Below are 53,374 nucleotides of genomic sequence, written 5' to 3'. Positions count from 1 at the left end.
TTACGAAGTAAAGAACTTTTACATTATCGGAATAACCTTTTAATCATTTTCGGATACCTTTACTTCCACATTATGTAATCAGGGTTGTAAATGAGCCGAGTCGAGCAGAGTATTAACGTTATCGAGCTAAGCTTGTTAAAAAATATTGATGTTCGATTATGCTCGATCTTGAACGAGCTTTTACTCCCTCCCCCACTTACTTTTTTATTTTTTTTATTTTTATTGGATTCAACTGTCATTTCTTAATATGCGTGACGGTCAACACGTGACTCTTAATAAAAATACGGTTGAAGTAACCAGGTCTATCCGTGTCACATCAACCCCCGCAAGTTAATGCTTGGGAGTGGCTCAAGTGAAAACCTGTGTAGCTAAGCTGGTTAACCGTGCTAGGTGCTGGTTCAGTGGGGTCCCTTCTTCTTACCTTAAAAACAAAAAAACAAAAAAAAAAAACAAAAAATCACAAGTTGTATAAAAAATTAAATAGGGTATTTAATAGTGTCATTTTCAATTTGATACCAAGGTGCCATTTGCCTAATGCCTACTGGACTACTCCATACTTAAATTAACCTACCTGCTTACAACTTACGGAGTACACAAGTTACAGGTAGTATTATTTGGTTGGGTTCTGTTTGGTTCAATTCCCTCATTCGACCACCCATTTTTGTGAATTTATTTCTGGGGTTTATTATCATGTTCATGTTCATGTTCTTGGATAATGTCTTCTCCTTCTTCTCCTCATCCAATCCCAGTTCCATTCCAAGTTTGTATCTTTATCTCCTTCTCTATTACTTTTTCATCTTCTTCAATTGAGATTCATCTGGGTTTAAATTGATTGATGTTAGGTTTTTCATTTGCAGGCCGAAAGTAGTAAGCTGTTGAAGAACAAGAGGAGCAATAGGAATAGCATTAAGAGGACTTGGTCACATTTGATTCCTTGTTTTGAGACTGTAAGTTGTTGTTGTTCCTTCCTTCCATTGTTAAATCCCCTTTGTAAATTGTAATTACTGTGTTTAATGGTAATTTTGATTGATTCCTTTTTGGTTTGTGTTAAAAGTCAACCCACTTTTGACCTTTTTTTTTAATTGGGATTAGAGTGAAAGATCTAAAGGGGAGATTAAGAAGATATGGAATTGTTGTTTGTATTTGTATGCATGATTCTTGTAGTCGACAAATGGTGTAGACGGAATTTGATCCAGGTACCCATCAAGACTATACCAATTAAGCTAGTATGACATCCACATACATGATTCTTGTTGCTAATGGGTGATTGCTTGGCATTTGGCAAATTGATTGAACTAATTGTTGGGTTTAAGGAACCTTGGTATAGGGTGTAACTAGAGTTGTCAAAAAATGACACGATTCGAGAAATATCTCATGGGAATCGAACTGATTCGGTCCTGTGTGAATGTCAACTAGCTTAGTTGGTAAAATTTCGAGGGGTGTTACAATCCTGACAAATTGCCCTTTGCAGCTCTCTCTGCCCCAAAAAGATTCAATCTTGATTTTGATCGCATAGACCCACTGGCCCTGCATGACCAAAAGACTGATTACACCCGACCTGAAACCGATCAGTAGTTCAGTACACCCGTTTTGACATTCATTAGGATTTGTAGAAGAAAAGATACACCATTACCTTTATTTTTCAGTTATTGAGGAAATATATGCTAGTGCCATTGTCCTATTCATGACCTTGTATGTTAATGCGTATAAGCATAATCCTGTGTGCCTCTTATTTCAAGCAATTTGAGTCAATTAGAATACTTAAAAGTTACACACTGGTAAATGTGTGCTTTGCCGGGGTTATGCATCACCAATTAAGCTGGTTGATATCCACATGCGTGATTCTTGTTGCTAATGGGTGATTGCTTGGCATTTGGCAAATTGATTGAACTAATTGTTGGGTTTAATGGACCTTGGTATTGGGTGTAACTAGAGTTATCAAAAACTGACACGATCCGAAAAATATCTCATCTAAAATCAAACTGATCCGAGATCCGCATGGAACCACTAGCCTTGCATGACCAAATAGCGATTAGACCCGACCTGAAACTGATCCTTACACCCGATTTGACATCACTAGGATTTGTAAAAGAAAAGATACCGCATTACCTTTATTTTTCAGTTATTGAGGAAATATGTTAGTGCCATTCTCCTATTCATGACCTTGTATAGTTTCATGTTACTTTCATTGTTGTTCAAATTACCTCTAATGCATATAACTATATAAGCATATCCATGTGTGCTTCTTATTTTCAGCAATATGAGTCAATTAGTATATATTTCAAAGTTACAGACTGGTGAATGTGTGCTTTGCAGGGGTTACGGCATCAGCACAGAAAGCCCAAAAGGTTGTTCAAATTGTCTGAAGCATAGCCGTAGTAGTAGTAGTAATTTATGATAATCTGTCCGTCTGTTTAGTTTGTTTGTAGAGAAATTTCTGACAATGATGTTGGTGGTTTACTTGAAGACGTAGGCCGACCGGTCTAGAAAGTGCCGATAAAATTTTTAAGTCCGCAGTTATTAATCAAGCCGAAGAGTTTCAGTCCAAATTGGATCCCGAATATCCAAGCTTTGTTAAGGCTTTGGTGAAGTCACATGTTACTGGTTGTTTTTGGATGGTAAGTATAATTAGCCTTCTATCTTCTATGTGCAACTCCTAGATTTGACTGTTGCTGTATTTTTTGAGGAACTTATTCATTTATGTGTTCAACTTTGCTGGATACAGAGACTTCCGGCACCATTTTGTCAGACGCATTTACCAGTAATAGACACTTTCTTTACGTTGGAAACTCATAGTAAGAAGCTCTATAAGGCGAAATATCTTGCGAGCAGGCAAGGTTTAAGTGGAGGGTGGAAAGGTTTTGCTGTTTCTGAAAGACTGTTAGAAGGAGACGCTCTTGTGTTTCATCTAATATCAGACACCAAATTCAAGGTAATCTTGTTAAGAGGCATATCTTATCAGTTATTTGGATGAATTTTGTGATTGATATTTCTGCAAGGTTTTGCTTGCTACTCTAGGCTGATAACTTTGTAGGAACCACAATTAAGTGAAGAAAACAAAATAAATCTTGTAATGAATTCCCTCTTTGAACGGAAAACCGATTGATAGGCAGTTTCTTAGTAGTAATTCCGACTTCAAGAGAATTATAATGCATCTTAGGCTTTGTTCTCTTTACCTGGTTTTGTCTGATTTTTTAAGTTTCTGGTGATGTTTTCTGTGAGTGTTTTTTGCGTTTTCTGGTCTAGTCTGGTCTGATATAATAAACAATAAGAATAAGGTAAAAAGAACATAACATTACACAACATGATCCGAGCTTTCACATGTTGTGTCACTCTGTCCACCATCTCATAGGCAGTTTCTTAGGAGTGATTCCGACTTCTATAATGTAGATATCGCTCTTGATTATACTTGTTACAATACTAATTGGATTATAGGAAATTAGGAATCAAATAGTGAGCATTATTGTTAATCTTCTTTTTACTTATATAAGATCCTTTGTAGGTATACGTAATAAAAGAAAACAACTTGACAGAGGTAGACGGAACTCTCTCCTCCATAAATTTGAATACTCACGAAATACAAAGTGATCCGGGTAGGTTTTTCTCGACTTCTAAGTCTACTTATATTATACTTCCTCTATCCCATCTCCAATTAATCATGCCATATACCAATGTCAACCTTTGGGATGGAGAGAGTTTTGTACACTTCATCCGGTTCAAAAAAAAATTGCAACACTTTTCGTTTTGACACTATTCACACAACAACTTTGACCATATATTTTTACTAATTTATTAAAAGCAAAGGGTAAATTATTTTTTACCGCCTACCAAAGTTAGACAATTTTTTTTTACCACCTAAAAAAATAGGTTTTTACCACCTAAAAATAAAATAAAAATTGTTTTTCACCACCTCTTAACTATAAGATAGGCAATAACGTGACCATAATAAAAACTGTTTTTGACCACCTCTTTAACTTTGACTATAATTTTGAATTGAGTTTAATATATACTTTCATAATATTAAATTTTAAGATTCTTTCAAAAAAAGATAATTAGAAATAACTATAGTCAAAGTTGTATCTTGGCAAACGTGCTAGTCAAAGTGTTGCAATTTTTTTGAAACAAAGGAAATATATATGTTTCAGTCTGTCAACTTTGTCAACTTTATATTACAGGAATAGTTGATCAAACAAGTATGCAGCCACCTCAAAATTCAGAAAGCAATAGTACGGGAAATTCAGGGAGAGTTGTTGATGGTTTCCCGATATATGAAGAAGCAACCTTAAGTCCTAATACAGTCTCAACATTTGAGAATTTCAGCATCGTGATCAATGATTTGCTTAAAGACTATGAACTTCCTCGACATATTAAGTGGAGTTACTACAAATTGTGTTGCAGTCAAGATGCCTTACTCCACGAGCAGCTTCCACAATGGATGAATCACATTTTGGTGGGTGGAATCATAATCGAGACTGTCACCATTGCAGATGCGTTGAGACAGTGTGAGTTATCAACTCCGAAAGAAGAATTCGCCGTTTGGGATAAGACTTTAAGTGCACTTGAACTTCTTGGGATGAATGTTGGTTTTCTGCGTACCCATCAGCACCGTCTTCAGAGAATTGTGCATGATCCGGAGGTAAAGTGTTAAATAAAACTCTTAACTCATACCCTTCTCATTGATATCTCAAATAGATATAGTACAATAATTCCTAAACTCAGGCTTCGTTCTATTCAACTTATTTTGTCTGAACTTATATTATCTGAACTTAACTAAACTTATCTGAACTTATTTTATGTGGAAAAAAAAAAAACTTATTTTGTCTGAATATGTGTAAAAATGTTTTAAAAAAATTTTGGACTTATAAGTCAAAATAAGTCGAACAGAAGAGAGACGTATTAAGGAAATATACTATGACAGTTAAGATATATGACAGTTATAATAATCGTCATAGTTTGAATTATAATAACTCCCTAAAGGTGGAGCATGAAGATCTCGAGTGCCCATATTGCCAGGAAAAAACTCGAACTGTGCCTTCTCCCAAAGCTTTCGTGTAAATATCTGCTAATTGCACCTTCATAGACACATACAAATGACAGATAATCCCCTCCTTAATTGCATCTCGGATGAAATGACACTCTGACTGTGTATGTTTTGTCCTCTCGTGAAATACTGGGTTTTGTGCAATGTGAAGTGCCGACTAACTGTCACAAAACATACTCATACCCCGCCAGATCTCGAGATCGTATTATGATAGAATTATAATAACTCCCTAATTCTTCTATCTTAACAGGTAGCCATTGTCAAGCAGAAATGTTTGGAGCTGTGTGCTGAGAACTCGCGTGCAGAAGATGAGATCAGGAGTCTTACGGCTAGACTTGTTGAAATGAAGAAGGTTCATATAAAACGTGCAACTGATATCGATAATCTGAAGTCGAAGTTATCAAACCATGAAATCAGGTTTCAGGAACTGGTACATACCCCCTGGTGAAGTAAGTAGTGATAACGTATGACACAAGTAATGTTGGACAAATCCCGGGGGTGGATTCCGGGATTTGTCTAGCGTATTCCCTTGATTTTTTTTCCCAAACACGGGCACGTAAATGTAATAGGGGAAAACCCCTAATTCAGGTTTATTATTTGGCATATATGTTGATTATGTATTAGTACTATATATATATTACTTCATCAATTTTTGTAGGACTAGAAAACTTATCAAATTATCAGGATAGGTAGTCATAGTAGTATGGAGTACAACTTACACTCTCATTGTAAAGGGTATGTTTTACATTTTTTATTAGTTTCTTTGGAGACTGAAACCTGGAAAAGATTCTTTAAAAATAAAAATCCTCCTTTCATGGACTTCATCCGAAATTAATGGTCACATAATTATTTGAGAGTGCGACAATTAAACTTGAACGGAGGAAGTAAATATTGATGAAACTTTGAAATGAAGTATGCACGAGACTCCATGGGCTTGTGCGGCGCCGTTTCGCCATTCTTGACACTTTTATGGCTTGGGGCGAATCATCGAGAATGACCCTTTGTGCATAGTGTGAGCTCTTAAATTTTGATATTTGATGGGTCCAAAGTCCAAACAAACTATTTGTACTTGGGCATCCTAGGAAATATTTAACCTTTTTGCCAATTCCATTTTCATATGGTGAAAATATTTAACCGAAGTTCCATTTTCATACGCGAGTAAGAATAAAATTATAAATTGGACTGTAATTTTGGACCCTTCTCATATGGTGGCCTAGTGTTTGTTGCCCCTCATTTCACCCCTTAGGGCCAGGTTTGCTCGTGTCTCTTTTTCAAATGAGTCTCATGCACAACCGTCTCACGTGTCATGCGGGATCGATTCATGCCCTGTTAGCAAACTCTTTTACTAATTCTAAGATTTTTTGTTAAAAAATAAGGGTGCCGACGTGCGGCCCTGCACGTCGTGCTCGTGCAATTTTTAAAATGATATACATACAAGACATGACCCATCGTCTTGCCGTGTCGGGTATTCAACGGACCCATACTATGCCAGATCAATATTGGGTCGATTGAATAAATGGATCGAGCCTTAATGGTTCAAATTCTAGGGGAAAAAAGAACAACGAGTTTATCTTCAAAATTGAATGATTTCCTAATCTAATTAGACGTTAAAATAAATTAGTGACTCAGGCAGCCCGCATGGCCAAGCCCAGCTCTACATGAGACTAGGAAACCACAAAAAAGTTGAACTACGAACTTACAAAGTACTAAATGAGAACAAAAAATGCTGGATGTGGGGTTCGAATCCACGCGCAATTATGTGCAACTAGGGGTGTCAATTCTCAATCCGACCCAGTGAACCCGATGAGTTTGTCCGACCGTTTAGAATCCGAACCGTTTAGAACCCGCGAGTTAAAATCCGAAATCCGATCCGATCCGATTATATTCAACCCGAATCCGACCCAACCCGTTAGTATTGATCCGATTAAGATCTGAATCCGTTAACAGACCGATCCGTGACAATCCGGATCCATTTAATCCGATCCGAAGCGATCCGAAACCCGTTTATGATCCGATCCGTTTCAATCCGAATCCGTTCCAACCCGAGGAATATCCGTTTAATCCGATCCGTTTTTAATCTGTGACCCGTTTAATCCGACCCGTTTCAACCCGTGACCCGTTAGATCCGATCCGTTTTTAATCCGTGACCTGTTTAATCCGAACTAATTCCAACCCATCGATATAATAATATATTCAATAACTTATATTACTAATCTTAAATTCTTATTACTTTTAAAAGTTAGTTATTATTTTCGTCCCCGGCCTAATTAAGTCATCGATATGATAATATATAATTTGGAACCGAACTGCCCCAAATTCCAACCCGCTACCAAATAACCCGATCCGATAATTACCCGAATCAATATAAAACTGAATCCAATGTAACCAGGCTAAATTAGTTTCAATCCAACCCGTTTTAGTCTGTTACCGATTAATCCGATCCGATATGAATCCGATCCGAAATGAATCCGATCCGATATGAATCCGATCCGATATTAATCCGACCGACATGAACCCGAACCCGTTATAGTCCGACTAAACCCGTTAACAATCCGTCGTATTCCAATCCGATCCGATCCGACCCAAACCGACTACAATCCGACCCGTTTACAACCCGATCCGATATGAATCCGTGAATAAAAAATCCGACCCGATCCGGTCCGTTAAGTTTTCAATCCGATCCGATCCGACCCGTTAGCCAAATTAATCCGTTCCAATCCGATCCGTTTCAACCCGAATCCGATGAGTCCGACCCAAACCCGATCCGTTGATCCGATTTGACACCCCTATGTGCAACAGATCTTAAAGTCTGATCCGGACCTTCTACTTTGCGGGTACATACTACATAGTGTCACATTCTACGTACTACGTTATTAGTTAATTCTCATGTGATTGTGAATTTTCGATGATAGTTGGTAGATAGTCTATGTAAGTATGCACATCAATACATCATAGATCTGTTTGTATTTCAAATTCTTGTGGTAGTTTATTAGGGGACATTTTTGTCTTTTTAAATGAAAATATAAAGTATCACATTTATCAATATTAGTGTCAATTAACTTAGTTGATAAAGTGTTGAAAATGTGATGTCGCAGTGTGAATCATGCTTATGGCAGCAAAAAGTAATTTAAACTTAACACCCATTTTGATACTCTAACCTCCTAAAACATTGATTGTGTACTTGTAATGTTGTACGTAGTATATATGTAGGTTTTACGTAGTACTCCCTCCGTTCCTCTTCTTTTTTTTTTCTTTTTTTTTTTTTTTTTTTTTTTTTTTTTCCGGGTGTTTCAAAATGTTCTTTATATTTCCTTTTATATTATCACATAAATGTTTTAATATTCTATCAAAATTTGTGTTCAATGATTATTTTAACCAATTAAATTCATTGAGTCATTTAGTCTTTCACACTTTTTCATTGGGGCATTAAATTTTTATCATTTTCACAATATCAGAATTTTGATAAAGGTAAAAAGATTATAAATAAACGTAATTCGCCTTGTTTAAATAAAAAAGATAGAGGAATCTCAATGTACATTAATTAATCGTTAATAAACGTGTAAATCTCAACTAGCTACAATATTTGTTAAATTTTCCAATATAAATGTAAAATACAATTGGCACATTTTTACCCGGAGCAAAACCCGGCCACACACTAGTTTTAGAATCATAATGTGAATCATGCTTATGGCTGCAAAAGGTGATTTACACTTAACACCCATTTTTGGTACTATAACCTCCTAAAATAGGTAATTTACACTAACTCATTTTGGTATCTAACTCCTAAAACATTGACAGTGTACTTCTTAATTTCTTATCCCCCATGTCTTCCCATGAAACTTCCACCATCTATTCCTTTCTTCTCCATCAAGAGATGTTAATAGCACTGTACAAGAATATAAGATTCAACCTCGTGACATCTCGTTTGTAAATCAAATATGAAGTAGTTGAGTACCAATCTAAATCAAATCTTTTCATAATAAAATATAATAGACGATAATTTAATAAATCTTGAAATTTTTATTCATGTATTAACCCGAGACATTGTCTGAACCCAAATACTAGTTTGTGCTTATCGTTTAAGTCTATATTATCGTCGACTTATTTTAACTTATTCTAGACAAAATAAGTTTAGATAACATAAGTCAGAAAAAAACGGTTTTGTTCAGACGTTCCTTATAAGTTTTTTCAGATTAAATAAGTTTAGATAAGTTAAGAAAAATTCGATAAGGTGTATAATACGGAATATAAGATAAGTTCATACAAATTCAAATAATATAAGATTAAACAGAATCATACGAATAGAACGATGCCTAAAATACTCTAGTTCCAAGAATGTAAGGTTAGCCCCACATTAATTATTTATCTATTCACTAACATTGATTATCCCTCTAATTTACTCAAAACCCTTTCATTCACTTTTACTCCTTTTTTTTCAAACATCTTCATTTATACCCTTTTGTTATAAAATAAAATCCCCAGAAAAACATTCATTTTCATTCTTCTTTTCACATTCCTCCAAAAAAAAAATCTCCCCCAAAATCAATCCCACAAACAAAACCCACCAAAAAACTTTCACACTTTCTCCACAAATTCAAACTTCCACCCCCTTTTAAGATCTAACCCTTTTTCCCTTTAAAATTCAGAACTAGTATCAGCAACTAGCAGCAGCAGCAGCTTAACTTTGAGCTTGAAGAGAGAAACAACAATGGCGGGATATGGAGATGCGAGCCAGAAGGTAGACTATGTGTTCAAAGTGGTGTTAATTGGTGATTCAGCAGTTGGTAAGTCTCAGATTCTGGCTAGGTTTGCAAGAGATGAGTTTAGCTTGGATTCGAAAGCAACAATTGGTGTTGAGTTCCAGACTCGAACCCTGGTTATTCAGCACAAGAGCGTCAAAGCCCAGATCTGGGATACTGCTGGTCAAGAACGGTAGTTTGCTTACTCCCTTTGTTCTTTCCTTTCTATTTTAAACTGTTGTGTTTTCTTAATTTATTGGATTTGGGGTGTTTAATTAATTAATGGTGTGATTAGTTTAAGGGTTTAGGTGTTTAATTTATCTACTCCCCCTGTTCTTTCCTTCTATTTTGAACTGTTGTGTTTTTTTTAAAAATTTATTGGATTTGGGGTGTTTATTAATTAATTAATGGTGTGATTAGTTTAGGGGTTTAGGTGTTTATTTAAATGATTAGTGGTGTGGTTAGTTGATCTGATTTGCTGTGATCTGAGCTTTAATTGCTAAGTACAGTGATTTGTTGCTTGTTTATAAGATGGTTTTTTGGTTTGAATTGTGATTTTGAATGATGGGTTGTCAAATTTATAGTTGGATTTGCTTTGGGTGGGAATCTTGAACTATATAGGAGAGAATTTGAGCTAGGTTACTGAACTTTCGAGTTCATATTGTTTTACTCTATCGAAAAAGGATACATTTGAGGTAATTACTGAAATGTTGCTCTTCCATTTGAATGTTGTTCTTTGTATGTTGTTTTACTCTATCCAAAAAAGGACGCATTTAAGTGCTTGCTGAAATGTTGCTCTTTTATTGGAATGTTCTTTGTATATTGTTGTACTCTATCGAAAAAGGATACATTTAAGATAATTGCTGATATTGCTTTTCTATTTGGATTGTTTTACTCTATCGAAAAAGGATATATTTGAGGTAATTACTGAAATGTTGCTCTTCTATTTAAATGTTGTTATTTGTGTATTGTTTTACTCTATCGAAAAAAGGATACATTTAAGGTAATCACTGAAATGTTGCTCTTCTATTGAATGCTGTTCTTTGTGTATTGTTTTACTCTATCGAAAAAGGATACATTTGAGGTAATCGCTGAAATGTTGCTCTTCAATTTGAATGGTGTTCTTTGTATGAATTGCTTGGGGTTTCCTAGATGTTGCTGATAGGCTTATAGGCCGAATGAGCATTTGTGTGTGTCGGCATTGCTTTAGCTTCATTTCCTGGTCTTGTTATGGTATTACTTAGTACTCCGTATTCGCTAACACGAGATTGGGTACGGGTTGCAATTCGCTATCTAATTTGCTAAATTAGGCCAAAATTGTACTATTTTCATGTCTCACTTTTCGGTTTGCGGTTCATGGGGTGATTAGAGAATTAGGCAACACTAAGCTAGTTTGATAGGTGGTCATTGGTAGAGGGAATCATTTCTTCTTTCATACGACCCGTGTTATCTTTGGCACATTTTAAAGTTGGAAATAATCTTTGGATATTGACGATACAATGATTTTGTGTTAGACCTTCAATCGAGCAACACTTTGTTGCATTCCACCCTCTAGAAGTGGGACGCTCCATATGACAATAAGTCTAGATTATGGATGTGTTTTGCTGTTGGAGTAGTATTTTCCCTTACCTTGTACTCACCTTGTACTCTTGACTCTTGCGCTGCTAGCTGCTACTCCCACAAAATAGAAAGAACCGATAACACCAACTTCATGTCTAGTATTCTTCTTCAACGAGCTATGTTTCTTGAAGTCGGAATTTAACATTCACAACAATGTTTTCCGCCACTTAGCTAGCAAAATGTTTAAACTTTAAGAGCATGTTTGGTATAACACTTTTCAAGTGTTGGAATTTGAATCAATAAACTAATTCCATTACTTGTTGTTTGGTATGAAAGATGGGTAACACACTCCATTTCCAAAGGGTTAACTATTACCACCAATTTGTTACCTCTCCTAACCTTGTGGTTGTTAGGTTATGATTCATATGACAGTTCATAAATCATGCGGAAAAACCATAAAGCCAGGAAACATATTATTTACACATAATCATTTAGCATAGTTTAGATGCATACTCTTTGTTGCGTGCCTTCCCTAGCTGCGCCCGAACCGAACAAGAACAAGTCTTTAGGACTCCAAGTGTCGTCCCTCCGTAGATAGTCCACAGCACGTCCGGATCCGCCTTAAGATTGACCAACTAGAATCGCCCTTAAGGTTCTAATATTTTCGGTTAGGTAGGCAAGAATATTGGCTGATTTTTCTGCTTAAAAATCTTAGTTTTGAATACTTAAAACTTGTGTATAAATAATGACCCCTAGGCCTTTATTTATAGAGTTATGGAAAAGGAATCGTAATCCTTGTAGGATACGAATTAATTGAAATTAGAATCCTACATGAATTCTATTTAATTAATTTATCCAATTAGGAATAGAAATTTAATCATACACTGACTCTTGTAGTTTTAGGAATCACGCATGAGCACAAACTCACACACACACGGCAGCCACAAGGGCTGCCCATGCGCGTGCGAGCAGCAGCCCACGCAGCGCGACCCACGCATCCGTGGCCTTGGCGCGCGCTGGGCCTGCCTTGCGGTAGGCCTGGGCGCTGCCTTGGCTGGGCTTGTGGCGCGCGTGCTTGCTGGGCGATGGCCCGGCTTCGTGCTGGGCCTTCGTCCGCCAGGCCTCGTCCGATGCTAATTCGTACGATACGCTTCCGATTAAATTTCCAGTTCCGGAATTTATTTCCGATACGAACAATATTTAATATTTCCGATTCCGGAATTAATTTCCGTTTCGAACAAATATTTAATATTTCCGTTTCCGGAATTATTTTCCGATTCCGGTAATATTTCCGATTCTGACAATATTTCCGTTTCCGGCAATATTTCCGATTCTGGTAATATTTCCATTTCCAATAATATTTTCCGATACGTACCATGTTTCCGTTTCCGGCAACATCTACGACTTGGATAATATTCATATTTCCGATACGATCCATATTTCCGTTTCCGGCAATATCATCGTTTCCGGAGTATTCATTTCTTGCCTGTGACGATCTTAGCTCCCACTGAAACCAAGATCCGTCGGTTCCGAATATTCATAGATGGAGTATTTAATGCCATTAAATACTTGATCCGTTTACGTACTATTTGTGTGACCCTACGGGTTCAGTCAAGAGTAAGCTGTGGATTAATATCATTAATTCCACTTGAACTGAAGCGGCCTCTAGCTAGGCATTCAGCTCACTTGATCTCACTGAATTATTAACTTGTTAATTAATACTGAACCGCATTTATTAGACTTAACATAGAATGCATACTTGGACCAAGGGCATTATTTCCTTCAGTCTCCCACTTGTCCTTAGGGACAAGTGTGCATTTCCTAATTCCTTTGTCGCTCGATGCTTGCTCTTGAACATAAGGTAAGAGTTGTCATCCTTATTATGTCCAGAGGTGTTCCTCGGTTTCAGAGTTCAACTGATCAAATAAACAGATAATCATAGCCTATGATTCATCCGAGCACGGCCATGCATTTCACAGTTTCTAGCTCTCCGAGTGGCCTTGTACAACTTTTAAGCATCTCATCCCGATTTATGGGAGGACAATCCCAATCTTGCGATCTTGAGATTAGACTTCGTTTGATAGGTGATTACCTGAGCGTTGCCTTTATAGCCTCCTTTTACGGTGCGACGGTTGGTCAACGTCAAAGCAACCAGTTCTCAAACAAGTAATCTCAAATCACTCAGGTATTGAGGATTTAGTGTCTAATAATTTAATGAAATTTACTTATGACAGACTTTCATTTCTTACAGTAAAGTTTCATAGGTCTTGTCCGATACTAGTCTTCCCAAAGTAAGTATCTATGCAAATGATTATGACATTGCCATGTCCACATAGTTCAAGAAACAGAACTACTAGTCATCTTGCATTCTAGTCGTCTAACGTTTTCTATGCGTCCAATTTTATAGAAAACTCCGACTAGGGACCATTTTCAACCTTTGACATTCAAGTTCACTTGATAGACATTTCTTAGTCACAGGACTGGTCCTGACAGTCTATCTTGAATATTTCGTCAAATTTGAAGGGACTCATCATTTAATACTAAACCAAGATTAAATGGAATATGAAAATACATTTCATATATGATAAATGTTCAACCCCAATGTTTTACAACCATGGGCCTCAAACCCATTTTCTAAAACAATTCATGGAATTCAAAGCTATGCTTGATTTCCAGTGCGACAATGTGAGTGTTGCTTCTCACTTGTTGCATAGGTTTAGTTATCATGCTTTGCCAATCTTAACATCCTTTTCATCGAATGTTCTTTGAGATATGATGATAAGATCTTTTCGAGTTTGTTTATTATGTGATCTAGTCTTTCTTACTACATTAGTGGTTCTACGCATTTTGCAATGAAGAACCATTAAGTTAGCAGACGTTTTTCTTGCTTCAAGAGTGGTTCCACGCATTTTTCAATGAAGAACCATCAAGCCAGCAGATAGGTGATCTACCCAAGTTCAGTGAAGAACTTTAAACAACCCTGTTTTATTGCTTCTTAGGCAATAATTACTTTTACTTCAACTGTATAGGTTGCTAGTGATGCTTTGTTTGGATTTACCTATCCAAGCAGTTCATAGATATGTGGAAGACTCTCTAACTATATCTTAGAACATAGAAATTAATATTTTAATTTCCCACGCAACAACTCATGGTCTCCAATCCATGTTGCCATTTCAAAACACGATGCTCTATAGCTCGTCCTTATCAATGGTTAACTCCAAAGGGTCTTGCTTGATCCTTTGCCAGTGTTTATGCGTGTAGCATCAATATTTAGCGTATCTTTATTTCCTTGAATCAAGAACTATTCCTATGTACCTTTTCAAGTACCATAAGTATTCTTGATCTCAATCTAGTTGATCTTCACTTAGATCAATAGAGATTGGTATATGTTCGTCATGCCTAAAGTCATACGATACGTTTTTGGCGATCCTCATATTATATCATACATGATAAATTCTTTTGCAGAATAATTCCCAATTGAATTCTATTCATGTAACTTTAGCTCATTCAATTTTAGTAGATACTGAATCCAGCTAAATTCTTTGACATATAATATAGGTTAAGAATCTCATTTAGACTCTTTGATGTTTAACTTAGTAAATGCTTATACATAGTTCAAACATTCTTTACTTAGATTTATTCACATGGGTCGAATATCTCCAATGGAGACTTTCGTGTTTGATTTAGTAAATGCCATTACTTAATCTAAAACAATATTATAAGATCTTTGTAAATAGATCTTAATACCCAATATGTACTAAGTTTCGCCATGGTCCATCATTGATGAATAATTTCAAATCTAAGTCATTAGCATTTGAATGTTATTTCACAATAGAGAGATATGTGTGTGATACACATAGGACCAAATAAGTTTTTATGTACTCCCACTAAACTTCTTATACATCTATAAGAATCATGTATATTTTATGAAACTAAAATGCTTATTAGCTTCACTTAAAATACAGTTCCAATTCCCAATTGCTTGCTTAAATCTGTACTTAGATTTTATAAGCTAGCTTTCCTTTTCAAGCATTTATTTGGATCCACAAATCCTATGACATGCCATGTACATAGTTTATTCCAACATTTGATTGAGGAATACTTTTGTCATCCAATTGCCATATTTACCAATATGCAATCATTGCTTGAATTATAGACTTGAAGCATTACGATTTTGCATGAGGTTTCAACACAATCCACATCGTGAATTTGCTTGTAACTTTTAGCAACTAATCTAGCTTTGTGTGTGAACACAATTCATGTTTGATGGTTTTTATCCTTAAAACAAACTTGCAACCAATAGGTGTGAAACTATTCTTGCAAATCAACAAAATTTCAATTTTGTCATCAAAACATTGAGTATGTTTTATGGCCTCTAACCATTTAAAAACATTTGAGTCTATATATGGCCTCTAACCATTTTAGGGAATCTGGGTTTCGTCATAGCTTTCTTACAAGTCACAAACTCATTAATCTACATGATAATAGTTTGACTGCAAGTTGTAGGTTTCTTCACTATTTAATAGAAGAATCTCATAGCTTCATTGACCTGATCTCTATGTTTCTTTACTATCTAATAGAAGAATCTCATAGTTTCAGTGACTTGAATTCTATGCCTACTTGGGTATATAACATCAAACAATAAAATATCAATAGCCACTTGAAAGTCCTTTGAATTTTCTGTTCTCCTTGAAGCACTTGTAAAGTCTTCTAAGAGATATCTATTCTTTAAAGCCACTTCTAACGTCCTTAAAGAATAAGTTCGGATTTTCTGAAGCACTTCGAAAAGCCTCCGGAATGTCCGTTTATGTTTGTTGTTCGCCTCGAAAACTTTCGAGGTCTATTTTCTCCCACTTGTCATTTTGGAAACGAATCTCCAAAAGGACATTATTTCGAGCAAACAAACATTATGTTCTCAAAAATTCGTGGTAGAAACAATACCCTTGTGTCTCATTTGAATAAATCACAATGAAACATATATCTATGCTTGGGCCTTAGTTTGTTGAATAACAAACACTAAGCTCCCACTGAGTTTAGGAACTCTTTAGATATATTATGAAAAGATATTCTGAAATTACTTTTCAATATCTTTGACGAATTTGGTTTAGTTTGGTGGTAGTTGAGCATTTTGTTTTAGAAATTATAGGAAAAGTCTTTATGATTCATCATTGATCGAATCAAGTACTAATTGACTTCGATCATTCCAACGTAGATATGCCATATCTTATGGACCTAGATTGTGAACACACAATCATTGATGATCATATTTGGTCTCAAGTAATCATGAACATGATCTAACCTAGATCTTTATGATTTCTTGCCAAGTGGATTTTATACTTCTGAATCTTTGAACTAGCCAAACAGATTCAAACTTATATCACATTGAGTAAATAAACCTATATTCACTCAAATCCATGTGAAATAATAAAGTCATAAAATCTTTCTTTAGCTTTGAACTCTATTGTCTAGGCGTTCTAACAATAGTTCATATCTTTTGTTACTTTCAACAAGTAAGACTAGTTGTCTTAAAATGATCTAGAAATCAATCAACTTTCAAAAGTTTATCAAAATAGAGCTTTTTGAATGTTAACTTGTTGATATGGTCTAAGCAACAATGCCAAAGATTAGTGGAACTCAAATCAAGGGGTTGATTTGAACCTAGTAAAGTTCTTTAAAGAGTTGTTTGTTTTAATCAAGCATATTGACTCAACCTGTAATTGACCATTTCATTCAAATAAACAAACAAACATTGTCTTTGTTTTTTCTTGAATGTGAGTCTTTCTGTGTTTGAAAACAGAAATTTAGGTATCTTGATTATGGAACAAAATAGCCATTAAGTTCCAGCCTTTGAAAGGACTTAAAACAAACTAGATGACCCTACAACTAATGTAGCATTGCCATGCTTCATTTCCCACTTGTAGGTCATTAGTGTATCCTAGCTTCCATTGTTTGAGTTATTACCGAAGTAAGAACCTCAAGCGGTATATGATACCAAGGAAGTTTGATTGCTAGGTCACTTCTCTTTAAACATAAACTTATAGGTAGAAACGGAATCGTAAATTCCTTTCATTTGTTCCTCGTTTTCCTATTTCTTGTACCCTTTCTTACAGTCTTAAGAATTGAATTCTTTAGTGTTGACTTTTATACTTTGTTAGACATGTCCAATGTCACCAACAAGGTTCTTTACCATTTTAATTTATGTTGAATATTTTGTTTCAACTAGATGATCTTACCAGAAGCTTCTAAAGTTCTCTAAGCATCGATCTATTCGAATGTCTAGGGACTAGACTCATTCGAGAATTAAATGGACAAAGATATTAGGTTGTTAACCATTGGTAAAGCTGAGCGTATTAGACTCAATGCTTTATGATCTCAAAACTACAGTGTATTTTGAATTCACAAGCACCAATTGGTTTGCCATTCGATTTTGATATTCGAAAACAACCATAAAAGTCGATATAAGAAACGTACATTTTAAATTGCTCACTTTCTCTCTTTTCCGTGAATCGTTCTTGGATTCACTACCAATCGAGGAAATTTACTGTTACCTTTCTAAAAGGATTTATTGCAGTGCAAGATATTTAATTATAAACAATAATTAAAACATACATTGAAGCATGCAAAGTCTAAACATTTATCATGAATAATAACTTGAAATTAAAGCAACCATGCAATTCAAACAAGTTATTAGCATTTTATTCGATTTTATTGTTCCGGCAGGTGTGAATAAAATGATTCCAAGACCCTAAAACCATTGAAGAATTAAGCACAGTTTGTCGACTCAATTCTAAAACATTTTAGGTAAGCAAAAGCCTTTTGCTAATAGTCTAGAAACTACTCTTGGTTGATAGGTACGTCTAAGAACTTATTAGGTAAACCTATCGATTTTTCCACGACATAAAAGGACTCCTTACTTATATCGTTGAGTTTCACCAAAACTAACATGTACTCACAATTATTTGTGTACCTTGCCCCTTTAGGACCAATAAGTAACACCTCGCTGAGCGAAAACTATTACTAGATTGATGTAAAGGATATCCAAGCAAGTGTATATTTTGGAATGGCACCTTTTAACTCAATTTTTAAGTTTGGAACTTAAGGCTCTTACTATGTTGGTTAGATTTTAAGTGAACTAAAATCCTTAATCATGCAACATAATCAAGCTTTTGATCTCATGCATTTTAAGACATATTTAAAACAATAAATAACTTAAAACATGCATAAGATATTTGTGATCTAGTATGGCCCGACTTCATCTTGAAGCTTTGACTTCAAAGTCCGTCTTGAAAATCTCCGTGGGAGGCACCATTTTCTTCAAATAGGATAAGCTATAACTAATTACAACTATTTGATGGTTCGCAGGCCATATTTGAATTGAAAAATAACTTTGGTACTTTAGACCAATTACATTCAAATTAATGGTACGCAGACCATATTTTCTATCCTATTTGGGCCATACTAGTCACTTCATAACCTGCAAAACAGTACATATACAATATATACCATTCACCCATTCATTATCATGAATGGCCCACATAGCTGGTTAGTAAAACACATTATGCATCACGTAAACATTTGCAGCAATTAATCAAGGGCACCAATAATCTACCAATTATTCAGTCCTTATTAATTCTAATCAAGTTGTTTTAACCTTAAGGATTTGTAGACCTAATCAAGAGTTTATGACTAAAAACGCTCCCACTTAAACCAATAAATTCATATGCTTTACCAATTTTAAACATAAAAATGTATTTCTAGTCCAACCGGAAACATACAAATTTAATTAAAATTTAAAGCTCATATCAATTTATAATTGAATCCAAAAATTTAATTTAATTTCAGTCGTATTTAAATTAATTCATGATTTTAATTTTAGTAAAATAATTAGAATAAATAACATTTATTATAATTATAATATTCAAAATTAAAATCCAAGAAAAAAAATTCAAATTATTAATTTTAAAATTAATTAAAATTACGTGAACTGAAATTTTCAAATTAAACATTCTAAACGATCTAATCGTAACGCAAACACCCTACGCGTTGCACGCCCATGGGCCGTACGCACACAGCCATTGCTGGCCATGTGCGCGCAGCCCATGCGCTCGTCGCATAGCTGCTGCTTCCCTATCGCAAGCCTCCGCACGCATTGGTGCTCGCTGCGCGCGCCAGCGCTCATCGCACGCGAGCTATCGCTCGCAGTGCGCGCGCGCGACATCGCTCGCTGGGCGCGCGACATCGCTCGCTGGGCGCGCGAGCCATCGCTCGCTGGGCGCGCGACATCGCTCGCTGTGCGCGCGAGCCATCGCTCGCTGGGGCGCGACATCGCTCGCTGGGCGGGCAACATCGCGCGCTGTGCGCGCGAGTAATGCTGGGCGCAGCGCTCGTGGCACGCGAGCTTGCGCTCGCTGCGCGCGAGGCTGCGCGCTCTTGTGCGAGGCAGCGCGCGTTGTGGCGCAGCTCGCTTGCTGCCCACACGCGACTGCCTTGGCTCGCTCTTCGCCCATGCCCATTCGTTCATTGCTCGTGGCACACGACACAAGGCAGGGCTGCTGCCTTGTGCTCGTGCACTACGCCCTTGCTCATTGCATTCGTGCCGCACGGGCGACGAGCTCCCTTGCTCGTCGTCGCATGCCCGCATTATACAACACCCCTTAAGGGTAACACGAAGCGTCCATTGCTTCGTGCGTGCAAGTTTTATGAACGAATCGCATAAAAATTTAAAATTTATTAATGACAAATTAATAAATAATATTAATTTCATAATTTTAGGGCGAAAAGTCGAAAATTTATTATCCAATTGATTTCCGATTGTTATGGATTCAAGTCTAGGTCATAAAAATTTAAAATTTATCGTAAATTTATAATTTTTATGGTGGTTTTTAATCATAGGTTTCTAATTAAATTACAATTAATTATGAAAATCAAATTAATTCTAAATTATTCTAATTTTCAACAAATTAATCATAATTACAAATTAGATTGCATAATTAACAAGACTAGGCATTCAAACTTGTTAAACATATGCAGTAGGTCAATCAAAAATTCAAGATTTATCAACAAGAATCGCAAATATTTAATTTAACATCTTAAATTTACGAAATTTTGCATTCGAAAAACTAAAACCTTCGAAAAGTCATAGTTAGGCTTCGAATTTGAGAATTCTGGGTTCGGCAGAAAAATACTATTTTTGTCAAAATTTTAGAATGCCTTTTACATGCGGAATTGACACAAAAATCACTCGATTTGGATGAGTAACGAAGAAACTGCCGAAAAACTGCGTACGTATAATTAAATAAACGCAATTTGCAATTAATTAACAATTACGAAAATTAATCACCCCTTTTAATTCTTGCAAATTTGTAATATTTAACCATGTTCATGCAATTTAGATTATGAAAATAATAAGGGGCTCGTGATACCACTGTTAGGTTATGATTCATATGACAGTTCATAAATCATGCGGAAAAACCATAAAGCCAGGAAACATATTATTTACACATAATCATTTAGCATAGTTTAGATGCATACTCTTTGTTGCGTGCCTTCCCTAGCTGCGCCCGAACCGAACAAGAACAAGTCTTTAGGACTCCAAGTGTCGTCCCTCCGTAGATAGTCCACAGCACGTCCGGATCCGCCTTAAGATTGACCAACTAGAATCGCCCTTAAGGTTCTAATATTTTCGGTTAGGTAGGCAAGAATATTGGCTGATTTTTCTGCTTAAAAATCTTAGTTTTGAATACTTAAAACTTGTGTATAAATAATGACCCCTAGGCCTTTATTTATAGAGTTATGGAAAAGGAATCGTAATCCTTGTAGGATACGAATTAATTGAAATTAGAATCCTACATGAATTCTATTTAATTAATTTATCCAATTAGGAATAGAAATTTAATCATACACTGACTCTTGTAGTTTTAGGAATCACGCATGAGCACAAACTCACACACACACGGCAGCCACAAGGGCTGCCCATGCGCGTGCGAGCAGCAGCCCACGCAGCGCGACCCACGCATCCGTGGCCTTGGCGCGCGCTGGGCCTGCCTTGCGGTAGGCCTGGGCGCTGCCTTGGCTGGGCTTGTGGCGCGCGTGCTTGCTGGGCGATGGCCCGGCTTCGTGCTGGGCCTTCGTCCGCCAGGCCTCGTCCGATGCTAATTCGTACGATACGCTTCCGATTAAATTTCCAGTTCCGGAATTTATTTCCGATACGAACAATATTTAATATTTCCGATTCCGGAATTAATTTCCGTTTCGAACAAATATTTAATATTTCCGTTTCCGGAATTATTTTCCGATTCCGGTAATATTTCCGATTCTGACAATATTTCCGTTTCCGGCAATATTTCCGATTCTGGTAATATTTCCATTTCCAATAATATTTTCCGATACGTACCATGTTTCCGTTTCCGGCAACATCTACGACTTGGATAATATTCATATTTCCGATACGATCCATATTTCCGTTTCCGGCAATATCATCGTTTCCGGAGTATTCATTTCTTGCCTGTGACGATCTTAGCTCCCACTGAAACCAAGATCCGTCGGTTCCGAATATTCATAGATGGAGTATTTAATGCCATTAAATACTTGATCCGTTTACGTACTATTTGTGTGACCCTACGGGTTCAGTCAAGAGTAAGCTGTGGATTAATATCATTAATTCCACTTGAACTGAAGCGGCCTCTAGCTAGGCATTCAGCTCACTTGATCTCACTGAATTATTAACTTGTTAATTAATACTGAACCGCATTTATTAGACTTAACATAGAATGCATACTTGGACCAAGGGCATTATTTCCTTCAGTGGTAACAAAGTGTTACCTTCCTCAATCCCTAATTTGATACAAGGGATTGTTTTTCTTAGGTATTCCAAACAACAAATAATGATAACACTTAACATTATCATTTCTTCTTCTAAAATGTTTCCATTCCATTTCCTTTCCTAGATTCATACCAAACATGCACTATAGGTTTTAGTAGCACCACTATTACCGAATTACCGCAACTAGATTTTCCTACTTGGAATTCATTTATTCCATGATTGATAACTTGCTACAATAAAAAAATCCGTATAGTTATTTCCTTACACAACTTTGAAATGGAAACAGGTACAGAGCGGTCACAAGTGCATACTACAGGGGTGCTGTAGGTGCATTATTGGTTTACGACATAACAAAGCGCCAAACCTTTGAGCACATACCAAGATGGTTAGAAGAGCTACGAGGCCACGCCGACAAGAACATAGTCATCATGCTTATCGGGAACAAAACCGATCTCGAGGATCAACGAGCCGTTGCAACGGAGGATGCCAAAGAGTTTGCCGAAAAGGAAGGACTTTTCTTCCTAGAAACCTCTGCTTTAGAATCAACAAACGTGGAAACGGCTTTTATTACCGTATTGACCGAGATATTCAGTATCGTGAACAAGAAAACTCTTGCTGCCAGCGAGGATCAAGGTAACGGCGGTAACAACCCCGTGCCGTCGGCTGGAAAGAACCTCTTGGTTCCTGGTCCTGGTCAAGTAATCCCAGAAAAGAAAGCAATGTGTTGTAGTTCATAAATGGTGGTTTGCAATTTTGGTCTTATGTTAGTAATTTGTCTATCATTTGTTGGTTTTTACTTTGAAATTTTACTGTGTTTGAGAATGAATTTCGGAGATGATGAGATCGGGGTCGGTTTTTGAAAACGGGTGGGCGGGCGGGTGGACGGGGTGTTGGTTGCTGAATTTGATTTGTAAAAATCTGTTGGAAGGAGGTATAGCTAGTTGATCTAATGCGTGATATAGCATGATGGCTATAAATGTTAGTATGTTACACATTTTAATCTTTATGTTTCACCATGTCTTTATATAAGAGTATTTGAGTTGGAAATTAATTAAAGAATCACGTATTGTTCATTGTAGTTAGTTAGATATACTTCGTACTTCAATTAATACTTAACCTTCTTATTGGTGCGATGGTCCCCTTTATAGCCAAACTATGGAGTACTCTGTAGTTTATAGGCTCGGGTGACGTCCCAAGTTATTACACGGATTATGACTTCTTTTTACATACACAAAGATAACTTTTAAACATTTTAAATTAACTTTTATTCCGACGTACAATATTTTATTGTACACCATTAGTAAATAAAATTTGTGTTGTCTAATATAGTATGGCCCAAAGTTTAAGTTCTTATTATTTAAACATGAGGTTGTGGATTCGATTCCTATCCTAACCATGTAGGTGAATTGACATATAAATATAAGTTATAATAAAACTCTTTAGAAGAGTGTCACGTGGTAGATAGACCATAATATAAACGTTTGTTAATAGATACAGAGTACTGATTCACTACATTCAGTGCTAGAGACGTTTGTTTTAAGAAAACTAGATGAAGGACCCTACTGAACTGGTACCTCACACAATAATATAACAATATTGTTTCATTCATTATACGAAAATGGTAGCGACCGCTAAACACAAGACCACGTAAAGGAGAAGATCAAACTAAAGGAATTACGCAAGTCACTTTCTGTGTTATGATACTTGTGAATCCATGATTCAAAGTTTCAAACATATGCCCAAAAGAGCCAAAACACAACAGCCATGCACCACTAGATCCAAGATCCCCCACACATGACTGAGACAATCAATCTAACAGGGATTCTATTTCAAAGATAAGATCAATTTTCTACATTTCCCCATTTCAAGGCAAATTTAGGCTCCGTTTGGTAGGGTGTAAAACGTTTTTATGGAAAACAATTTTCCCCTTTTCGATCGTTTTACGTTGTTTAGATTCCGTTTGGTTTGGTGTAAAACATTTTAGGTGCAAAATGATTTTCCATGGAGAAAAAATTTCAAAGGGAAACACAATTCCTAACTAGTTTGACAAGAGATGAAAAACAAATTTCCACAACTCTTTTCAAGGGTGGAAAAACCTTTTCCATTTGAAAAGAAGGGAAACCACTTTTCGACCATCTCCCTTCTTCACCATCTTCTCCCATTTTCTTTCAAGGAACAAAACAAAGGAAAACTAGTTTGAAATTCTGTTTTCCCTTGAAAAATCATTTTACACTGAAAGTGTTTTACACGAAACCAAACAGAGCCTTAAGATAGCCAAAACTCTTGCATGTGCATGGTAAGGAGGAAAGAAGGAAAAGTGATTGTTTTCCATCTCTTATCCAACAAAACAACGTAAAATGATTGAAAAGGGGAAAATTGTTTTCCATGAAAACGTTTTATGCCCTACCAAACGGAGTCTAAACCAAACGGAGCCTTAGAACAGCGGAAACTCTTGCATGTGCATGATATGATCTGTGAAGATATGGTCAAAAACACTCTTTTGATTGTAAAACTGACAGATTGAATGAATGTATTACAAAGAAGACAAGATCCAATATCACAAAACTGTAATTACCCTGTTTTTCAAGGGGGAAAAAATGCAGCAAAAACGGGGAAAATATTGTTCAACTAATAATAACCATACCATGTTACTGGTGTAGTTTATTCTTCTTCCTTCATGACAATGTCGTTCTTGTCATCGTCCTTCATGTCAGTGTCAATCAGGTTAGAAGCTCCGTCTGCCACGCCGTTTTGGGGTTCAGCTGACTCAGCATTTTCAGTTTCCGTGCGCTTCTCGAGTCTTTCAAGCAGATCTTTACAGTCGAGTCCCGTCACCATCACGTTTAAGTTGGACCTCCCCCTCCAACAACCAATTGCTATTGTGGATGAATCGACTTTGATAGGGAAAGATGACACCTGATTGGCTGCAAGCAAATAACATGAGAGGAAAATAAGTGGTTTTACTCCAAGCAATGGTTGATCTAGTTTTTCATAGACCTGATCATCATGAGCCCGGCCCCGCTGTCTCGGCCCGAAATATAGCAGATTTTGAGCAGAAATTTTAGCCCTGAGTTTCGGGCCCAGCCCGGCCTGATTTTTAATTTTTTTCCTAGACCTGCTCAAAAGGCAGGCCAGGTCAAAGCTAAAAATCAGCCCGTATGTCAGGCCGGGCCAAAATCCGGGCCGGTTTTCCATGCCTAAAACATTGGGTTTTCGGGCCGGGACAAATTTATAACTAAAAAAGTAGTTTTTACGTTTCCCAAACCCGCCAAAATTTTGGGGACAGGCCCAAAAATCCGGCCTAAAATTCTGCCTATACCCGTCAAATTTTGGGCGTACGGTCGGGCTCATGTTGATGAGGTCTAATGTTTAGGGTGGTTTTGTGCAACTCAAAATTGCAATTTAGTTATAAATTGCCCCAGCCCGAAATAGCAGGCTTGGGCAGAAAATTTCAGCCCAGAGTTGTCCCGACCCAACATTGTGTACAGATTTTTAAGTCATGACCCGACCCAAACCCGATCCGCAATTTGATCAGGTCTAGTTTTTCATGATGAGAGAGTATAGCTGACAAACCTTCTTTTAAAACTACAACACAGCATCCCAAGTCTAGTTTTGATGCCTTCTCAACCAGTTCAGCATCGACCAAATCGCCAAATTTGATGGATTTGTATTGTAAAAGGTGCTTGAAATCAGCTATGGGTGCAAGGAGTATTTGCTTGGTTATGTAAGGGAGCAGCAGAGGCAATCCTTCAGATGATATGCGATATCTACATTCTGTGGAGTTTCCATCCTTGGAAGTCTGGCGCTCCTGTGATTCATAGCAGACAATAAAAAGAGCATTAAATTTAGGAGTTTTTTTTACTTTACCACCTAAAAAAAACCCCGAGTTTGTGTTTTACCACCTACAAATCTCAAACTTTTATTTTACCACCTAAAAAAGAAAAAAACATCTCCTTAAATTCGAGCTTTTTAAAAATATTACAGTTATTGTAAGTTAAAAGATTTCGTGTTTCACCACTTAAAAAACCACTTCCTGTGTCATGACCCAGAAAAAAATAAATTACAGTAACTTTATAAACTTGAAGATGTCTCTCCAAACTTTTCAAGCAATCACCAGGCAGATCATGCAAAGATATTTAACAATCTAATCTCTTGATTAGATCAGCATACATAAAAGAAAAGCAGATTCTAAACTTGACCTTCATTGATGTACAAGATTTAGGAAGATCAGAGATATTGAATATGTAATTAAGTATCGGACTCTCCCACAAGGGTCAAAACCCTCCCCCAATTGGCCCATCATATGCAGGAAATGAAAATAATATACGAATACATACATCAATACTCTCTCTGTATTTTATTAGGAGTCACATGTTGACCGACACATATTAAGGAAGGAGAGTTGAATCTAATAGAACTAATAAAGCAAGTGCGGGGAAGGAGTAATAAACAAATACTAAAGATGATGGGAAAATATTTTAATCAAAGTAGAGAGGGAGTTTATTGTAGTGGTGGTCCCTAGAGGAAATTAAATATATTAAATACTTAGAAAGGGGGGTAGAAAAGTTACTAAAAATGGAAGTGTGACTCCTAATAAAATACAGCCGGAAAAAGTAAGTGCGACTCCTAAAAAAATAAGGAAGGAGTATATGGGCAATTTAGATCAACTGTAATAATACCACACGGGAATAAAACAATTAAATATTTTAACTTAAACAATAATGACTGAATTGGGACAGGTATGAGGTACTTACAAACATCTTCAAGCCAACGGAAGCTATCTTTAGTTGCTGCCCAACAAGAAGATTCAGTTCCAGAACATCCTTAACTGATTTTGATATATAGTAGATTCTTTTCACACTGTCGTTATCACTATTTCTTGTGACAAGACGACCATACAGGGGGAAAGAGTCGTCTATTCCATAAAATGATTTGATACTGTTAATAATAGTTTCGTCTTTGAATAATATCACAGGATCAACACCTTTCCATTTGCCTTGCATTTGCAGCTTCCTCTTCATCCCAACATTCTTTGTATCAGTTTCTTTTTTATCAAGCCCTTGTTGATCCTCTGATCCGTCCTGTTCTAATGTTTGACTTGGCTCATTGTCTAAAGAACCTCTAATCATTTCTGCATCATCTACTGAAGTTGCTTCACATGATTTTGTTTCCAAAGTATCATCCAAATTGCTTGTTTCTTCTGTTGCTGCTTCAGCAATTTTTTCGCTTTTATGAAGCGACTGAGCATTTTCACCATTTTTCTCTTGAACATCTGCAATAGTTTCAAACGCTTAACAATATACGGAGTAATTAACAACGTAACACAAAGTTGCTTTGATCTTTATTTTTCAAGTAACTAGGATTCAATAACTGCCTTGAGTCTGGGAGAAAATGTGATTTGCCACTTTTTAACCAGGCACTTCATCTATACCTAGCATTTAAAAAGCGTACCACATTTGATTAGATGACATGTGTCGTCCATTCTTTCTTGCACCAATTTGGTTTTTTTATTTTATTTTTTCTTTGTGGTTTGCGCTATTATACAACTCCAACTGCCTCTTCCACTTCATTTCTCATACAACATCATTCAACATCTTCCCGATTAACACTCAATATTAATACACTATTTAATTTATGTATTCTTTCAACCTTCAAATTCTACCTCTATTTAAATCATATATTCTCTAAAATCACAAGTTCAACAAAATTAGAACTTAAAAAGATAAACTAAAATTACCACTATACAACCGTCCGTTCTTTGAACGGGATAAAAAACGAGTTTTAACTTCCAAAGTAAATAGTGATCTATCGCACAGCAATGCGGCATTCAAAATGAGAAGAAAATTAGTTTTGTGTCAAGTTACCTGGACAAGAAGAATGCTTATGAAAGACTGCAATAAAGAAAGCGCCACAATTCTGGTCATGGGGCACAATTCTCATGCAACGTTCCAGAGGATAACTAGAAATTTCATCATCATTAACTTCAGAAAGTGATGCAGTGTCATTCGTTGGTGGCTGCACAACTACATTCTTATCATCTTCCTGTGCTGCTACTCCATGATCACCGCTATTCTCAGATGAATCAACTATATTTCTCCCAGATGGGAACATGCTCGAAAAGACATTAGGCCTACGATATTTTGGAACATCCTTGTATGATGATAGCCAAACGCCTTTGTCTCGGATCTGTCCGTCAAAGCTAGCAATGTCTTATACTGAAACATGAAAGTTTATCACGAACGATTTTGTGTATTTCTAGGTTACCTTCCATTTCCTAAGACCAGGACGACGAACCAACTGAGGAAGTTCATTGGAGACATCAAGGAGCTCAACTGAATCCCCACACCTTCGCAGGATCTGAACAAGAGACGTCAGGAAATAGATATTACATATTGGTGAAATGTAAAAAATCCATTAGACAAAAGAAACCCACAGCAATATGTAAAAGTTAACCAACAAAATAGCTCCAGAAAACATAACATAGCAAATCTTCTAAATGGCTCCTTTACAGATGAACCTTGGACTCTCGTTGCGAGATAAAGCCACATGTCCTTCGTACAAATTTGGTTAACTGCTCAAATGGCTATCTTCACCTACAATGACTTCCCCCATAGAAAAGAGCCGAAAGGAAAGTCTTGTGCATGACTCATCTTCTACCCAAACAACTATTTGCTGTTCCAAAAGTTAACTGCTGGTCTAGTTTAGCACATTATCCATCTTTGTCAAGTTTAAGCTAGCTTGTAACAAGGGCGAGATGGTGTGACAATCTTGATTAGGATACACATCATGTGTTTTGAATAAAATATTACAACTCTTTCCTTGCCCATTAAACCCAAACAACTTATCTACAGAGTATATGACATCCTACATAATGTTTTCCAATTTTTCAATATGATCCTAATTAACCAAAGATAAAATACCTGCCAGCAGTTACATATTTTTCCAGTTCAGTTTCTTTGTTGTTTATGTTGCTCCGACTCTTCATTTCACTTCAAGTACCCGTCATGGATACTCAACAACTCAGATATGGTGCGATATAAACACTTCATTATGGGACAAAATCATGCAAAATATTCAAAAATGGCTGTCTGACTGTCTGACAGTTCTAGCCAAGTTTAAGTAATGTAGATTGTGTAGTTATGTTTGCGTTATGGCATATTTATAATTATCAATCCACAACTCAATGTTACCCCAAAATATGAATGAGGCCAATTCCACCCTAATACAAGAAGACCAGCTGCTGGAATATCTTCACTGCACATCATGCAGGAAGGATCGCTTATATTTCCCCCAAATACATAATACAAAGAGGCAGCGCAGAAAATTTCTTCCACATTTCAAGAGGTACTTGAAAAATTAAAGAGGGGTTTACCTCTGCCACCACAGCCTCATTTTCCACTGGATTCATAGAGCATGTTGAGTACACCATTCTTCCCCCATCCTTAAGCAGAGATATGCCTGCAGATATAAATAGACAATCGTTTCAAAAAATCAAAGACCGCCATCAAATGTAGTGAACATGTATTCATTTTCATACAGCCAAGAAAATGTAAGTAAAAGTCTAAAATAACAGTGTTGGCTGGCGGAAATTTCTTCAGAAGACATATTTATTATCTTTTTCTTTTTGACTACATATTTATTATCTTCTCAGCATGTAAATGTATCTCTTTCCACATAGTCAACTCTCAAAATAATTTATTTGCCAATTCCACATACCATTGTATCTAGACCTGTAAAACGGTTGGACGGGTTGGGATTAAGTTAGAGGATTTTGAGTTCTGGCCGAATAATGCTTATTTGTGACTTAAAGTATTCTGTTCCGAGTTGATCCAGCGAGTTAAAGGATTTTAAAGCTACCTCTATTTCCATTTTTGAGTGCGATATGACAACCATTTCTAAATAAAGTTTACAATATATACATGTCAAATGACATATCATAATAATAGCCATTTATAGCCAAAACCATGTTAAACCCAACAATAGTATTAACAAAACGTCTTGAGCAGAAAAGTTCTCAGTCGAATTTCATTACTATAGAGAAAATGATTTTGCGATATGTCATAAAAATCACATCAATACCCACTTTTTCATTGGGTTACAGGTTTGGTCGATTATTTGAAGGTGCTTTTGCATCCTTCCACGGGGTTTTATTGAGTGAACTTGACTCCATTAACAGGATATTACACCAGTTCAGGTGCGACGTAGTATATGAATTCCAAGCATCAGTCAATTCCATCAATAATCTAATCCATAATCAAAGCTGAACAGTCAAACTAGCATAACTTATACTAACTCGTAACTACCCTTCCCTTTTTTTCCCTCCGGATGGATAAGGTATGATTTGGATTGGTTGAATGGAACTTCAATCTAGATCAACCAAGGATGAGAGATGAAAATACACCCAACAGCAATTAAACAGAACAAGCACAGCTGATGAACATATATGTTTAGGACAAGGTAAAAACAATTGATAAATGACTTCCTACGTCTTCTATCAACAGACAATCATGCTTGAGATTGGCAACAGATTTTCTTTAGATAATGACGGTATTAAGCTCAATACTTTTTTATTGACTCACAACTTCCATTTCAATTTTCCACTCTCCCTAGTAATCCAGCAATAAAGATTCATCTAGGTCTTCCACGTTTACCATGATTGACATTGTCAAATCTGGAGTATAAAGACAAAATAAAATCTCAGCTGAAAGTCTACCTCGCATAGCTATCTTAAGCTGCAGGCAATGAAGACCATTGCCCATTCCGACATTCCTGCAAAAGGCGTGCACAAGGTATAAAGGGAGCGTGGTATCATGAGTCTGACCAACAGTAGAAAAACTAGCTAGATATGTAAGAGAAGAAATAATTATAAAATCATAATTACCATTTCCTCCAGATATCAGGGGCCTTCCGAAGAGTACCATCACCACTGCAGGGTACATCACATAACACACGATCAAAGTAAAGCTGATTTATACTCAGCCCCTTTTCAGACTGAATGTCAGAAGGATTGTGGTGAAATTTGCTGAGCCGACAGCCAGGGAAATCCTGTGCTTCATGATTGGTGACCATCAAATTGGCAGTGCACATCCGCTTTGTTTGGTGGATCAGAAGATTGCTTCTTTGCACATCAACATCATTTGCAACAACCTATACAGAAAATGACCACCGTTAGATGGACAAAAGCAGTTGTAATGTCGAATATTCCAGAATGTTTCTGAAAACTCATAACAGAATGCAAAACCAAATGAATTTACACTAATACAGAATGAACAGAAAGGAGCCATATTCAGAGACATAGAGCTAAATAACTAATTACCAGTCCACTTGGTAAGGACCCAGTTTCATTCGTACGATGAATAATCTCAAGTAACTGGAAAGTTTTTGATCCTGGGGCTGCACACACTGCGAAGAAGAACGGTATCATCATAAGCAGCCAAAGAAACTGTAAGTGCAGATTTTTATAACAGTAAACAAAAGGCTAACAACTTCTTTCCCAAATCATGTCTAAGTAAACTGAAGGCCTACTAAGATGACAATTTAAAACTCTTTCAGAAGGATATAAAGATGCTTTATAATATCACCATGTCTTATACTTACTGTCGAGTACAAAATGGTTTGGATGTACATCCAGGAAAAGAGGAGGTACCTGTTTAAAAGTGGCAATAAAATCAGTTTAATTCATATACTGTCTCCCTCTGTTTCTAAGTAAAAGACATCTATACATCTACACTTTTCATGGTCAAACTTTGACTGCAGATTTACAAACTAACTTACATTCCTGAATTATTTTCCCAGTATATTTCAGAAGGGACAAACAGTCGAAGTTTCACTAGAAAAGTGTGGGTTATTTATACTATGGAGAAGGAGAGTCTGGTACTTGCAAACTTGCAAAATAACTTACCATGCTGACAGCTTCTTGTCTAGTTATGTTTCCTATTTCATTAGCTAGCTTAAGGAACTCATGGAATCTGAAATATAGAAATAAGATAATCAATCATTACCTGCAGTAGAAATATTATTTGTACAGTACTCTACACATCAAAATCAACACAACTCCAGTGCCTCTAAAGAAGCTCACACATGTGGCAGGGTGAAAGAGGGTCAAATGCATGCAGTCTTACCATTACAATAAACACAACAAAATCAGACAAAAGTGTAGAGTTTAACAAGTCAATTTGATTTAGTATATTATAATTGGAAAGAGGTACTGAGCTAGTGATAGCAAGTTAATTTCAAAAATGAAGCTGAACATCATTTCAGCGTACCTAAAACGATGATTGAATTCTTCAGCAAAACCAAAAAACCCAACTCTACATATTATTACAGAGATCCTTGAGCAAAACCAAAAAGACCTTGGGCACTCAAATAATACTCCCTCCGGGTTTTTTTTATTATAAAAAAGACGCACTTTCCTTTTTTGAACGTTTTTTTATAATCTACTCACTTTTAACTACTAGTTTTAGAGGCCACGGCTTTACTCTCACATAAACAACTTTATGCATGTCATTATCCCACCTTACCTTCTCTCTCCCAAAATTGTACGGGTAATGGGACCCTTGGTTTTGATGAAAGACGGGAGTGTAAATTAAATTAAATGGAGGGAGTATATGACTCTTGGCCACGTTAAGTTAAACTATAAATGGCCAAGGTTTCTCTTTAGGATCATGTACCCAACTCTGAGTAAATCCCTCAATTGCAATTTTGTTCCCATCTTAGGTTTAACTATTAAAGAGAGCATAATATGACCAAGGTCAAATTCAAGCAACCTCCTCGTTCACTTTTTATCTCAAGAAAACTAATTAAGGAACACTCTGAAGTCTGAACAGAACAAATGTAAAACAATGACAAAGGATGTCAAATTATCTGTTATTCACAAATGACCACAGTAAATGGACAGAAATATCGGTTACTGACCAAGACAATGATAAAATGGGAAATTTTGAGACATCATGGGGAGAAAAACTCAAATTAATAAAATAGAGATCATATAGGCTTACCTTTCTAGGGTCTGGGTTTTCCTCAGCTGTTTACGTGAAAAATTTGAATGCCAAGCTAAAGTGTCTGGATACCAGGGCAATGGCCTTAAAGCTTCTGCTTCATCCCCCGTGAACTATGCAGAACAAAAAAGAAGGAAGTTCAAGATATTGATATTGACTAATTATATTTTGTACATGAACAATGATGCATTACTGTAGAATCATTAGATAGATAAAAGTAAAAGCATGGGACAGAACTACCTCTTCCTGAAGAGATTTTACAAAATCATTCTCCAATTGTGAGCGGATATCCAAACAGAACTGACTACTGCGAAAGTCACCAATGTTAGAGATTATTGCGGATCAGTAAAAGAGGTTAGTATGAAATGTGTAAATAGCTCAAATAAAATTTCTAAATGGTAACTGGGAGAGGTTTCTTATCCTTTTTAAGTTTTTAAGAGGGGGAGAGGGGAAGGGTGACTTCCCTAGCAGAAAACTAAAATAATCAGCATTGTGCAAGTGGTAAGCAGGAGGGATGAGTTTGAACTTGAATAATAGGATAAAAAATCACGTCTGGCACCCCTCCAAGTAGATTGGTACTAGAATCTGGTTTTCTAAACCCCATTTATTTCAAGGTTTAATTTAAACTTAATTATATTTAACACTCAAATCTAAGAATTTTTAAAAAACAATTTCTTAAAATGTAACATAAGATTTCTTTGAAAAAACGTATGTAACCTCTTCCCGCCATCCTCTTCCCCACCAAAATTAATTTGTAATGTCACCTCCACATACATCTTTGAAACCTCACAGTCGGCCAACACTCACCAACCAGCACCCTTTAAAAAACCTCACCTCCACAACACATCCTATTAGCTATTATCCCTTCTCCTTGCAATCCATTTTGCAGAACCCTTCTCAATAGTTTCCCACTTCTACACCCTCCTTGCAAGCAGAGATTACAAAAATACACTTTCTCCATCTTCCTTCAACTGATCCTAAATAGCAAGCACCTTGTGCAGCAATAGCGAAACAAAGTCTCATTTGATCACATCTCGGACAACATCATCAATTCAAAGTGTTTCTAAGTTCTGGAATCAAAAGATGGCATACATCCTGACGAAAAGCTCTTCAACCTTATATCTTCTTCACTTGTTCATTACCTATATCTCTATCAGAAAATACAAATTCACAACAATTCTTTCAATGATAATATCGAAACCATGAGAAAACAGAGCCAACTAGAGCATCTGTGCAACAATAGACAGTATCTCAATTCAATTACATCAACCAATTCGATAACCTCGTTTTAAAGGTGTCCATCTAGCTGCCTAAACATATTCCATATACTTCTAAGTTCTAACGCATAAATGCATAACCATAATCAAGCCATATACACCAAAAGAAGCATCAAGTTAACAGCCGTTCTGTAGAATGAAATAATTAACCAACTATAAAACCTCCTACACCCTCCTCGCAAGCAGAGATTACAAAAATATACTTTCTCCAACTTCCTTCAACTGATCCTAAATGGAAAGCACCTTGTGCAGCAATAGTGAAACAAAGTCTCCTTTAATCACTTCTTGGACAACATCGTCTGTTCAAAGTGTGTCTAAGTTCGGGAGTTCAGATGGCACACATCGTAATTCATAAAAATCTAACTACTAAGGCAAATAAACAAACATCCTGACGAAAATCTCTTCAGCATTATATCTTCTTCACTTGTTCATTACTTATATCTCTATCAGAAACATCCAAATTCACACCAATTCTTTCAACGATAATATCGAGTATCTCGATACAATTACATCCACCAATTCGATAACCTCGTATCAAAGGTGTTCATCAAGCTCCCTAAACATATTCCATACGCTTCTAAGTTCTAACGCATAAGTGCATAGCCATAATCAAGCCATAAACAACAAAAGAAGCATCAAAGTTAACAGCAGTTCTGTAGAATGAAATAATTAACCAACTGTAAAACCTCCACTGAATCCTAAACCAGACAAACACAACTTCAAGAAAATATTGACATGGATCAATGAAAGCACCTGGAATTAATTCGAAAAGCGGAAGGTAACGGTTTCCGTAGAAACTCCATGTATTTATCCCATTCTTCCGGCGCAACAATTCCTTGCTCCTGCCAAGTTCATATGCAAAATCATTTTCGATCTTTCAATTTAATAGAAATCGAGCATAATAGAGCAGAAATTAAACCTTGTAATAATCTTCAAAAGCAGCGTTGTGAGTGTTCAATGGCTCCCAGTTTCCTTTGCTTCGTCTTTCAGCGTCGCCGGTTTTTTTATCGGCGTTGGCGTTGGCATCGGCGTCGGCGACGGCGGACGAAGGGTCGGATTTGGCGTCGTTCTTCCAGACATTATCTCTGCTTTGCTTGAAGTGTTTCCTCTGAGTACGGCTCCTCCCTCTGCCTCCCATAGGTGTGTTCCTGGTGGTGGCGCCGCCGTGAAGGAGGAGAGAGAAAGTGAGGGAGTGAATAGAGGGGGAGGTTTTGCGGTTGATGCAACAGAAATGGAAATGGAAATGAAGTCGTGAGCAGTGACTACTGACTAGTGCAGTAGTAATGAGGGGGTTTAACCGTTTAAGTGTGTGGCATGGGCTTATGAATACGGGCTTTAAGTTTTGTAAATGGTAGCCCATTGAACCGAATAATTCGAGTCTATATTCTTTTGGTACGGGTACAGGTACGGGTACGGGTACGGGTACATGTTCACTTCGGTCATTTTCGGGTTGGTGAATAACTTAACCGTTAAGACTAGGGATGTTAATGGATAGTGTATGGATAGAGTCTAATAATACCAGAATAAGAATCCTAAGTTTTTCTTTTATTTATATGCCTTACCTGGACCCTTAGGGTCTAAATTATAAGACTCTTGTTCATACCATAAAGGTCGAGTACGATATAGGTAGGCAGGGTCGTCATAAGTTTCTCAGGGGCGTGTACAAAATATAATATTTAGGCCCCAAACGAATAATCTGTAGTTAGCAAAAGTTTATGAAATAACATTAAAAAATATTGTATTTATATAATAAAAACCACACTTACATTCTTACTTGTTGTACTCGTACTTGTCCTACGCCTACGAGGTCCAAAAATATTAGATTCACACCTTAATTTTTTATTATTGTTCGACAAAGTCTACTTTGTTTTCTTCACCTGATTTGATCTAGTATGATCTGAATTTTTTTGGACTACTTTATGTTTTTCTGGCTAATCTATTTTAATCTAATTTGATTAATAAGCAATAAAAATAAGGTAAAGATAATAGAATATAAGCCTGAGCATGACTAATCCATCCCAAGTAACATGCACGAAAAAGCACGGCCCATCACGCGGGCCGAGCCGCATTTTTTTGGAAAAAGCACGATAGGGCACGACCAAGCTCGACCTGACACGACTAAACACACTAAAATTAGGCTTAGGCAAAACGGCCCGACCTGGCCTGACACGATAGGTCGTGAATCTGAACCTTGTTTTGAACTTTTCATCCCAGCCCGTCATGATGAATAGTGGACCCTACCGGTTAGGCCCACGGCCCGAAGCCCAACGCCAAAGGCATCTTTAATCCCCAAGTAGGACCCACCAACTTATAAACCAACAGATTCACTCACCACTCACCAGTCCTTAGTTGCCACTTGCCCACCCACACAAAAGCATGCAAAACTAGTCAATTATGGAGTACTAGAAAATGTTTAGAAAACAAAAAATATCTTTAGCTTTGCCCAATTCTTTGCCAATCAAATACACCATCCTGTAACAGAGTCCCCTCCCTCAGTCCCTCTTAATTCAGATTCTCTGAAGTGTTGACAGCAAATATAAAACACAAAACCAATTATCTTCTGCTATTAATCTATACCCTCCATTACCAAATGACATCAACTATCCCCACTTTCTCAAGTTTCAATCCAAATAATTATACCCTGTTCTAGAGGTGATCAAAATTCGAGCCGAATCGACTTTGACACAAAAAGTCCTGCCCAAATCTATAAATTTGTGTGGGGTTTTGGGTTGAAACAGGTTTTTTTCGGGCCGGGCTCGAACTTTGCTCTACAAATGCATATTTTAGGCTACTGAAACCCGCACTTTTTTGGGCTGGCTTGAGTCGGGCATGGTTTATCCATTATAGGCCAGTTGGACTAAAAAGTAAGCTTAGGTTCGGCTCTTCACCGGTCTAAGCCCGCAAAATTCGGTCCGGGCCGGCCAGACTTTACACAAAAATTCATGCCCAAACCCATAAACCTGGTGTAGGCTTCGTGGTTTTAAACAGGCTTTTTTCTGGCCACTCTTGATTTTGGTCTTAAAAATTTCATATTTTGAGCTACTAAAACCCATACTTTTTCCGACTAGGTCGGGTCGGGCCAGCAGGTCGGGCTATATTTGATCAGGACTACACAGCTTCCGATACAATAAGTAACCACCCCTTTCCTTGATTTATTGTTTGGGGCCAAAAGATCTTCCTTCAAACATTAAAAAAATCCCCAACTACTGCAATTTAGCTCCCTCAATTCCAACAATTACAGATCACCAAATTACCCTTCCGTCCTCCTGGAAATTTTCCTCCATTTCCTTATCTGGTATTATTTCTACACCTTTCTCTCTCTCTGTTAATCATGTTTGATTCACTTTTGTTTAATGCTTTAATCTTAAACTTGCTTAATTTGTGACTGATTTTCACTTGTTTAAGTTGTTATTACCCAAAAAAATTAGTATGATTTAAATTTGAATTATTCTGTTAGCTATATTTGCTCATTTCAGGAATTTCAGACAGTTGGGGTTGGATTTAAATGGAAACAAACGTAATGTATAATTTCATTTTTAGTACTCGTATCAACTTATCAAATGATTTAGAATATATTTACACTTAATTATCATCAATATTTCACAATTATATTTGCCTTTTTCAGTTTTTCTTTTCTTGTAGAACTCCATGTACGATTATTATAGAACAGATCCTTTACACAAATTAACTTATAATGTCATTTTTAGTACAAGTTTCAATTATCATATGATTTAGAATATACTTACACTTGATGATCATTAACATTGATGTTAACCTAGTGGTTAGATTGAGGTTTTTGTTAAACCTGTTCATCTTGAGTCCGACCAGCTGACCCAATCCGACATGGTCTAAAAATAGCGGCTTTTGCGCAGATTTTCAGTCCCATATTTAGGCCCGGACGGCTCGGATATTTGGGCAGGTTTTTGGACAACTCAAAATTGTAATTTTGGTAATAGAATTGGACCCGCCCCAAAATGGCCAGAAATAGTGGTCTTTGGGAAGAAACTTTCGGCCCTGGGCATAATGGGCAGAATTTTCTGTTGTGGCCCGGCCCAAACATGACTCGAGCCGCTTATTTATTTATTTATTTATTTATTTATCAGGGTTAGTATGTGTACAATAGGTCACAAGTTCGAATCCCTTCTCCCCATTTATAATTTGTATCAGCTCAGTTAGACCTGTCAAAAATCGACCCGACCCGAAAACCGACCCGAACCCGACCCGAAAATAATGGGTCCTGAACAAGATTTTGTGACCCGTAACCCGATTTTATCCGAACCCGAGCAACCCGGAATGTAATGGGTCAAAACCCGATCGAACCCGTTTAGGACCCGACCGATTGAAAATCATTGTATTTATACTAAAAAATGAGATTATGAGAAAATTAAAGCATAATAAACAGGTTGTTTTTACTATTGTTGTGTGTAATATAATTTTAATTTTAATTATACGCCATTTTATGGTTGAATTTGACTAAATATAAACTTGTGTAGGAAAATTTGTTAATTTTTGCTCATATTTTGTATATTTATCACCTAAATTAATGAAAATATAATGCGCATTTTAAAATCTCTCAACCCGTTGGGTCGACCCGAACCCGAAAGTTCTGGGTCTTGAACAAGCATTTATAAACCCGAACCCGAAAGTGACCGACCCGATTTAACCCGAACCCGAAAATAATTTTTTACAACCCGACCCGACCGACCCGTTTGACAGGTCTGAGCTCAGTTGCACCAAAAAGAACCTTAATGATCATTAATATTTGGGTTTTTCTACGTTGTACTCCTGTATTTCTTTGATTTCTACGTTGTACCCATGCATTTAAAATTTTCCACATTGAACCATGTACTTGTAATATGTAGTCATCTTATCCTTGTTGTTAACCTAACGTTTAAAAACTCCGTTACTTTTTAAACAAACTAAGGTTTTTTATATTATAATCAACCTTATGTTTGTTGTTAACCCAACGTTAATGTAGAAAATTCTTGACTTTTTAAAAATGTAACGGAAATTGTTAACATTGGGTTGGCAACAAGAACATAAACGGTTAAGTTTTGCAATTACGAGGGTACAGTGTGTAAATCTTAAAATGCTTAGGTACAACGTAGAAATCTATGAACTACTGGGGTACAACTAGACCTGTCAAAAATCGACCCGACCCGAAAATACTGGGTCCTGAACAAGATTTTGTGACCCGTAACCCGATTTTATCCGAACCCGAGCAACCCGAAAAATAATGGGTCAAAACCCGACCGAACCCGTTTTGGACCCGACCGATTGAACATCGTTGTATTTATAGTAATAAATGAGATTATGAGAAAATTTTAGCATAATAAACACGTTGTTTTTACTATTATTGTGTGTAATATGATTTTAATTTGAATTATACGCCATTTTATGGTTGAATTTGACTAAATATAAACTTGTGTAGGAAAATTTGTTAATCTGTGCCCATATTTTGTATATTTATCACCTAAATTAATGAAAATATAATGCGCGTTTTAACCCGATCTAACCCGAACCCGAAAATAATTTTTTACAACCCGACCCGACCGACCCGTTTGACAGCTCTAGGTACAACGTAGTACAAACATTGGATCCTGTAATTATGTTTGTTTTGATTTACAAGTAGTCAGTTTTTTTTTTTCCTGCTTTTATTGTCATTATTATTCATGTGTAAGAACATATCAACAGTTTTGTGTGATGAAGTCCAAAGCAATGTCCATCCCTCTTCTCCTCTTTGTCCTCATTGTCATCCAAATGACCATGGGAGAAGCTCAACTTTGTCCTGGATATTACTCCACCACTTGTCCGAAAGCCGAATCGACGGTTAGGGAGGTCATGAGGAAGGCAATGATCAGAGAAATCCGAAGCATTGCTTCGGTTATGAGACTCCAGTTTCATGATTGCTTTGTAAATGTAAGTTTCCTTTTATTTATAGTTCACTAAAAAAATAGTCATATGACATCTACAATAAAATCAAAACTAACAAATACAAAATAACTGGGATCAAGCGAAATTCTAATCCTTCAAAACTACAATCGTTAGTTTCTTTTTATCTTTTAGTCTCATCTTATGGCTTGTTTGGTTGATATGGAAATTTAATAGAAATGGGAAGTTATACTTTAAAATTCCCAAGAAATTTCTTAGTTGTTTGTTTGATAACATGAATTTATTTTAATAATTAGAAATTCTCATGAATTTTGATTGATCGGGGGTTTCATGATTTACTTACCGCATGTTTTGTAGGAACTATGAAGTCATTTCTTTAGTTGTTTGTTTGATAACATGGATTTATTTTACCTTTAGAAAATTCCAATGAATTTTGATTGATCGGGGGGTTTGATAATTACTTACTATGTTTTGTAAGAAGTCTAAATTCCCATGAATTCCAACTTTCATTATTTTTAAACTGTTTTAATGTCCTAATTAAACCGTTTGTGCTCGTGTTAAGTGCTAATTATACGTAAGTATCCCAATCCACACACTACCATAGATCAAATCCCATTATAGGCTCTTTGAAGGTGAGATACCCTTATACCTTATGGGCCTTATCATTCCATCTTACTTCTAACGAATCTCCAAAGCTGGTTGAAAATATCTACTAGATTTACCAGTTACCTTCAAATAAAAAGTCCAAGTCCAAACCCAAATAGTAGGCCCACTCTTTTACTTAAACATAACACAATTAGACATATAAAGCAATCAAATCATCAAATATATCATCTTCTTCCTATGTTTGTCCCACACTCCCACATAACTTCACCATTGCAGAGGAGTATAATCTACTACTAACTCCATTTCAAAATGATCTTTACATTTTTCATTTTAGTCCGATTTATAATGCTCTGCACTTTGCTTTATTCTATTTTTGGACATGAAAATTTACTACCTTACACTTCTTACCGCACAATATTTACAATTTTACACTCACTTTCTCTTACTTTATTCATTTTTTACTTACACCCACCCATCTTTTTACACATTTTTCTTACTTTATCCATACTCTATTACATTCAACCAACTTTTCTATTTTTGTCTTAATATATGTACAAATAATAACTGTAAACATCTTTATGAAATGGAGGAAGTATATTATATACGAAAATGATAAAGGTCGCAACATGCGACCTTTAAGCCGTGTCACAATGATGACATGGCATGCTTATGTGTCATGATTTAAATTGGAAACTAAAATATTTAACTTATATAATCTATCATATATGTTTCAAAAAAAGGTAGAAAAATCTTAATATTCTAATTTATTTCCTTCTTTACATTGATTACCTTGTTTATGTATTTTTATAGTAAAAATATTGAATTGATAGTAAAAATATTCTGATGACGCATAGCCTACGTGGCGCCTATATGTACCAATTAAACGGCGACACGTAAGATTGCGACAACTAAATATTGTCGCAACTTGCGACCTTTATCATCACCCTATTATATATAGCATAGGACATATTCACATATACGAAGCATAAAACATTTTTTAAGACATAATTAAGATAAACATAAGATGTAATTAACTATGTAACTATGTAAGTGACCTAACATATTATTTTTATGTACTAATTTTTTAAATTTTATTCAGGGATGTGATGGGTCGTTATTGTTAGATGACACACCTACAATGCTAGGGGAAAAGCTTGCTCTTTCAAATATAAACTCATTAAGGTCATTTGAAGTTGTGGATGAAATCAAAGTAGCATTGGAAAAGATTTGCCCTGGTGTTGTTTCTTGTGCAGACATTGTCATCATGGCTGCTAGGGATGCTGTTGCTTTGGTAAAAACATTTCTTGATTTACTTGAACATTGTCATTGTTGCATACACATTTGGTTTCAATACAAGATGTTCCTTCCTTCATCTTGATCACTTACATAGTCGTATGAAGTAGACCTGGTTATCGGGCGGGTCGGATCAGGGTCGGTGGGGTCAAAAATGGGTCGGGTAATGAAAGGGTCAGTTTTAACGGGTCAATAGCAGGTGGGTCAATAAACGAGAAATGAAAAATGAAAAACAAAAGAGCCGTGTGCAAGAACAAGTGAATACGAATCTATACACATAACTTTTTGTATCATTACTACTTTAGTTTTCAAAATTATTGCGGTATACATTTGACCCTATAATAACCCTGACTAATAATGGTATGTCCAATAAGAGTCTTGTCCAATAAAAGGTCTATTAATTTGACCATAACCCTATATCCATTTGATTACCCTGTCCAATAACCAGGTCTAGTATGAAGCAGAACATCTCTAAGGGAGTGCATGTTTGGTTTGGTGTAAAACGTTTTCCTGCAAATCATTTTTGCTGAAACTGTAAATCATTTTTCACGAAAAATATTTTCCGCTAACAAATGGAACCTAAGTTGAAACATTAGTAATATGATCATTACTAAGGTGTGAGTAAGATTCATTAAGCATCGTATTAAATTGCTTTTGGTAGTTTTTTTTAATCATCCACCATCCATTTATTGATTTATGTATTATATTACATCTTGATTGAGTTGTTTCCTCACGTAAGTTCTAGGTTATCATTTGATTACAGAGTTACCTAATACCTAATTAAGATTGATATAACTTGTGAAGAGTGCATACACTTATGCTTTGTGTTTGAATATGCCTAGAATCGGTTAAGTCTCATACTCTCATGTCTAACAACCTATCATGCGAATCTCACATCTGTTTAGACAGTACTATATAAATTCTCTAGCTCGTAACGTAACTAAGCTTTCCTTTAATTTCCTCCGCATGTAGACGTAGCTAACATATTGTTAGTGAACCACGTTAAATTCTATGTTCTTTACTTACGGTCTTCATTATCTTTCTTGTATCCGATATAACACTTTATCATTGGTTTCAACAGAGTGGAGGGCCAGATTGGGAGGTGAGATTAGGAAGAAAAGACAGTTTATATGCAAGCCAAGAGGATTCAGACAACATTATGCCAAGCCCAAGAGCCAATGCCACTTCCTTAATAGATCTCTTCTCAAAATTCAACCTCTCAACCGAGGACCTCGTGGCCCTATCGGGTTCTCACTCCATTGGCAAAGGTCGATGCTTCTCGATCGTCTTCCGCCTCTATAATCAATCCGGGTCGGGCAAACCCGACCGTGCAATTGACCCGTATTTCAGGGAGAAGTTGGATAACTTGTGCCCTCTTGGAGGGGACGGGAACGTGACCGGTAACTTGGATGCAACTCCTACGTATTTCGATAACCGGTACTTTAAGGACTTGGTCGCCGGAAGAGGTTTCTTAAATTCCGACGAAACACTTTATACGAATGAAGAAACGAGGAAATGGGTGGTGAAATTTAGTGAGGACCAGGCCGCATTTTTTGATGCTTTTGTAAAGGGTATGGTAAAGATGGGTGATTTACAATCGGGTCGGCCCGGCGAGGTTCGGAAGAATTGTAGGGTTGTTAATGGCCCCAAAAAAAGGGTTAGTGTTCCTTGGTTGGCATTATGATGTTGTGTAACAATTGACCTCGTATGTACGAAGATACATGACCTATTTAAGTAAGACAAATATTAGGTAGTGTAGTAAACTATGGAATTGCATTTGAATGAATCATCAAAAGTTTGTAATATCAATTATGAATGTTTTCCGAATAAAATGGGAAACATATATAATTGCACCTCGGTGTATGACTGTACGGTGTATCAACTTATATTTCTCCTTTATCTGTGAAGAGAAAACGTGAGAAATGCCACTGATAGAAATTAAAAACGGATGCATATAAGAATTTTCGGTGTTACATTGCTTTAGTATACTCTCTGTACAATGATCTTACTCCCTACGTTTCTAAATAGTCACAAAAATTTGACTTACTTTACTCTTACTAAACCAATGCACAATTTTGGCCAATTTCCTTGTTAAATTAAAATTGATAAAAAATCAATTCATTGATGAAAATTCATGTGATATTTACAAATAGGTTTGATTATAACAAATACATAATCCGTATAAGTTAAAGCGAATAAAAAAGTTCTTTTTAATAAAGCTAAAATCATTGAAAGCATTGCACGATAAAAATTAAAAAAAGATATTTTAAGTACCATCAATCCGTTGTAGTCTAGTTGGTCAGGATACTCGGCTCTCACCCGAGAGACCCGGGTTCAAGTCCCGGCAACGGAATATTTTTTTTTCTCCTTTTTTACGTTTGATTCTTGACCCAATTAAAAAAACAGAGACTTGTCCATATGATTATTGAAGCATTAAATAAATTAACCAGAATTAACGTGTAAGGTTCATTGAAATTTTGTGGTGTAAAAGTAAATGTTTTATTTTCCAAGAAAGTTTCGTGCAATTACATCCATGCAAGAAAATATGGTACGAATAATATCAATAAGGGGTTCTATGAACAATTTTTACAATAATTTTTTTTTTTTTCTTCCGAAAATGCCATAAAGCACGAACCCACAAATGCACCTGTGTGAAAGAGAGAACAAGCTAGCCTTATTGCACAACATTTGAGGTGAATATGTGTAATCTAATAGCGGTTCAGTTAGTACGTAGCATGTGATTCTTAACCGTTGAGTCTTACAATATTTCATATTAGTGAGAACAAATGTGCAAAATTAGCGAGAAAATTTCACACCAAATCTAACTATGAATTATAATATTTGTTTGGGAGAATAAAATGTGGAAAATTAGCGAGAGAATTTCACACCAAACCTAACTCTGAATTATAATAATTTTCTTGGGGTAGCACATGCTACTATAGCCTCTCAAACCGCTATTGTGCCAAAGACACATTGTCCCACCAACATCTACAACCACAGATACATACGCAACCTACCTTTTTTATCCTAAATTTTGCTTAGCTTTGTTGTATGACTTGCATCTACACCCAATTCATACATATCCCCTAGCTTGGAGTTTGGTGGGGCATTTTATTTTGTATTATCGTGCTACTCTATTTTATATATGATAATATATATGAGATATCCAATGACATCTGTTGTACATATCATACTCTACTATGATACAAACCTTAAAAATTGATTTGTTAAGTACATCCTTGTTTTTACAAATATCCACTTAGATTAGTTTTTATTATAATTTCACAAATATATTTAGCATATGCAAACCAAATTTGGTTATCACATTTTCAAATGACGTGTAATATAGCAAAGACAAGACTCGATTATGTTGACATTTTCATAGACTAATCAACATTATGTTGAATTTCATTTTATCTTGTCTTTCAATCAATGAATTCATAACTCATCATCCAAATATTGATTGATAAAATTAGTCTTATCCCATGTGACATGATGACTCGTGACAAGTTCTAAAATAGAATTTTCTCATCATCAAGAGCATGCATTTAGCCAATAAGTGAAACAAATCAAGTATGAAAATCTGAGTTATAGGACATGATAACTTACAAAGTGGTACTCACTAATTAATTAAGTGGACGGGGATAAAGGTTTGCGTCACGTGCATCTGGTGTGTTATAAATTTATTGTATACCTGAAAAATTTACTCAATTTTTGGTATATATTTTGCACATCAGGTGTAGCGTAATCCTTTATCCTCCTTTTTCCGCAGATTTAACAGCTCAACTTAACTCTATATTAAAGCTCTTTAGTGGTCTGCAAAACTAAATCACTTATCAAAAATAAATATCTTGTACAATATATCGTGATAGCTTTAAACATTTTGAGGTAAATTTACATCCGACTTATGACATTTATTGTATATTTACATTAAATAAGAACTTATATTGCGTTTATAGCTTATTCACACCACAAATAAAAATGAGGGTCAACTAACTCAATTAATTAGTTAATAATCTATACTAATATATTAAAAGGCGTTTGTGAAAACGTAAAAGTGTCACGTAGACTCCCTCCGTATTACGCCATGTCACCACTAATAAGCATCATGGTATGTTATTGACAACCAAAAAAAAGCATGTAGCAAGGATCGAACATCAAACCTCATGGATTAAAAGTTTCACTTCCTACCATCACAACTAGCTACAATGTTTGTCATATTTTCACATATAAATGTAAAATACTATCTTTTAAAATTGGGCACATTTTTCGAAAATGTAAACCCGACTAAAAGTAAAACCCGGAGCAACGCCCGGGCCACACACTAGTTTAATATTCTAAACTGACGTAAATCAGAAGCAGCCAATAACAAATGACAAAGAAAGAAAGAGTGATGTACGATCGATTATTATGTGAAATTACAACATTATCCACCTTTAAACACTTAATTAGGTGATCGTTAAGATTTGAGAACTTTTTAGACTTGAGTGGCAAAAGGCAAGGTTTTAAATAAGTCAAGTTGCTACTTTTTGGTTTTTTTAGAGACAAGTTGTTGTTAATTAAATAAATAATGGAATTACATCACCATCTCATTATCTACTGTGTCTCCACAATATATAAAGAGGGATTAGTAAAAGAAATAAAGTAATTAAGGATATTTAGATTATAATTAAGATTCTATATTTTTAAGGGTTAATTGTAACGTGGTAGATGTGCACACGTATTTGACCATTAATTTTTTTAACTACATATTATAAAAACTTATAAAAATATTAATATTTTGAAAATATATATTAAGATGAAGTCAACAATATATTATATACTAACATTCGTTTTCATACACTAGAAATAAAATAGGATCAAAGTGAATTATGTGAATAGTACAAAAAGTCAAAACGGGTCGAGTATTAAGGGACGGAGGGAGTAAATTCAAACTATTAAGTACGGAGTATAAGGGTACAACGCATCAGTTGTTGGATACAATCTTTCTGTACATGTGCTTTGTTACTTTGGTGAATTTTTTGTTAAAAGAAAACCTCCGCTTTTAAAAATTAACGAGCAAACTTTAAGATAATAAATTTATAACAGACATTATTTCTATTATAAAATGATAAATTTCAAACGCAACACTAACTTAAAAAGTTTCTTTTTCTTTAAATTATGCCATCAAATCCAACATAGTACGGAGTAGTATTATTTGTGAACATAAAAAAGGCACATAATATCGTAAGAAAAACCAACCCTACATAGTTGGACACAACTTAAGTTAAGTTTAGTGGTTGATAATGATTTTGGACTTCACTTGTTAATTTAGGCTTATCTTAAATAGTGATCAATTATTGGTCACTTCATTCTTTTAGAGGATCCAATCACATTAAAATATAAAAAAACGTTGAATTATAATATGAAGATATGATCGATGCTCATTTAAAACGGTGATCAGTCATATAGTGCTCATTTGATGAACTTTGTTAGGAAATTGATTTTGTCATACCCATATATCAGCGTGAGAACACAGTTTTTCGTGATCTACTTATAATATGGTATAAAGTATGTTAAAATCAGTTTTCACTTGTTATACATGTACAACTAATTATACAAGCACTATAACAATTTGTATCTTTAATGACAACCTAATTACGACGAGTAAAAAATTCCGTCGTAAAAGGCTTTTGCGACGGGGCTAACAACCAAACAAAGACGGGAACAACCGTCGCAAATATCTTTTACGACTGATTAAAGACGAGATTTTTCAATAACGACGGCCCCTTTTTATGACGGGTTCGCAACAAGAAATCCCGTCATTAATCAACGATTATTGGCCTTTAGCGACGTGATTTTCCGTCGTTAATGGTACAATTTCTTGTAGTGAACTAGTACTTGGTCTAATGACAATCTACGGTTTGGCTTGTTATTCCGCTATTTTGAGGTGGAGATCCCTCTCATTCGGCCATTTCTTTCCAAGGGACTCTCTTAAGATTGGTTGGTTGACTCATGTATGATTTCGATCTGACATCACACTTAACTAGAGTGGGACATGGGTCGTGCCAACACGCTGACTACTCAAGCCCTGCACGAATTTGGCCTGACACGACATGAGAGGCGCGACGATGACCCATGAGCCATGCATGGACATCTTTTAGAAATTTAGCACGAGCATGACAAGTTGGCCCGCACATCGGCACATTTATTTTTAAGGAATTAACAAAACATGCATCTTCCAATTAGCAAGAGAGGGAGCGCGCTAGCACGACACATGGAAAAGGTCGTGCATGGGTCTCTATTATGAAAAAGTTTGACTCGATACGACACGACTTTTCCTTAGTCCGTTCTAAACACGGTCACACAAAAAACGCGGGGCCCGTACATGGGCCTACAAGGCACGGCACGGGCCCATCTCTACACTTCACTTTACCACTAAAATCACAAGGGGAAAATAATATATGAAAAGGAGCAATTTTCCATCCTATCATTTTCTTTGTCATGCTCAACCGCTGATCTATGCTTATGTGCGCACGTCCCATTAAATTCATGATCTCATTGCAAGACAAAATCTTTGCTATAGCGAGTCAACTTCCTCCAATAAAAATGTAATTGCAAATTTGGTTCATATGATCACATCATATGACAAACCCATGCATTTTATTATACATTCATTCAACCAAATTTAGTGGTTAATTACAGCCTCACCAAACGGATAGAATGCATAATACATCAAGAAAGATTAATCAAAACCTTATTAGAAACACACATACACTTGATTAATTAAGACTAATTAACTACTTGAAACCCGAATTAGTACTATGTATATCATATCATATCATATCGTGTATCACATAGCACATACAAAATCATCTTCTTCCAAATCATCAAGATCCTCATCAAGCTCGCTGTCGTCGAAATCCAAGCTGCCGCCTAATAGCATACCTTCACCGGTATTAAACAGTGTTGACCCTTGCACTGACGCCGCCGCCTTCCTTGCTTCCTGAATTATGGCTACTATTTCCTCTTCATCTTGTGATGATGTTGAAACGTCTGTTTTCGCCGCGTTTAAAGTTTCCCCTAGACCGCCTTCTGCGTACTCTGCCGGTAAATTCTTCAGAAACCATGGGTGTTTCTTTATCTCTTCCATTGTTATCCTCTACAACGTTGAGAGACAACCAATAAGCTCTCACAAAAACTGATCAATAAAGCAAGTAAAATGAGACGGAATGAGTATTATATTATATCATATCTTAGGTTGGAGAGACAATGTACCTTTTCAGGGTTGGCTACGAATATTCGAGAAAGTAGGTGGTTACAGTCCTTGGAGACGCGAACATAATCAGGGATGGAGTAGTGTACACTCAGTATTCTCTGCCCATTATTAGCCATCAGAATCTTAGTTACATACACCAATCATATTCTAGAAACACCAAACTTTTTTCTTTAAGCTGAATTTTACTGAACTGAATGCTACTAAACTGAACTGAGCTGAATTTTACTGAACTGAATGCTACTAAACTGAGCTTAACACATACCGAAATAGTGGTTTTGAAATTTCTAGGATCATCTGGATCTTCAAAAGGATAAGCTCCAACTAACATCACATATAGAGTCACTCCACAAGACCAAACATCTGCAATCTGTAATAACATACATACACATTAAACTTTGTTGAGGAAAAGACTAAAATTTAATGGCTAAAACAATTGAAAGAAATGAAGCATATAGAACACTAGTACCTTTCCATCGTACTCTTTTCTTGAAAGGACTTCTGGGGCTATATAGGCCGGTGTTCCCACCGTTGATTTCGGTTGAGAATGTAGCACTGCTGACTGTTATGTGATCAGTTAATGGTTCAGACTTCATAAACTTATTTGATTATCACCAAAATAAATATTAAGGTAATGTTTGGTTGACCATAGGAAGTAAAAGTTTCTAAGAATAATATTTTCCCATGTATTAACATTTTTTAGGAAGTATAAAATGTTGTTTGGTTGAACCTGAAAAGTAAGAAGTTCCACTTACCTAGGGCCTAGGGGGACCTAGAAACAACTTTTTCCATTTTGTGGGAAATAGAAGTTTCTAAGAAGTGTATCTTCCCATGTTTTTGCAAACCAAAGAACATGTACTACAACCTTTCACTTTCTAGGAAGTTATAATTCTCATGATTTTTTATGTCAAACAAACAACACCTAAGGTAAACAACAAAGGAAATAATTCTCTGTACGGGTAACCAATAGCTATATAGTTATTGGACAGGGTAACCAATAGCTATAGGGTTTGGGTCAAGTTAATAAGATTTTTATTGAGCATTACTCTTATTAGACATGGTCTTTATTGGACATGGTCAATATAGGGTTAAACTTATAACACTATAATTTTGAAAACTAAAATAGTTATGATATAAAAAGTTATATGGATAGCTTCATATTCACTTGTGTTCGCATACGACATTTTTTTTTCATTTTTCCTTGTTTGTTTATTGACATGTCCACTATCGGTCCGTTATTGACCCGCTTTGACCCGCAAAATTGACTCTTTCATTATCCGACTTGCTTTTGACCCTCTGACCACACCCGCCCAATAACCAGGTCTACATTAAGGTAAACAACAAAAGAAGTAATTCTCGTACGGGTTTAATTAGTTATCACATTAGTAGCTAGTTCAAATATTTTGACAATGTGACAACTAATTACGGATTGAAGCAGTTCAGAGGAGTTTGATCCCTACCTTGGAGTAGCCAAAGTCGCAGATTTTAAGCCTCGGTTCTGGACTGCCATCTAATAGAGTGTTTTCCAGCTTAAGGTCTCTATGACAGATTTGCTGCACATGAAAATTAACAAGCATCTTTAGCCTTAATTATGTGTATAATATGTGATTAATACTTTAATGTGAGATTAAGGTTAAGCAGGAAAAATGTCATACCATAGAGTGGCAGTAACTGACTCCTGATATTAGTTGTTGGAAATAATACCTAGCCTGAAAAACATCAAAGAAATAAACTTCCAAGCTCAGATTTAACATGCCTAGCATGTAACAAAAACCACCCTGGTTAAAAATAATAATAAATAAAAAATGTATGATTTATTCGTCGTTCTCTGTTATTAATTGTAACGTTGATATATGTGTACTCCCTCTGTCCCTAAAAGATTGTTTTGTAGACAAAATTCACTTTATTAATAATTAAGTGTAAAATGTGGGTATGTTTTAGTAAAGTGGGGCCTGAAATGAGAGAGGACAAGTGAGAAAAATTATTATTCGTTCTCTGTTATCAATTGTAACGTTGATATATATGTACTCCCTTCGTCCCTAAAATTTTATCTTAAAGACAAAATTCACTTTATTAAGAATTGAGTGTAAAATGTGTACATGAGTTAGTAAAGTAGGGCCTGAGATGAGAGAGTTAGAAAGAGAGGATAAGAGGGAAAATTTACCATTTTAAGGTATGATGTAAATATAAAAGGGATATCCCGTAAACGAATAACAGTCTAATCTTTTAGGGACGGAGGTACTAACTTGTAAGTTGTAACAATTAAGTCAAAACCGAGTTAAGACATATGACAAGAAGAAGAAAAAAGGACGCGCGCGGTATCTCTGAAAACAACAGAATACTTTATCAGTATTATTTTACTTGCTCCATTTGATCAAATTTTGTGAGAATTTTTTGGTAAAAAAGGGGGCAAATTTAAATAAAATGAGACAAAGGTTGTATTTTATTTTATTTTTGCCAAAAAAAGTAGAAAAATTAACCTCATCTTCACTGAATCTTCCAGCAGTACAAATTCTTTCGAAAAGCTCACCACCAGCAGCATATTCCATTACTATTGCCAAATGTGTAGGAGTCAAGAACACCTGCACGAATAATGTACCGCATTAAATTAATAAGTTCCTCTGAAACTTCCTTAATCATGATATAATTCCATAATTAATTTTAAAAAAATCAGTTTATTAAATTAGACATTGAAATATCTTCTGAATTTGATATATAGTCATTCATGAAAAAAAATTTAAACATGTAATCAAGCTGGTGAACTATTACTTCCTCCGTCTCAATTTACTTGCAATATTAGACCAATTTTTATCAGAGTTTTTTTTGGTCAAAATAGGGCGAGTAAAATGAGACTATGATAGTTGAGAAAGAGGGAGTAAGACTTTCTATCTTTAGAATGTTTTTTCCTTAAAACATGACTATTTGTTCAGAACATCAAAATTTGTAAGAAAAAATGGTATTCTTACCTCTTTGAATCGAATAATATTAGGATGTTCCAACAATTTGTGGTTCATGATCTCCCTTTGAACCGTCTCGTCAATCTAAAAAAGAAAAAAAGATGAACAGACGATTATTATTATTATTATTGCAAATCAAGTTCCGCCAAAGGACAGAGTGAAAAAAAATTAAAAAAAAATGGAAAAAAGAAAAATAAGGACCTTTTGTCCTCTTTCAATATATTTGACAGCAAAAAGCTCTCCAGTCCATTTATCTTTGACAAGCTTTGCAACACCAAAATTTCCAGACCCAATATTCTTCATATTTTCATACCTCTCCATTTTCGTACAAACTAAAATTAATTAAGAAATTAATTAACACGGTTTTTACCCGACCGGTTCGTCGAATTAAAGCTTCAATTTCGAGTTGAAGAAGAATGAAGATGGATGAGTTGAGATGAGGAAGAAGATAGTCGTTGATTTGATCAAACTATTATGAAAATGAAGAACATACCACGAGTTAAGTAAAGTCTATATCTATATGAGTATGACTATATATATTGTTGAGCTGTCTCTTAACACATTATACAAGTTGGAAGTACTACTGGGATTTCAACAAGGGTAGTTTTGGAAATGTTGAAAAAGTGATGAAAAAGGAGAAAGATAGAATATATAATGTTTTTATCGTGATAGGAGGAATCTATACTAATATATTAAAAGGCGTTTATGAAAACGTATATGTGTCGCGTATACCCCCTCCTTATTACGCCATGTCACCGCTAATAAGCATCATGACATGTTGACAAAAAAAAAAAATCATGTAGCAAGGATCGAACATCAAACCTCATGTATTAAAGTTTCACTTCTTACCATCTTAACTAGCTACAATGTATGTTATATTTTCCCATATAAATGTTAAATACAATCTTTTAAAAATGGACACATTTTTACAAAAA

General features: G+C 35.8%; 5 protein-coding genes and 1 non-coding gene across 7 annotated transcripts; 4 read left to right on the top strand and 2 right to left on the bottom strand.

Moving 5' to 3' along the window:
• Positions 1-585: 585 nt before the first annotated feature.
• Positions 586-5,701, top strand: LOC110791851 (B3 domain-containing protein Os01g0234100). 2 transcript variants are annotated; one of them, XM_021996609.2, is made up of 8 exons: positions 586-760; positions 843-947; positions 2,317-2,348; positions 2,468-2,618; positions 2,726-2,932; positions 3,503-3,593; positions 4,176-4,636; positions 5,292-5,701. In XM_021996609.2, the coding sequence occupies exons 1-8, from the start codon at positions 716-718 to the stop codon at positions 5,487-5,489; spliced, it is 1,290 nt and encodes a 429-aa protein (XP_021852301.1). In that variant the 5' UTR covers positions 586-715; the 3' UTR covers positions 5,490-5,701. The 2 variants fall into 2 exon arrangements, with proteins under 2 accessions (XP_021852301.1, XP_021852302.1); XM_021996610.2 differs by having other exon boundaries at positions 587-760; positions 858-947.
• Positions 5,702-9,515: 3,814 nt separating this feature from the next.
• LOC110791852 (ras-related protein Rab11D) lies at positions 9,516-23,240 on the top strand. Its single transcript, XM_021996611.2, has 2 exons — positions 9,516-9,973; positions 22,449-23,240. The coding sequence occupies exons 1-2, from the start codon at positions 9,750-9,752 to the stop codon at positions 22,897-22,899; spliced, it is 675 nt and encodes a 224-aa protein (XP_021852303.1). The 5' UTR covers positions 9,516-9,749; the 3' UTR covers positions 22,900-23,240.
• Positions 23,241-24,645: 1,405 nt separating this feature from the next.
• On the bottom strand, positions 24,646-35,711 carry LOC110791853 (multisite-specific tRNA:(cytosine-C(5))-methyltransferase). The gene is made up of 15 exons (XM_021996612.2): positions 35,356-35,711; positions 35,190-35,278; positions 33,400-33,466; positions 33,160-33,272; positions 32,064-32,130; positions 31,760-31,808; positions 31,479-31,564; positions 31,044-31,309; positions 30,876-30,931; positions 29,535-29,620; positions 28,427-28,519; positions 28,027-28,348; positions 26,917-27,434; positions 25,736-25,970; positions 24,646-25,086 (listed from the first exon to the last, which is right to left on the bottom strand). The coding sequence occupies exons 1-15, from the start codon at positions 35,572-35,574 to the stop codon at positions 24,824-24,826; spliced, it is 2,529 nt and encodes an 842-aa protein (XP_021852304.1). The 5' UTR covers positions 35,575-35,711; the 3' UTR covers positions 24,646-24,823.
• A 1,145-nt stretch (positions 35,712-36,856) lies between these two features.
• Positions 36,857-44,126, top strand: LOC110791854 (peroxidase 17). Its single transcript, XM_021996613.2, has 4 exons — positions 36,857-37,731; positions 40,131-40,355; positions 42,034-42,225; positions 43,309-44,126. Exons 2-4 carry the CDS (start codon positions 40,140-40,142, stop codon positions 43,909-43,911), a joined length of 1,011 nt encoding a protein of 336 aa, XP_021852305.1. The 5' UTR covers positions 36,857-37,731; positions 40,131-40,139; the 3' UTR covers positions 43,912-44,126.
• Positions 44,127-44,507: 381 nt separating this feature from the next.
• Positions 44,508-44,580, top strand: TRNAE-CUC (transfer RNA glutamic acid (anticodon CUC)). Its single transcript has one exon. It is a non-coding gene; the product is annotated as a tRNA-Glu (tRNA).
• Positions 44,581-48,782: 4,202 nt separating this feature from the next.
• On the bottom strand, positions 48,783-52,970 carry LOC110791856 (serine/threonine-protein kinase SAPK2). The gene is made up of 9 exons (XM_021996614.2): positions 52,641-52,970; positions 52,449-52,523; positions 51,963-52,064; positions 51,138-51,191; positions 50,943-51,035; positions 49,952-50,044; positions 49,748-49,852; positions 49,485-49,583; positions 48,783-49,368 (listed from the first exon to the last, which is right to left on the bottom strand). The coding sequence occupies exons 1-9, from the start codon at positions 52,758-52,760 to the stop codon at positions 49,060-49,062; spliced, it is 1,050 nt and encodes a 349-aa protein (XP_021852306.1). The 5' UTR covers positions 52,761-52,970; the 3' UTR covers positions 48,783-49,059.
• Positions 52,971-53,374: the final 404 nt, after the last annotated feature.

The sequence above is a fragment of the Spinacia oleracea genome, chromosome 3, assembly GCF_020520425.1.
Source record: "Spinacia oleracea cultivar Varoflay chromosome 3, BTI_SOV_V1, whole genome shotgun sequence".
NCBI lineage: Eukaryota > Viridiplantae > Streptophyta > Magnoliopsida > Caryophyllales > Amaranthaceae > Spinacia > Spinacia oleracea.
The sequence above is the reverse complement of the archived record's forward strand: the minus strand, read 5'-3'. Positions and strand labels throughout refer to the sequence as shown.

Bases quoted from the DNA above. Each gene is read 5' to 3' on its own strand.
- LOC110791851 (XM_021996609.2), top strand. From the start codon at position 716: ATGTCTTCTCCTTCTTCTCCTCATCCAATCCCAGTTCCATTCCAA. The intron at 2,349-2,467 runs GTTGTTCAAATT...GTTTACTTGAAG, and splicing joins CAGCACAGAAAGCCCAAAAG to ACGTAGGCCGACCGGTCTAG. The intron at 4,637-5,291 runs GTAAAGTGTTAA...CTATCTTAACAG, and splicing joins GAATTGTGCATGATCCGGAG to GTAGCCATTGTCAAGCAGAA.
- LOC110791852 (XM_021996611.2), top strand. From the start codon at position 9,750: ATGGCGGGATATGGAGATGCGAGCCAGAAGGTAGACTATGTGTTCAAA. The intron at 9,974-22,448 runs GTAGTTTGCTTA...AAATGGAAACAG, and splicing joins GATACTGCTGGTCAAGAACG to GTACAGAGCGGTCACAAGTG.
- LOC110791853 (XM_021996612.2), bottom strand. From the start codon at position 35,574: ATGGGAGGCAGAGGGAGGAGCCGTACTCAGAGGAAACACTTCAAGCAA. The intron at 31,310-31,478 runs GTAATTAGTTAT...TTTTCTGTATAG, and splicing joins GGTCCTTACCAAGTGGACTG to GTTGTTGCAAATGATGTTGA. The intron at 28,520-29,534 runs GTAAACCCCTCT...TCTCTTGTTCAG, and splicing joins ATGAGGCTGTGGTGGCAGAG to ATCCTGCGAAGGTGTGGGGA.
- LOC110791854 (XM_021996613.2), top strand. From the start codon at position 40,140: ATGAAGTCCAAAGCAATGTCCATCCCTCTTCTCCTCTTTGTCCTCATT. The intron at 40,356-42,033 runs GTAAGTTTCCTT...AATTTTATTCAG, and splicing joins TTCATGATTGCTTTGTAAAT to GGATGTGATGGGTCGTTATT. The intron at 42,226-43,308 runs GTAAAAACATTT...TGGTTTCAACAG, and splicing joins CTAGGGATGCTGTTGCTTTG to AGTGGAGGGCCAGATTGGGA.
- LOC110791856 (XM_021996614.2), bottom strand. From the start codon at position 52,760: ATGGAGAGGTATGAAAATATGAAGAATATTGGGTCTGGAAATTTTGGT. The intron at 51,192-51,962 runs GTTAATTTTTCT...GATGTTTTTCAG, and splicing joins GAAGATTCAGTGAAGATGAG to GCTAGGTATTATTTCCAACA. The intron at 51,036-51,137 runs GTATGACATTTT...TTTCATGTGCAG, and splicing joins TCAGTTACTGCCACTCTATG to CAAATCTGTCATAGAGACCT.